We start from the raw sequence: 68,263 nt of genomic DNA on the forward strand, positions 1-68,263 counted from the left end.
TATTATGAGGTTGTTGGAATTCCACATACACATTCTAGAAGCTTCCAGGTAACATGTAGACTATCTGAAGGTCACAGATGCTCTGTATCATTCTGTAGGTCAGTGTGGGCCTGGGAAATGTTAAATGTATTCTCCTACAGTGACTCCAGTAATGGTGTCTGATGACCCATGAGTGGGGAATCTGAGGTTAGACCAGGCACATCTGAATCCTAACCTGGTCACTTCCTAGCTAGAGGACTTTAGGTCAATGCCTCCTTTTCTAGCCAGAATTTCATTGTCTAATTTGACATAGCAAATTGTTAGAAGAAAATATAAGCTAGGCATGGTGGTGCATGCTTCTAATTCCAGCACTCAGGAAGTAGAGACAGGTGGATCTCTGTGAGTTCAAGGCCAGCTTGGTCTACAGAGCTAGTTCTAGGCCAGCCTTGGCTACACAGTGAGACTTTATAGGTGTGGCTTCTGACATTACTAAGAGACACAGTCTTACAGAAAACCCCTTATCCTCTGGCTCCTATAATCTTCCTGCCACCTCTTCCACAAAGTTCCCTACGCCTTAGGTGAGGAAGTGTTTGGTAGATGTATCCACTGGGACTTGGGGGCTCATTTTCTTTCTCTAGAGTACTCTGAGCATTAGCTGAGGTCAGTACATAGCCTAGCCTCAATGAGACTCGTCCTTACATATTGTAGCTATTGTAATGAATTAATTAAAAATTCTGCGGATCCCTGGCGACTGCAATGGGCCATGAGAGACCACGCCGCAGGTCATCGAAGTACAGGCAGACATATGGGCATGTCATGAGGCCTCGTTGCAGGTCTCCAAAGGTGGCTGGTCCCAGACAGAGACATGAATAAGTACGCCATGCAGAGTGAGGTTGGATATTTATTTAGTGGGTTATGGAAGGGAAGGGGGAGAAGTAGAAGAGCAGAGAGAGGGGCACACACACACAGAGAGAGAGAGGGGGGAAGGGGAAGGAGAGAAGTGGGGAGAGGCAGAAGCTGCCTCTTTGGGAGAGAGATGGAAAAGGAAGAGACCCAGGCTGCAAGCAGGAAGGAAGATCTGCCTGCCTCAGCGGATGGGGGCTTGTCTCTTAAAGAGACAGGACAGACCATTACAGCTAAAACCAAAACCAAAAGACTGAGTCTTTTGAGTGTGTTTTAAGTTTTCCACCTTCAAGGGGTATCAGAGCAAAACATATAACCAGGGTTCATTCCTGGGTATGGGGGCCTATGCAGCTCACAGAACCATATACACAGAAGGGCCTCATGTCTAGAAAGCACTTAAATTTGGCTTAATTAATAATTTTTGAACAATGAACTCTTAAATTTTCAGTGGGATTCCCAGTTTAGGTATATGTCCAATATCACTTATTTTGAATTTCAATTCTTAGTAGCAATCTGCAAGTGAAGTCTTCAAATTCCTACAACCCTTTATCTTGTCTTATTAATGTGTGTGTGAGTGCACGTGTGTCTATGTTTTTACAGGTGTTTGAATGTCAAGACATATGCATGGAAGTCAGGACAATTTTTGGAGGCAGGTCTCTCTTCCATCTTGCTGAGGCAAGGTCTCTCTTGTTATTGTTGTATTGCATATTCCAGGCTAGCAAGAGATTCCAAGAGACTCTCCTGCTCCCGCCTCTCATCATACAACAGAAGCACCGGGTTTGCAGGTGTGTGCCACCACATTCAGCCGGTTTATATGGTTCCAGGCATCAATCGCAGGCCTCAAGTTTGTAAAACAGGTGCTTTTATCTGCTGAGCCGTCTCATCGGCCCTATGTTTTGAGTCTTGACAGATCTTGAACACTTTTCCTTCATATGAAATTTCACTGGGCATGGGTATGAAAAGAGTGAACACTTCAGGATTTGAGAAAAAAAAGTCAACACAGGAGTACCCCCTCTGTGTAGACCTAGTACATAGACATTTAGAAGTGGTTTGGCGTCTGCCCCTTGTAGGCGGCACATGGATGCTCAGCCTCAGTTTTCTAAGTGGGAGAAATATAAGGGAATGAGAGGGGCAAGCATTCCAGTTTGGGCAGAAGCAGGCTCTAAAGCTCACGTTGGAAGCCTGATCCCCAGCTTGCCGTGTGACAGAGAGATGACTGGATCATGAAGATGTAACAATGTTGAGGAGTTTGTAGTTAAATAGGCTAATATGAAACACCGGCCTGGCAGAAAGACACTGCTGTGTCTTCTTGCTTCAGGCTCAGCTTGGTGGGGTCAAGGGACTATAGACTAAAACAAACACTTCTTCCTTTCAGAAAGCTAACACAGAAGATGCACTGGTAGATTCTGCCTTATCTCCTGTTCTCTCTCTCTCTCTCTCTCTCTCTCTCTCTCTCTCTCTCTCTCTCGGTTTTTCGAGACAGGGTTTTTCTGTAGCTTTGGAGCCTGTCCTGGAACTAGCTCTGGTAGACCAGGCTGCCTCCTCAGTGCTGGGATTAAAGGCGTGCGCCATCACCGTCTGGCATCCTGTCTTCTCTTTCTTGACACAGGCTCTCACATAATCTTGACCTTACATATGCTAGGCAAGTAAGTGTTCTCCTGATCTGTATTCTCACCATTTTATAACTTCTATTTTGTATCAGGTTCTCCCTAAATTGTCTGCCCAAGCTGGACTTGAATTTATGATCCTCCAGCCTCAGCCTTCCTAGCTCCTGGGATTATAGATCTGTTCCATTGGAATGTGCTTCTGAAAGTGAAGCGAGAGAACCCAGTTATCGTAGAATAGGTGCACACAGGTGAGCTGAGGCTCTGGGGGGCTGTTGGACAGAAGGCTAATTGACTGGGGTTTGCCTTAAAAGATGAAATTGAGAGAGGTCTCTAGTTTCCAGGCAGAGATATAAACACAGCCTGAGTCCTTGTTCCCTTTTCTGGTGCCCCAGGCATGAGGAAAAGGCAATGTATTTGGCAAGCAGCTAAGAACAACTTGGTATCAATTTACTTTTCTGTAGAAGCCAAATCGCCTGCTATTGCAGACTGGAGGTTTTGTGAGGCCTTTTCACATTCACTTTGTATCACTGTAACTTTTCTGTAGTTAGATGTGCTGGAGAATCCCAAAGTGGCTGGGGACTGGGGGTGGGAGTAAACACTCTGAGACAGGAAAAACTGAGAGGCCATGTGACTTGAGCCATTTTCTCTGGAGTGTGTGGCTGGTCTCTTCCTCTCCCTACAGGCTGCCTTCTTCAAAACCCTAAGTTGCTCCTGCAGCTGTCTTAGATTGGTGCTGTGTGACATGTGTACGCACACATGAGCATGTTTATATGGTACACCCTAAATGACCACATTGGAAAATGAATGATACAGAGTCTACACAGAACGTGCTGATGTGTAATTATCCTCGTCACAAAGACATGTGGCTTTAAATGCTAATTCAGTGTTCCTCAGACAAGGTTCTAAAGACCATCATCATCTTTTGAGTGTGTCAGCGAGTACTTGTGCCTGAAGTCAATTTCTGTGGCCTCAGCACGGAGAGAATGAGCCTATGGGTTCCCATGCCCTCAATGTTCAACACTTGATGAGGTCAATGGTGTGCCCTCATCCCGTCTCCTGGATCCATGACTAGATCTAATTACATCTACTGCAGTGGCTCTCAACTTGTGGGTCCTGATCCCTTCAACAAACCTCTAGCTTCATAACAGTAGCAAAATTAGTTATGAAGTTGCAACAAAAATAATTTTATGGTCGGGGGTCACCACAACATGGAACACTGTATTAAAAGGTCACAGCATGAGGAAGGTTGAGAACCACTGATCTGTGTCTAAAATTTGAGGCTTGATGGAGCAGGATGACAACTATCAGCAAAACAGTCTAGTGGGGTCTTCTAATAGTCTAGAGTTCTAGTGGGCTATTCTAATAGTCTAGAGTTCTAGTGGGCTCTTCTAATAGTCTAGAGTTCTAACCGATCACATATATATCCCCTGGATTCTTGTTGCTAGTTCAGGACATTGTTTTAGAGACAAGGTTGTTCTGGAACTTGCTCTGTAGATCAGGCTGGCCTTGAACTCAGATTGCTGACTGCTTCTGCTTCCTGAGTGTTGGGATCAAAAGTGTGTGGCACCATCACGCCCTGCCAGGACATTTGTTTATTTATTTAGACAGCTTCTTAATATATTGTTTAGGCTGCCTTTAAATCACAATCCTCTTTTAACTTTTTAAAACAAGATGTCTGTGTTTGAGTGTTTTGCCTGCATGTGTGTATGTGTACATGTGTGTGTGCCTGGTGCCATGGAGGTCAAAAGAGTACTGGGAACTGAACCTCAGTCCTCTGCAAAAATAATCAGTGCTCTTAATTTCTGAGCCATATCTCCTTCATAATCCTCTTGCCTCAGTTTCCCAAGTAGTTGGGATCATATGTATGTACCAGTGCAGCAGGTTCTATGTGTGGCTTTTTGTTTGTTTGATACAGTCAGAAAAATGGGGAAGCATTGTTTGTGTGGAATGTACCAGGCTGTCCTGACACAGAAGAGCATTGAGTCTCCTTAACCAAAGCCTATACCCCATTTGCTAAAAAGTCAACAGGCACCAACATTTCTGAGGGTAGTAGAGAGTTGATTTTCCTTTTAAAAGATACTAAATGTAAAAGTGTGTGCATGTCATAGATCTTAACAGTTGAGGTTGGGGTTAAAAAAAGAGCACCCAGGTTCAGTTCCAGCACCCATAAGATTCACATCTATAATTCTAGTTCCAGAAAACTTGATGCCCTTTTCTGGCATCTACAAACACTAGGTATGAATGTGGTGCAGGTGAATTGTGCACACATGTGCATGCACACACATCAAGACACACACACACACACACACACACACACACACACACACTCACTCACACAAAATCTAAATAGAGCCAGACGGTGGTGGTACATGCCTTTAATCCCATGAGTTCGAGGCCAGCCTGGTCTACAAGAGCTAGTTCCAGGACAGGCTCCAAAGCCACAGAGAAACCCTGTCTCGAAAAGAAACAACAGCAAAGAAAACACCATCACCACCACTACCACCACCAACAAAACATAAACAGAAGAAATGGCTACTGTCCACCATCCTGAGCCTTCCAGGGGGTCACCATGGTATGTGTGTTCACTATTCTGCTTTCTATCTGACAGTGTTTGAGGGAGGGATGACTACTTTTTAAAAAATGAACAGACTCAGAAAGGCCAAGCTGCTTGCCAGCACCCTCAGCTTTGCTAACGCAGAAAATTCCTTGGCTAAATTTACTATAATGAATTGGTTCCACGTTTCGGTCTCTTATGAATATCTTTTATGTAATTTCTCACACCTATCACTACATAAAAGATGCCAGTAAGTTGAATGGGAGGTGAGTGAGTCAGGACACTGCCCAATTCATGAAAAGAGAAGACAAGTTATACTGAATATGAACAACTGGGATCTGTTGGCTTTCAAAGTGTCCTGAGTTATACTCCCTTCAGGCATGGCTGGATCTTGTTGGGCAATTTTGGGAATATCTCAGCCTGCTGTCAGATAGACAATCTCTGTGTTGTTGCAAGATAGCTGTCAGTAGTGTTAGATCTACAACTTGGTAATTCTAAGTTCAAGGCATTAAAAACAAAGGAAATGGCTTCTCTCACCCCCAGAAACAGCTGTTTGTATAAACTAGTTTGTCTTAGGTCTTATATTCACCCCTTATCCAATTATCCTGACCAAGATTCTCAAGTGCTCGGCTATTCAGAACTCTACCCTTATTTCTGAGGCCAGAGACAGATATATGTTCAGATGATGGGATACTGAAAATAACAACTGATATGTCCTCATTAAAAGAAGGAAGAGGTAGATGGTGAGCAGATGAAAGCAGCAGATATGCACTGCAGGGATCTCTGGGAACAGAAGGAGGTCCTAGATAATAAAATTAACAAAGTATTAATTCGTTAGTTTTTGATGGGAGATAAATGCTTGATTCATGACTCAAGTGGTCATTCACTTAGGGTTCAGCCTGTCTTGCTTGTCAGTCCAGCTAAGGGCAGGTTGATTCTGTAGTACAAAATTAGAACAAGTGTAATGAGATGTTCCTAAGAAATATTTCCATCAAACTATTTGCAGGCAGATTAAGGTTCATTCTAAGTGAGGGAAAAATCTCAAATATGATGTGCAAAGGACCAACATTTACTCTGGAAATGAAGTCCAGAGGTAAACAGTTCTGTCCTGTTGTTTCTACCAGCATTCACACAGGGCTTTCTTCTTCCTGGACAATCAGCAACATGTCTCAGGACTCATGCAAGTCCACCTTCTATCTGGCAAGTGGAAGAAGAGGGGATGGGTACACTTTTAAGGACAAGTAGTGAAAGTTGCTTATCTCTGGCTACAAAAATCTAGTAACCAACCTCGTGATGGTTAATTTTGTGGTATCTGTACTGGACTTGGGAGTTCAAAGAAACCAAGAAAAGCAATATGTTTTAGTGTCAAGATTAGTTGTGAGGATCAAGTAGATGAAGGTCTACTTCCAATATGGATGGAGCCCAGACAGAACAAACTTGGAATTTATCAGACCTCTATATCTGGATTGTTCTCTCAGCACTCCAATGTGTAGGTGGCCTATTGTAAGATTCTTGAGCCTCCATAATACAATTTCCCTAATAAGCCCCCATCATATATCTATACCAGTATCTTATACATACATACATACATACATCCTATTGGGTTTGCTTCTTTGGAGAACCTGAATTTGGTGGGGTTTTACTTGTCAAACAGGGTAAGAAATGTGCTTATTTGAAGAACAGATGCAGTGGCTCTCAACCTTCCCAATTATGTGACCCTTTAATACAGTTCCTCATGTTATGATGACCCCCCAACCATGAAATTATTTTATTGCTACTTCATAACTGTAATTTTGCTTGTTATGAACTATTTGACATGAAATATCTGACATGCAGGATATCTGATATGCTATCTCTCTAGGGGACATGACCGCCAGGTTGAGAACCAGTCTTCTGTGAGAAGGTGGCACTCCAACCGCCAGCCATTTCTTTGCTGTAGCGAAGGGCTTATCCAAACGTTGAGCATCTGTTATCTGGAAGGCAAGTATCTTCAAAAGACAGCTGTAAAAGACTTCATCCTTATCCCGTTCCTTCATTAAGAGCTGGGGATCCAATCCAAGGCTTTAATATATGAGACAGGTGCTCTACCATTATCTCCAGTTTGTTGCTTCTTTTCTTTAAAAGACTTCAGGAACTAGTCATGTTGCTTTTTTTTTTCTTTAAAAGACTTCAGGAACTAGTCATGTACCAGGCTGGCTTCAAACACACAGCAATCTTTCTGTCTCTGCCTCCACTGCTGTGCTACCCATTTGTTCATTATATTCTCATTTGAATCAGACCATGTTCAATATAACAATTTTAAAAGTTATATTAAAATTAATTTAGAACCAGCATTTTCTTGGATATAAAGGGCATCTGCTTTGAATAACTGCAAAGTCATTGTAACAAGTGTATTAAATAGTTTCACCAAACTCAATTTTCAGTAATTGTTTCATTCAAGTGTTTTCTAATTTTAATTGATATTAAATCACCTTCTAGAAAGACTGGAACAACGTACATTCTCATCAATAATGTAAAAAGAGTTCTCATTGATTCTAATTTTTGCTACCACTGTAGATAATTGATATTTTAAATTCAGTCTTTAGAACAGGCTGACCTCAAACTCAGAGAAGTCCTCCTGCCTCTGTCTCCAAAGTACTGGGATTAAAGGTGTGCACCACCACTGCCCAGCGTAAGTAAACTTCTTATACCAATATCTTTATGTCATGTTATTTATAGGTTTTTGAGTAAGTTTTCAAAGGGCTTCTGGCTAAAAAACATGCATTTCAAATTTTTATTTTTGTCAAATTACCTTTTAAAAAGATTGGTACAATCTACATTCCCACCACAAATATTAAAAAAAAAATCATATGTCCTTTTGTTAGCACCATAAGAGATTGCTGTTTGAAAATTTTGCCATCTGACCGATGTGAATTGTACCTTTTGTGGATGACTTGTTTCACTGACTGCTTTGGATACTTTCATGCTTACAGAGATGCAGAAGAACATACTGGCTCAAGCAGACTGAATTAGGCCCGTTGTGGAAGTCACAGCTCTATTACCCACTATGTGACATGGGTAAGAGTCTTTTAAAGGTGGTTTCTTTTACAGGAGCATTTCCTCTCTCCTAAGGCAGACTGAGAAGGCCCCAAACAATACCCAACATAAAACAGCACTAAATGACTAACAATTGTGTGCATTCGCCCACATTTCGATCAACAATGAACCACCTATACCACAGTGGTCCTTGACAGATTCAGCCTAGTGGCATTGGGTGTTTTAGTTAGTGTTAAGTATACTCTGACATTTACATAACAAAACTGCCTAACAATGCATTTGTCAGGATATATGCCTGTAGTTATGACACACATCTGTTAGTGTATCGGGGATAGTAATCCTGAGTCTGTTATGTTCCTTAGTCTAACATATCTTTTATAGGTTTGTTTTATATAGAGAAATACATTTATCATCCTCTTTATTGCTTCTAGGGCCTTGGTTTTATGAAAATCATCTACTGGTTTCCCTTTTGGTTAATCATGCTGCTTTTAGGAGATTTTAGTAACACTCTAATTTTTTCTCATTCTTAGCAATTCAGAAACTCATCATCAAGTGCTAGTTTGGACTCAAGCACTGAGGATCAGGGTTTTATTTTTTGCTTAAAGGTAAGTCTCTGGACTGAAGCTGTTCTTTTAAACTTGTCACCCAATGAACAAGCATCTCTGCCTAATGGTTTTGGTCTTGGATCCCCGATATTTGCTCTTATTATACATGATTCCAAACATCAAGGGAGGATATTGTTTTTAAGTCTCCCTCCCAGGAAAGGAAAAAACAAACAAACAAACAAAACAAACAAACAGCTTTCCCTTTAGGACTTCTAGGTGGGTTACCATTACCTTTAATTCAGTTTCAGGGGAACAATCATTTTCATGAGGGTCAGAAGTTTAATATTTTAGTCTCTGGTTCCTTCAGGTCATTTGGTTATCAGCAATAGAAAGTCATATAAAATTACATTTATTTGTACGTACGTATCAGCACAAATGTGGATAGGGGTCAGAGGACAATTTGCTGGAGTTGGGTCTCTCCTAATATGTATATACTGGGACCCAAAATAGGTTGTCAGGCTTGGCAGCAAGGACATTTATCTGCTGAATCATCTTGTCAATCTGAGAATTTCATTTTTTTCCTTACAAAAAGTAAACTTGTAAAGATGTATGATTGTCTACAATTGAAAGAAATTTTGAGTAACAGGCCTTGAAAACAGGTATGAGGGGTCTTTAGGGGATTTTGTATCATTACCTATATTGTTTCTTTGGGACATTTTCATTAGAATGATTCAATTCCTGCCACTTTACCTCTGATGTTTCTCTTTAAAATAGGAAGTCCTGGTGGGAGACCAACTGTGATAGGATACACTTGGACTGCTCAAACTTTGGCCAGGAGTATGAGGTCAGTATATTGTCATGTACTGTCCCACTAAAATAACAGAAAGGGAAGGTGTTCTTTTTCAAGGAAGAGTGGAGTCGTCAGTGAAGGAAGAGATATGGAGCAGGCCACAGCAATGGATGTGCAGTATACTAATAGTGGAGAAGAGAATCATCAGTGAACTGGTAGCCAGGATGCAAACGTCACACTGTCAGAACTCAGGGGTGCTTCAAGACACTCGTGGGAGCTTGTCTAAGCTCCAAATCCAGGGTACATGTTAGGCCTTACTGACCTTTACTGCAGTGACATGGGAGTTTAAAGTGATTCGTTGCCTTCTCTTTGCCTTATGTGAGCAATGCAATCAGGATTTAGTAGTTTAGCCATCACTTTTAAATCTGGAATAATCTTTCATGTAAAATGAAGCTATCAAGCTATTGTAATTTTGATGACTCAAGCTGTTTTAAAGGATACTTTCAAAACTAAGGAACACTTACCAAACTCTAAGCTTCCTAACGTTTAACAGCCTGCGAGCTTATGTAATGAAGACTATATTGCTAGATTTGATATACAAGGACTATTTTTAATCATTTGACAAAGAGGCTCAGGGTTAAGTAACTTGCCAAAAAGGAGGCATTTACTTTTAAAGTTCATATTTTTAAATAAAGTTTAATGTGGTAGCGTAAAATGGTCAAAGTTGTATCTTGTGTAATCTACACTACTCAAAAGAAAGCCAGTGATAGACTTTTCTATGCATTTACAAAGATAAGCATATACTTCTATACCTTGTTTCATTTAAGGCCTCGTGGCCATTTTTCAATGTCTACTCACAATACATAAACCTTATTTATGTAAACAACTATGTAGACTTTCTTTTATGGCTGAACCATATATTCAACCAATCTTTGAAGTTTCCCCCAGTAATTTTTATGATTCTATAGTGTATTACTCTGTTTTTCTTTTAGAAAATAATTTCGTTATGGCCTTGACCTCGAGCTTAACAAATAGCCTGGACAAGTCAAGCTTCATTGCTGATTAATGCTGTTATTAGTCAGGACTCAATTTCAAATAATAGAAACCCAACTCAGAGTAACTTCAACAAAAAGGGTTATTTATTGGTTCACATAACTGCAAAGTCCAGGGGATATACCACTAGCTTCAGGCACAGTTGGATCCAGGGGGCATAAATGTTGTCATCAGAACTCAAGTCTTTTGCTCTTTTGGCTGTTTCCCTCTGAACTGGCTTCATTTTCTGCCTGGCTCATTCAACATAGTAGGCCCTGTTGGTTTGAGTTTTTCTCCCACAAAGCTAAAGCATCTAAGTTAAGGGAACTTCTCCACAACTGAGTAAACCACCTAGGGCTGATTATCATTGGACAAACTTGAATCATGATCCATTCCTGAACCAATCACTAGAGTCAAGAAGGACTTTGCTGATTGATGAGGTTGTAATAACATGTCCAGCACAAGATTCAACAAGTGTCTAAACCACATGGACTGAAAACTGGAAGAGATGGTTCCAAAAAATATCAGGAAGTTGTTATAGTGAGATGGAATGGGCAATAAAAAACAACATCCAGGGATAAGGCCAAATACAGAGCTTAATCTTTGCCCATAAAGTTGGCTTATAGTAGTTGCTATTTCTTCCTTGGTAATCAAATTCTAAAAATCACCAGGAGCAATGTCTGTCCTGTCCTTAGGAAACCTACAAATCACTTGAATGAATGATAATTTCCATTAGCGGAAGCTCGAGGATTCACCACAGAGTTTCCATTCAAGTCAGATTTATCATTGGTGATGTGAAGCAGGAAAACCATTCTCCTACTTGGCAAACAGTTTGAAGCTGTTTGAGTTAGCTGCAAATTAAGTTCAGTGGTCAAGTTCTGGTGTTGCTTTATGTCTCAAGGTGAACTTATAATTTCTTAGTCCTGGTCAATCATATTCATTTCTTAGTTATTACAGAAAAAAAGCAATGTTCTCTTTCTTTTCAACGTGATATACTTCTGTTAGATCAAACAGATGATTCAGGTGTTGAAAATAAGCAGGGTTATTCTCTACTTAAAAATGTTGGTCAAGGGGTATGCAGCATGCTCCTCCCTGTTGTGAATATTAAGTTCTAGTAGGGTATGGTACAGGTTCCTTCTATTCAAAATTCGTTGATGGAACTGGGCACGAGTCTGAAACTGATGGTATTATTCTCAAGGCCAGTTAGTCTGATTGCAGTAGCATGTCAAAACAGGCAGGTTAAGAGCTGAAGATAGGTAAACAGACAGAATAACTTCAGCAGGCCAGTCACACCAATAGTTAAACTATAATCTGGAAGAACAGGCAGATTAATAATGAAGCTCTATAAATTAGTTTTTGTCCTGGGTACTCCAGAGGTAATCCACAGGGTTTACTCCAGACAAAATTTTTTTTTGTATCTTAAAGGGCCAGCTGGGTATAGCAGCTTTCATTTTCCTGCTCATCTGTGCAAGAACTGTCAGCTTAGAAGGCTATATCCTCAATGCAGACTTGAGGTTCTATTTAGGAGTCTATGCTACATTTGAGAGCAACAGGATTGTAGAGCCAGGTTTGTTGTAGTTGGCTCTACTTTCTTTGGTAATCAAGTCTTCCCCTTCTGTAATACAGCCCATCGCCAAGAATCATCTTAAAGGCAAGTCAAGGCCTCAGATTGGTTGGTTGGGTGGCACTGTTTAAGATTTAGATGAGCTCCAAGGCATGAAGACAGTAGACAAGGCCCTAGAATAAGGCTTTTGCCTTAAGTTTTAGTTTTTTCTATTTATCCAATCACTGATTAGATTCTTGATTGCTCATTTAAACGGAGTATGGCAGAATCAGAAGGAATGACTGGCAGTGTAGTTTTTTTTTTCCTGCAAATACTGTAAAAAGAAAGAGCTAATAATGTAGAGATAATAGAAAAGTGAATCTGTGATTTCTTCTTTACAAATAATAGTTGCAGATAAAAGCAGAAATCATCCTGATTTTGATTTGCTGACTGTGAGCAGTTTAGAATAACTGGATTTGAGTTTGATTTGCTGATTTGTGTCAACAATCATACAACCATGGTTAGAGGGTAAGAAACAAGAATATAAAAAGCGGCAGTTCCAACGTTTACCCAATGTGCTCAAGAGTAGCTGATGGTAAGTTGGCCCTTTGACTATGAAGTTGAAGAATGAGATTTTCTCAGGTCACAAAGTCTTGTTCACTATGATTTCGGTATTCAGGGATTTTATCCTTTCTACAAAAAAAATAATCTTAATGTCTTAAGAATACTTCATAGTAAAGAATACAGTCACTCTGAACCTGTGTAAAGTGATAGTATGAGACAGATGGAACTCCATTAAAATATCCAACAGGAAAAACACTCAAGAATATTGAAAAAATCCTTAGCTGCCATTTATAGATTATTTTTCCCAAGTTAGTCTAATTTTCCAGCAAGAAGGTTGACAATATGCTACTTGAAATGTCTAGCAAGCTATCATGGCCTAGAGTCAAAGAATCTGCATCCAACTATGCCCATCACATACAGCTGATGGTACCAGGCCTGAAGAATAATCATTAAAGAATATCCCAATGGTAGAGGAAAATTGTCCAGATATGTTTTAAGTCACATATGATAAAGGATGTTCAGAGTATGTCTTCACGATCATCTGTTCCATGTAGAGGTGAGTAGTTAAATTAATTTTGAAAAGGCAGAAATAACAAGTGTTGGAAGAATTTAATTTTTCTTTAAGCTCTGGAAACAGTAGTTAATAACAGAAAACCATGGAGCAGTTTAATTACTAGTCACATGAGTTGAAATTGAGACAGTGAATGATAATCAGGTTACAAGTCCCTTTAGGAAAAACTGTATTTGGATTTTGCTTCATAGTTAATGATTATCCTTTGTACGTGGAGTACCATAGTTTATGTGGAGAGGTCAAATAAACAACTTGGTCTAAGATGGCCTCAATGAGGCATCAGCTTCAATACCAGCTTTCAGGCAATTCCTATATCCAAGTTCCAAGACTTCCAAGCCACATACTTCCAGTACCACTAGGTACAGGTTTGTGAAAGTTAATGGGGTTCTTCGGTGTAGGATACACATGTATTGCTCTCTGGCTATATCCAACTCCAGGAAGTCCACCTTGGATGGAATGCTATTAATAAAATTTCACTTGACAACGCTGTATGATGATGGTTCTCTGGACAAAGGCATACCCATCTCCAAACATGTTCGGCATCAACTGAATATGAACTATATAGAATTGGAAATACACATAAGGTCAGAATGTCATTCAGGTTAAACATGTTGTCTAGGGCAGTGGTTTCCAGCAGTATCTTCTGAAGAATTTTCCATAAAGAAGTCCCTTTAGTTGTCACCACGATGATAAAGGAATAGTTGTGGCAGGCTGCAGATCCCTACTCCAGAGCAGCTTCACTTTACTCTAGACTTCCACATAGCTTTCCTTCAAAGGACTTCATTAAGCACAAAGCCCTTGGTAAATCAGTGATAAGGATAAGTTGTTCACAAAATGCTGAAACACAAAAAATAGGTCATGGGAACCAGAATATGGGCAAGCAAGCTCAATGCTAAGACAAAGTAGACAATGTATTTGTTTATTCTCCCCCTGATGTGAACCATGTTATTGACTGATAGAATTAAAGCGTCTACTGTAAATTTTGATTGGTGACTAAGATGACTAAAAAGGTTGACCATGCTCTAGTGGGTACCCAAGAGTATCTGGGCAACACAAACTGAGGGGAAGGGGGCACAAAACTGAAAGAGAGCAGGGAGTAGTTTTTGGTAAGTTGGGGGGTGACTATGATCAAAATATACTGCATGAAATTCCCAAAGAATTGATAAAAAATAGTTGTATTAAAAAATGACTACCAGGGAACAAGACTATTGGTTTTAAGCTGTAATAGTGCTGGGAATTTGCAAAGAGTACTTTTGAGAAATTCAAAGTTGGATGACTTCACTTAAGCAGTAAGATCTCACTGTGCCACAACTCTAATTCTCTTTCTTTTCCCTCCCTGAGAAGTGATTCCTTTAAAAGTTACAACATGCTGGGCGGCGGTGGCGCACGCCTTTAATCCCAGCACTCGGGAGGCAGAGACAGGCGGATCTCTGTGAGTTCGAGACCAGCCTGGTCTACAAGAGCTAGTTCCAGGACAGGCTCCAAAGCCACAGAGAAACCCTGTCTCGAAAAACCAAAAAAAAAAAAAAAGTTACAACATGACTCTATTAAGAAGTTATTGCTAACTCAATTGACACAAAAGTCAATTTCCCCCCATTCTCCCTTGAATTTCAGAGGCTCCCTTGATAAAAAGGTAGTATCAAAATGTGTAACTCTCTTATGTAACAATAATTCAAGCACTTAAGGACAAAATATGAGAAAGGGCAGTTTCAAAGACAGTGAATTTATTATGGGATCTCCAGGCCAATCTGCTGATAAATTAAGCACTGGTAAGACAGTTCTAACAGTTTCCCATTCTGTTAAAAAAGAATACTGGAAAAAACAAAAGCAAACAAACAAAACCCCACAGCAATCTGTTTGAATGATGTATATTTGAGACCCTAATATACTACACTGAACTGTTTGTGTGGGGACACGAATCACATTTTTTTTTTACCACTTCACTGGACAACAAAAATTATAAATTATATGCATGTGTATAAAAGCAAATGGCTCATTCTACCTTTTAATTTGGGGACAGACCACTGGTAAGCTTTCTCTATCTAGGAACATTAATAAAATTTAAAAGCAATAAGAACAAGTGCAGATCTGTAGTTAATGAGGCTATTCTTGGAAAGACTATAAAAATGAATAAGAAAATGTAAAAATACTTGTTTCATACTGCATAGCCTTGTTTCCTAACAATTTTTTTTTAAACCAATCACCAGCCACCATGGAGACTGCTTGCTCCTACACCTTAGTGACATCATCAAGGGATTCTGGCCTAAATATAGTTATCATGATTAAACTTCAAACATTGTGCTCTAATAAGGGCAACATATAGACTAGAAGCTTGAACATTTTCAGTCTCCAGCCATTTTAATACTGTGAATAATATGAAAGCTAAGATAATGCCAAGGAATACTGGACTGGGAGTCAGAAGGACTGCCTTATACTACTGTCACCTTGGATAATTGCTTAAATTCTTAAATTTCAGTTCCCTCATTTCAAAAAGGTGTGTGATTGTGTTGATAATTGACACAAATGTTATATGAAAGTGCTCTGAACCTGTAAAGTGCTATATAAACAGGGGAGATTACCATATAGGTTCTATCTTGATGTATCAGAAGTCTTTTCCGGAATCTGGTTGAAGCCTGGTGAGATGGTTAGGTAAAGGGATTCCTTAGTAGAATTTCTTATATTGGTCTGAAAAGTTTTGGTTCCTGAGTAACCCAAAGATGACACTATGAGGAATTCGATGTGCCTTAGTTTTGATCCCAATGGGTCAAAATGTCTGCTTTCTCATTCAGTAGACAGCTACAGATTTGAAGGAGGAAAAAAAAAAAAAGAAAAACAAGAGTCCAGTGACCTTGACAGGATCCTAATCAGTTCATTAAACTTCAGTCATTTGAGATTGTGGAGTATGTTCCAATGCTGTTTTCAGAGATGATGCCGTTTTCAGACAGTGTTGACAATTCACAAACAAAACAAAACACAAAGTCCCCTGGTCCAAGTTTACTATGTGTCTCTGAAGACTTTTAACTGCAGAAATGAACTGTACATTTATGGAATAAACTTGGCCTTTATTGTGATAAAATAGCTTCAGTTATTTGGCTTGAAGACTCTCGACTGCACTATAAAGGGCTGTGCTGAATCTGGGCAGAGAAGAACAGGAGTGGAGGTAAAGGTCACATCATGATGGCTGAATGCTTCTTGGGTCACAGTGGTCCACTGGAATGGTGTCTTCTTCAGTAGTAAGGTGGTAGGAATCACCATGGACAGAAATCCAGGTATCAGTTCTGCAGGCTGATGGACTAGCAGAAGGAAGGTCATCACAGGGTCCAGGTGAAGACTCAGCAATCAGGAGGCACAGGACTAGAAAGGGCAGGGAAAAACAGATAAGGTAACAGGCACACAGAATAATAAACACAGGAGTGTAACAATGAGGTGGGGGTTGCTGTCAGTACATCAACTGTCTGATGGGCAGTCACAAGCCTGGCTTAAATGGTGATAGAGAAATTGCGAGAGGCAGGGTCAGTTAAAAAAAAAGTTAAGTTGGGTAAAAAATGCTGAGAGTTCTCTAATAGAGGTAATATTCTGACTGTCTCAGGGATCAACAAATAGGAAATGCCTTAAAACTACTCTGGGGCAGTAATTTGTTTTCAGGTTGCTGGCCATTAGGTGAAAGGGAAGAAAAGTGGTTTCACAATTGGCACAAAAAGTGAGATTTTAGGTAACACACCAATTTTACCCTTACTTTCTCAGTATTGTCCAAATGCTGTCTTATGCTCCTGTCCTATAAAACTCTCCTAACCTTCACTTTAACAAGTTCTATCTCGACCAAGACAGTATTAAGGCCTTGGTCAGTCAACCTGCTCTCAATTCCTTTTTGGGATTAATGGTTCCCTAGTTTTCTTTTAAATCTAGAATTAAGAAATAAGAGTGTGGTTTATATCTAATGAATTCATTTTATCAAGAGCAATGTTAGATATAATGTAGCAATTATGGTCCCTGCTTTAAAAAAGGCTTCATTAGAAGTGGCGGCTAAATGACTAAAACCAAGGCTATATGGAAAAATAACAAATGCACCCAAGTAACTTTTATCAGATTTTGCACATAAAAGATTAAAGTCATTATAAAGATCTTCTTTCTGATGTTAAGAGTCACAGGGACGAGAGCATTTTAGTTGTATGGGAGGAGATAGCAGAGCGGTGCCAGGTGATAAACCACAGAAGTTCCCAAGGTAAACAACAAAAATGGAGCAGAAATGGAAAGCAGGGGAATTTTGGAAAATGGCAAGTACCGTAGGTTCACTTTGGATGGAGTGTTGTCAGTTTGCACTGAGGATCTGGACAGAAACCCAGGTCTTCAAGTTCCCAGTAACAGCGCTGGTGGCAGTGCTTGTTGACTTGTTGCCTCTTTACACACAGCAAAATCAACATTTCCAAAATTGGAAAGTACAAGACATCTACCTCCAGAGTTCCTGCCACATCTTGACAAGCTCTTCTGGGTCACAGGTCCAGTGATTGAAAATCTGGAAACCTGGAGTCCACAGTGGCAGTTACACAGAAAAGTGTATCTGCTCCAACTACTGCAAACACTTCATGAACCTCCAATCCTGGACATCTGTGCTTTGTCACGGAATTTCAAGCTTTTAAATTCCAGTTGATTTTTCTTTTTCTCCTTTCTCCTCCTTTCTCCAGAGGAAAGCCTTTTAACACCACAGTCTTAAAGAGTCTTTTGAGGTACATCCAGATTTAATTACAAAAGAACTAAGACCAACACATTTTTCTCCAAAACAGTCATTTCTCTTGAAGGGAAATCATTTGTCTCTGGCCCTTTGGTAAAGGGAATAGTCAACTTAATTTTTATATACATTTGAATAAAATATCGGAATTGGTAACCTCTAATCATACAAAATACACTTAAATATGTTGTGTTCACTTGCTTCGAGAGCTGTACCACTTGATAAGCACCACTCCACAAAACGAAAATGTTTGAAATGCAACTGTTCAAACATTTTTATAGTGTTTGCTGGATAATGGCCTGCAATTTGAGGAAAGCAGCTGACAATGAACAGAAATAAACAAAAAAAAAACAAAAACGGCATTTTGGCCATTTCAGTCTCACACTTGCAAGCAATTAGAATACAAGGCTGGCCAGGAAAAAGGTAAGCTTCAAATTACTTCCAAATATACTGAGTTTGTGGTTCAACCAGAGTCCAACAAAACTTTTCAGAGATTGTTAACCTTCAATTAATAAGAACCAAACCAAACAAGCCAAACCAAAAATAATCCCAAACAGTCTCAGGAATCCAATGCCTGGTTCAGTCTGCTTCAGGGAGCCCGCTTGCTAAATATCCACCTGCACCATTAGCTGGGTTTGGCAGCACCATTTAAAAATAAGCCTGTTCACTATCAACCACGCAAACCAGGGATACAAAATAGGAGCAAACGACGGATGTCAACCATGGTCGTAGAAAATGGTCAATGAAAGAAAAGTAGTCAGGCACCAGTACAAGCAGCAGAAAAACAATTGCTGGGCCAAGGATTACATTTCTTGATACTACTGAACACATTCACTCCTAATTGTAGCTGCTTTACATTGGGTGCCACTGTACCATGTGTATCTGCCACCCTTCAGGCACCCTACGGTGAGAGGAAAGGGCTTAGAATAGAAGCCAAGCAGTGAAATGATGTTACCCGAAATAGCCATTATGCATTAAGAAGCAGCTCACATATACCAGGGACTCAAATGGGGGCTTCAAATTGGTTGTGATGGGTCCCAAATGACATGTAGGCCTCAGTTTCCTCCCGGTGGCATAAAATTGTTTCAAACTCTTCTGGGTCACAGCCCCCTTTGAAAACTTGCTATCGATGGATCCGCCCATTCCCCAAGAACGCACTTTCCCACACGTTTCTGCACACAAATTCAAGGAGCCTGCCGATCTCCAACTCCAATAAAAGGTTCCCGGATTTAACTCCTGGGAATGAGCAATTGCTAAGTCTTCTCGCAACTCAAAAAATAAAAACGATAATCATCCTTTATGTAAACGGACGCTTTTGTAAAAGCGCTTTCAATCCCATACACACACTGATAGGCAGAGGAGGAAACTGAGGCGCAGACAAATTACAGAGTGACTTGCCTAAGGTCACTCGGCCAGCGGGTGGCTAGGCCCGGAAGCAAACCCACATCTTCCGACTCCGGAGCTCGAATCCCCACTCCGGAGCTGCCGCCAGAGCTCCCGCCCCCCCGCTAAGGTGGCATAAGTAGGAAAAGGCAGAGGAGAAAGCCCACCACCAACCATCCTCCCGCTCCCTCCTGTCCCTCCAGCTGCGTCCTAGCAGGCCCGGAAGGGTGGCGCCAGGCCTCCAGGCCGGCCCCGGCCACCCCAGCCTCCCCCGCCGCCTCCCCGGGAGCGGGGCGGAGCAGCTGCCCGCCGCCGCCGACCACCCGGACGACTCCTCGTCGAATCGCAAACGCATAGGCCGCCGCCCGAGTTCTGCGGACGAGAAGAAAGACGCGGCGCGAGCGCCAACGGCCACCGGGCGCGCGCCGCGGCGGCCGGGCCTGCGCCCCAAGAGCTGGATGCCAGAGCAGGAGGAAGAGCCGCCAACCGATCGCTCGATCGACCGCACGCCCGCTCCTTCGCCCTACCAGACCGGGGAGGGGGGGAGGGCGCGCCAGGGCTTCTTCGAGTTAGGGGCCTGACTCCCCGGCGACAAGACAAGATGGCTCCTCCGCTCTGCGCTGCAGCTCCCGTCCCGGCTGCGTCGCTCGGCCCGCCCCCGGTACTGTTTCTTTAAATGGCGGAGAGGGTCAGGCAAGCAGGAAGAGAGGCGCGCGCCCTCACGTGACGGGGGCGGGCCAGCGCGGGCCGGATCCGGTCACGTGGGGCCGCGTCGCTCGCCAATCCGCAGGTGGGGGTTCTCGGGGCGGGGGCGGGAAGACTCGCGGCGTTGTGATTGGCCGAAGGCGTGGCGGAGAGGCCTGGGAGGCCCGGGCCGTCGGGAGTGAGCGAGGCGGCTCGCGCTGCGTGCGCTGACGGAGACAAAGCAGTGCCCGAGGTCGCCGTGGCGGCGGCGGCGGCGGCGGCGGCCGAGTCCTGAGCGCTGAGTCTCGTGACGCCAGCCCTGTCGTCATCTGTTCGGGCGCGGCGTGGCGCGCGCGGGCGGCGGCGGAGGCAGCGGCAGCACATGGTTCCAAGAGCGCGCCGCGGTAGTTGAGTTCCAATTCCGCGGGGAGGGACAAAGCCATCTGCGAGCTGCAGGCAACGCCCGACCGGAGCCGGGGGGGCGTGCTCGCTGCTGTGCCCCCCGTTCTCTGCCCTGGATCCGGAACGAGTGACTTCCTCGGAGGTGGCCGCAGGACCCGGGCCTGGGAGGGCCGGAGGGCCCGAGGCTGGCTTCTGAAGGGGGTGGGGGAAGGGCGCGTCTGAGGCGATCCGGGCGGGTGTGCTGGGAGGCGTCTCTGGGGGCCACGCTGAGTGATTCCACCCCGCCACCTGTGGTGACTGTGGCCTCCCAGCCAGCTGTGTGGGGACGGGGCTGGGGGTGGGGGGGACAGGAATCCGTCGGTCAGCACCAGGACCTGCCAGTCGGGAAGCGGTGAGGCGGGAAAGGGCATCCATTCGCTCCACCGCTGGAACACCTGTGTGAGGAGTCTGGCGTCTTCGGCGGTGACGAAGCCTCCCGTGGTAATGACGTAGGTGAACCTTCAGCTTTATGACAGAAGTAGGTCAATCTCTTGGTTCTCTTCAGGAAACTTAGGAGAACAGAAAAGGACTCGAAGAACGTGAAGATGAAGTCGCAATAAACCGCCAGCTTGGAAGACCATTCCGAACCATTCACTCCGGAGGCTTCGGGGAATTGCATGAAGGACGCTCGACGCTTGCTGCTCTTAAGGACTGTAGGTTTAGGATGTAGTTCTTTCCAAAAATATTACATCATAGTCACTGAAATACTTACATCACTTGCAATTTCAAATATCTGACAATATTTTAGATAGTCGGGAAATTTTGTTCTATGAGTCACTAAGAAGCAGATTTACCCTTGACTGGACCGACCCCTGGGAAAGCCTGTTCCGTCCTATGTTCTCCCCCTGTTAACGGGCAAAGACTGGAGACTCACTGCAGTCATGGCCTTCACCAATTACAGCAGTCTCAACCGAGCTCAACTAACCTTTGAATATCTGCACACAAATTCGTAAGTATCCTGTAGGTGGCACTGAGGTAACCAGTAACTCCTGGTGTTAATATGGAAATCCTTTCTCCAGAAAATTTTGCTTTATCCTTTGGCATGTGTCATTGGATGTCTTGAGCCCTATTGAAGAACCGAGATCAGTGAAATATTTGTTGCTAATCTAGAAGAAAATGATTTTCACTTACTGGATCACAGTTTTCTAAATGCAAACTTTATATGGAGTCAGTATGTTCAGTTGTCTCATCTGTTTGATAGGAACCCAACAAGGGATCGCCAACATTTGGACCATCTGGTGTCAACTGTTGTACAACTTTAGTGACAGCCTAGACAATTGGGTTTATAACAAGTGTTTCTGACAACAACAAGATGATGATGGTGACATGTAAATGACCAACTTGGAAGAAGAAAGCTGTTATTTTTTTCAACAAACAATTGCCTTTATTTATTTATTTATTGGCAAATTGACAGTATATCCAATGTCATTTGTGTATGCTAAGCAGAATGGAGAATTCTTTAAAGCCCTTGGTTTAGATAGTCTTGCCCCAAAATGCATGAAAGCACAGAAGCATGCTGTTTTCATGGTTCTTGAGTAAGTGAAGAGATAACGTCATTATAATTCAGTGTGGAGTATTTTAGGGTTGGTATATTTATTTTGAAGTCAGAGTCTCTCTACATATCTATGACTGTTCTGAAACTCACTATATAGACCAGGTTGGCCTGGAACTCATATAGATCTGCTTGCTTCTGCCCCCACGAGTGCTAGATGAAGGGAGTGCTCTACCACATCAAGCTAGAGTCAGTTCTTAAAACCATTAAGTTACCTTGTAGGGTCAAAAACTAGTCAAAAAACATTCACCTGTGACTTGAGCACAATGTAAGTATTCTATTAAAGCACTGGGATGAGGAGTTAAGACCTAAAGAAATAAGTGGTCCAGCTAGTGAAGAGCCATCTGCAGATTATCAAGCATAGACTTCAGTTATCCCGTAATAGTGCAGTGATTGTTAGCCTATTGTGATTTCATAATACTTTAAAAAATCTTTTCTGAGCCAGTCAGTGATGGTGCATGCCTTTAATCCCAGTACAGTACTTAGGAGGCAGAGGCAGGTGGATCTCTGAATTCCAGGACAGTGAGGACTACACAGAGAAAATTGTCTCAAAAAACCAAAACAGAAAACAAAACAATACCAACTGCCCTCCCCCCAAAACCCCAACCAACCAACCAAAAACTTCTGAAAAGGAAGAAAGGGTTTTTTTTTGTTTTTTGTTTTTTTGTTTTTTTTTTGTTTTTTTGTTTTTTTTTTTAGTTTTTTTTAGCAGTGGCTTGTCTAATGCTGAGAGGTTTTATTTTGCATCATTTAGGAAGTTTGTTGGTTTTTTTTTTTTAATTGAAGTGGATCGGTTTAGAGCTGGTACTATATAGAGATTACCTTGGACACAGATTGTCAATCTGGAACCTAGGTCACTAATCAAAGATGCTAGCACAGCCTTTGGCTACACTTTCAGTTTTTTGTTTTGTTTTGTTTTTTGGTTTCTCAAGACAGGGTTTCTCTGTGTAACAGTCCTGACTGTCTCCTATCTCTTGTAGATCAAGCTGGCCTTGAACTTAGAGAGATCCACCTGCCTCCCAGTGCTAGGATTAAAGGCATACACCACCACTGCCTGGCATCAGTGTTCTTTATATTTAAGCTACATATTAAGAACGAGCAGATGAAGGGCACTATTCAAAACTTAATGGCTGATTGTGTGCTATAAATGTCAGCACACATCAGATTTGAATTTTGGACTGTCAGGGCAAATTTGGAATTACAGATTTTAAGAAACTTGGAAGACCTTTGAAAATTGACCTTGAAAATCTGTCTTGTTCCAGCATCACTATCGACTTATGCAATAACAGTAGTATAAGCAAATCATTGTTTAAACTTACAGGTTGACCCTTATTGTTGTTTTGTGTTTGAGAAATCTGAGGCTCTAAGAGATTAAGTTGTTTTATGACTTACAGAGAGGCTGCAGAGGCAAATTAACGGTACCCAGATTTGGCTACAGTGCTTAGTATTTTTAACCATTATGCAGTGCTGGCTGATGTTACCTTGAAGGTTTTGTTTTCTTGTCTGTAAGGCAGAGGACTTAGCTTCCTGATTTATAAGTCTTTAATTTTGGTTTATTAAGCTTCTGAGGATTATGGATTATTAACAGTATGTGGACACTGCCAGAGCAAAGAAGTAAACTGAGTTACTTGAATGAGTTGAATTGGAACTTGTGCTTGCTTGAACATAACATTAGCATATCATTTGGAAACTCTGGAATTTCTTATCTGGATCACAGATTTGGTTTTTGAAATGAATCTGCTTTGAATATGTCCATAGTCTTACCTTAAGAAAATATTAACTGTACACCATACACAATGAGAATTTTTTTTTGCTTTCACTTAGGCTTGTACTGTGTAGCCCAGGCTAGGCTTGATCCTCATGCTTCAGCCTCTTGAGTGCTAAGGGCCACCACTCTGGGCCCTAAACTTAAGTTTTCTGTTAGTAACTAATTTTAAGAGTTTTTTTTTTGTTGTTGTTGTTGTTTCTTTTGGTCATTAGGATTTGATTGGAAGTTCATTATTAGAGAAAACTAAAATTTAAAAAAAATTTACGTGTGTTAGTAGAATGTTGAGTGGTTCAATAAATCAACTTCAGAGAAGGAAAGATCTTAATGGTACCTGCTTTATTCTGTTAAAATCTTAAAAATGCCAGACAATTTCAGATACTACACCAACAATATTAACTATATTTTGAATTGTGAAATAAAAACATTTTATTTATTTGTTTGTTTATTTATTTATTTATTTTGTATTAGTCTTGCAAGTAGAGCCTGGACTAGAGTAGAAGTTTTTGTGGTTTGGTGAAAAGCCTGTACTTAGAAACTCTCAAACTCTATATTTGAATGCTTCTTTTCTTGCAGCTTTTTTGAGCCTCAGCTTTGTGGTTTTTTTTCATTGGTAAGAGGGAGATAATACAGTATTTGAGGATTATGCCAAATAACAATCAAGTGATGTTTATTCTTTATACTGTTTTATCTAGACTAAAACCTAATGTAGCCTGCTCATTGATGTTAGACATTAGACAATTTTTAAAGATTATTTTTTATGTGTATGAGTGTTTTACCTGTGTGTATGTATATGTACTGTGTGCATGCCTGATATGCTCCAAGTTCAGTAGAAGGCATCAGATTCCCTGGAAATGGAGTTAGGGGTGGTTGTGAGCCACCATGTGGGAGCTGGGAATTGAACCTGAGTCCTCTGCAAGAGCAACATGTGCTCTAAGCCACTGAGCCAGCCATCTTCAGTCCCTAGGCAGATACATTCAGAAGTATATGTTGGAAAGAGTGAACAGGTCTTAATTTTTGTGAAAATTAGATCCTATGATACTTACTATTGATGGTTATTCTTGATTATAGCTGATAGTCTGAAAAAGAAATCTAGTTTCTGCTAATAATATATGCTGCTTTTTATGGGATTATGCAGGCTAGGGTTTCCACAGCAAAGGAGTTTTAAGCTCTTTGGTAGTTGTTTTCATGGCTGCTATTCTTGTTATAGTAGTGGTTCCTTTGGCATAAGAGGAATATGTTTTTAATTTAATATTCGTGTCTTAAGTCATTTGATATACTTTTATGTAGTCAGGTAATCAGAATGCTTAAGTATAAGGTGACTATTTTTTTCTATTACTCTTGAAACATTCTGTGACTTACCTTTGGCATATGGTATTTCTGAGTGGTTTTCCCATATGAGAAGTGAATGTACAGGGGCCTATGAAGTCAGAGACTTGTGTTTCATATGACTTACAATACTACTGAAATGTAAGGCAATCATATTTGTATACATGCATGTATGTGCACACACTATTTGAATGTAAAATAACTCTATGATTTCTCAGCTTGAATTCACAGAGATCCCTGCTTGCCTCTATCTCCCCAGTACTAGGATGAAAGGCATGTGCTGCTAGCTTTTTTCTGTACTAATTATGGCAATTAACTATTGTCAGCATATTCAGAAATTCAGCAAAAGCTCTCATTGTTATGAGCTTGTGTACATTTTTTTCTTTTAAATTCAGGTTGTCTACATAGAGAAACCATTTTCTTTACATAACAAGCAAATTTACGTTTGATTTTATTCTGGAAATGCTGAACTGCAAAACTATTTTGGATCACATATGGTTAAATCAATTGGAAGCATCAGAGTTTTAAAAACCTTTGTGTTTTCTGGATTAGTTGACTTCAGATAAGGTACAAATGATATTTATATTTAGGTCTGTGAAGTTTTGTGGTTTTAAGATTTATTTATTATGTGTACAGTGTTCTGCCTGCATGCCAGAAGAGGGCACCAGATATCGTTATGGATGGTTGTGAGCCACCATGTGGTTGCTGGGAATTGAACTCAGGTCCTCTGGAAGAGAAGCCAGTGCACTTAACTACTGAGCTATCTCTCCACCGCCCCCCCCCCTTTGTTTTCTTTTTTTAAATTTCAAACAGGGTCTCTATGTAGCCCTGGCTGCCAGTGCCCTGGAACTCACTATATAGACCAGATAGACCAGGCTGGATTCAACTCACAGAGAACTGATCCACCTGCCTCTACCTGAGTGCTGGGATTAAAAGTGTACATCACCTTGCCTGACTTGAAAAATGTCTTTTAAAATATTTAATTATATCTCAAATGCTAACCAGCAGCAAGTGTACCTTTTGAAATATTTGGCAAAAAAGGAACCTCATGCATTTTTGTGTGTGTGTGTGTGTGTGTGTTTTATGATTTTTAAGGATTATTTAGAACAATGATGTTGACATCTTTAAGCTCCATCATGAGATTCTGAGTATTTTTTCTGACCTTACCAGAAACACAGAAGGCCCTTTATTGTTCCCATAATTCTTTTTTTCTTAAAGATTTATTTATTATGTATACAACATTCTGCCTCCATGTATGCCCGCATGCCAGAAGAGGGCGCCAGATCTCATTACAGATGGTTGTGAGCCACCATGTGGTTGCTGGGAATTGAACTCAGGATCTCAGGAAGAACAGACAGTGCTCTTAACCACTGAGCCATCTCTCCAGCCCCTGTTCCCATAATTCTTATTTACAGTTTCATAACCAGAAGCCAGAAAACTTTTCCTTTTTTTTTTTTTTTTTTTTTGAAATAAGGTTTCTCGTAGCCAGGGCTAACCTTTTAAACTTGATAAGTAGCCAAGGATAACCTTGAACTGATAATCTTGTCTTCACCTCTGAGTTCTAGGACTTTTTAGGCTTATACTACAAACCTAGTTTTATGTCATACATGTTAGTCAAGCACCTTACCAACTGAGTTACATGTCCAGTCTAGAAACGTCATTTTATTTTAAGCCAGAAGAATTTGAGTTCTGTTTTATCAGTTTTATATGCAACATTCCAATACAAGTTATACTCGTATTCTTAGTCTAGTATGCTTTTATTACCATACATCAGGGTTTTTTGTTTTGTTTTTTTTTTTGAGATTCACTGACTTACGTTAAAAATATGTTCATAAGCGAGGTGATGGTGGTGCATGTCTTTAATACTATCACTTGGGGTGTAGAAGCAGGCGGATCTAGTCCAAGGCCAACCAGATATACACAGAGAAACCCTGTCTTGAAAAACCAAAAGAAAACAAAAACAATAAAAACATGTTCTTGTTTAAATAAATGAAAATGATTAAAAATAAAGTTTCTAGTTTATATTTCTACACACCAGTCTGGATTGTATATAAAACTAATTTGATGTAATTTTATGGCTTACATTAGACCGGCAGATGACTGAAAGCTTGAGAATAAATATTAGATTCCCTTCTTTAAAAAAAATTCAGTCTCTTGTAGAGACTGTCAAAACTTTCCAGTGCTGACTGTGTTTCAAGTCATCATGGTATTGGGTAGTTTTCAACTGCAGTGATTGTGCCTCAGAGAAACCTTAGTGGCTGTAACATAGCCACTGCTGAAAGCAGAGTCCTCGTAAGAATTTTGGTCTAAAGATAATCTACCTATATAGCCTAGGCTTACCTAAAACTTGTTATTGTTGTCCCTCAGCTTTATGGAATTACAGTTGTACGCCATCATGCCTAGCTGTAGATTGACTTTTTTGTCTTATGTAGTAGGGATCTAACCTAGGTCTTACACATGGTATGCAAGTGCTCAGATGCTGAGTTATGTCCTCTGTCTCTAGATTGACTTTTTTGTTTGTTTTTCAAGACAAGGTTTCTCTGTATAACAGCTCTGACTGACCTAGAACTCACTCTGTAGACCAAGCTGGCCTTGAACTCACAGATCTGCCTACCTCTGCATCCCAAGTGCTAGAATTAAAGGCATGCACCACCACCACCCAGATTGGCTTTTAATTTACATTATCTGTAACAATTCATCTTAATTTTCCAACCTGCCTCTCTGTATCTGCCTGCTTGTTTCTCCCTCTCCCTCTCCCTCTCCCTCTCCCATGAGGATTAAATCTAACACCTATGCATGCTAGACAAATACTGTGCCACAGACCTGAATCCCCAGCCCTCTCCCTATACCATTGATTTTCAACCTTCCTAATGCTGTGACTCGTTAATACAGTTCCTCATGTTGTGGTGATAAATTTATTTTTGTTGCTACTTAATAATTGTAATTTTGCTACTGATATGAATTGTAATATAAATATTTTTGGAGATAAAGGATTACCAAAGGAGCTGTGAGCTACAGGTTGAAAACCACTGCCCTATACAAAAATGGAGTGGAGTACATGGGGCATTCTTTAGCCAACTGATAGTTTGGCAAATTTAAAGCAATAATTTCGAGGGACTGGAGAGATGGCTCAGAGGTTAAGAGCACTGACAGTTCTTCCAGAGGACCTGAGTTCAATTCCCAGCACCCACATGGTGGCTCATGACCATCTGGCTTCTGGCCTGGAGGTATACAATGTCTTGCTACATAGTCCAGGCAGGCCTTGAGTTCTTCATCTTACTACCTTTTGAATGATGTCATTATAGGCTCTTGGGATTACAGGCATTGCTATCATAACTGTGAACACTCACTTAAATATTTATAATAGAGATGACTTTTTAAGACAAAGTTTCTTTTAGAAGTTTGAGTCTTCCATGTCAAGTACTTAACATTTGGATTTTATCTGGAAGAATTTGAGCTTCATTCCATAAGTGAATTGGTGATAAAGAAAATGTCTACATTTTGCCGCAACATCTTTCTTGGTCCTACTGCCTTTGGATTAGCAATAGATATATTCACTGATCTCATGGGAGAAAATGTCTTTCTAAAATTCTAGGAAGAGGTAGTTTTATTTATTAAAAGTTTACAGTTTAAAAAACAAGCTGAAGAATAACTTTGAAGAAAATCAGTTTTCCTGGACAGTTAATTTAGGAGCTTTTATAAAAAAATGGTTCACAGTTTAAAACAATATCATAAGTGGTCAGAGATCCTAAATGCTGGGTACTAGTGTTATATTTCAATCTAAATGTTTAGAAAATGCCATTTTGATTATTGACTAAACATGAAAAAGCAAGAAAAAAATTATGAGAGTTGATTATAGTTTGTGTTTATAACTTTGTATTTCCTTTAAAAATCAAGCCGATTTTCTGGATGGTTCTATATCGACTTATTCCTCTTTATAGTTAATGAAGACTGTTGTAGGAAATTGTACAACTTAAGAAAGTGTAAATTGAGCATACCTTTTAGATTTTTGTTATTTTGTGCGTGAGCTGTCCCAGGGAAAAGAGGAGACGCATGGGCTTTGTACAGCTTATAAATGAAGTCCCCTCTTCTCAGAGTGGGAGGTAGCGCAGATCACTTCAACTTCCTCAGATGTTGGCTAAAACCAGGTCTTTGACTAAGATCCTTTAAAAAAAAAAAGTAAGAAATTCTCCTGCAAGGGTAAGAAGACCATTTGGTATGGTCTTCTGGGTGTCCAAGGGAAAAAATGACTTTTTAAGTAGAGGCTTCAATGTTTATCTCCTGGAAGCTTCTGAAAGTTCAGGTTTAGTGAACATACCTGTCATATTATTCAGAACTCAAGATACTTACTTGTAAAGATGTATGTTTATAATTGTTTACAATTCCTTCTGTGCAGAAACCGACAGCTGGTTAAATCAATGAAAGATAAAATAGAGGCATTTTTTTCTAGGCTATTACTCTTTTTTTTTTTTTTCAGACTATCACTACTTTTAATAGTACATGTAAAAATTTCAAGGTTCTTTAAGGTGGGTTTTCAATTAAAAATAGGAAAATTAAACATTTCTGAGCAAATGGCAGGGCTTGATTTGTGGGGAATCAGCTCTAGAAAGGCTTGTGTTACGGAGAAGTTTACATTTAGTAGTTACATCAATAATGCACATGTGAATTTTAGATGTTTTCTAAACCTTTTAAATGTTTATAACCTTAATACTCATAGCTCAGTTCATAATTCTTTTGTTAACTCTTAAAATGTATTTCAGAACCACTCATGAATTCTTGTTTGGTGCTCTTGCTGAACTGGTTGATAATGCAAGGTATGTAGTCTTCCAGCCTCTTAATTGCTTAGAGTGAGAGCTTTCTGGATCATCATGACCTTTGCTCTCTGATGACCTGAGAGAAAGATGTTTTTGTTGTATATGTTGCAACTCCTAAGAGACTCGTTAGCAAAAAGTATTTTTATTATCACAGTATTTGACACTTTCTTGATTACCTTAAATTCATTCATTGCTCTTTGTGTTCCGACCTAAAAATAGGAAACTTACCACTTCCAAACCACCTTCCCTTGTGTATCAGCATCTGATAATTGTGAGAAGTAGGGAATTAAGATAGGAACTGGAAAGTCAAACTAATTGGACACATAGATTAGAGTATTAGTTTGTGTTGCCAAGACACTGTACTGCTGAATGTCTTTAAAACTAGACCAGATTTGTGCATCTTCTCCCAAATAGTTATTTTATTACAAGTGACTACTCTTTAATCAGTACCTTCCATTGTGGGTTTTTTGTTATTTTGAGACAGGACCTCACTCTGGCTGGCCTGGTACTCACTGTGTAGCCTAGGCTAATTAATGTTTACTTTACAGAGATCCACTGACCTCTTCCTCTCGTGTGCTGTGTGCCATGTGCCACTATGCTTGGTCTAGTATCTGCCATTGTTTTTTTGTTTTTGTTATTTTGATTTTTTGAGACTGGATTTTTCTGTATTACAGTCCTAGCTGTCCTGAAACTAGTATACTAGGTCAGCCTCAAACTCACAGAGACCCGCCTGCCTCTACCTCCCGAGTGCCGGTGTTAAAGACATGCGTAGTTAGCAGCAGTGTTTGGAAGCCATCATGTTTCTGCACTCTGATGGGCTCTTAGCGTTGGAAGACTATTCCTGTGCAAGACCAAGTGAAAGTTTGGGTTTGTTCACAAAGATCCTATTTATAGTTATATTAACAAAGTATTGTCTTGGTTTTAGGGAATGTAAACTCTAAAATTTAGATACTTATTGACTAGTGCGGACATAATGAAGGAAGAAGAGGGTAAGAGTTGATAGTAGAATTTGAAACTTCCTCAGTTAGTCAATTTACTTGTAATTTCTAATGTCTGTATAACTGATTTATACTGTTAGTACTTTTTGTGTTTATGAGACAGGCATTACTATACAGCCCAAGATCCTCCTGCCTCAGTCTCTTGAGTGTTGCCATTATAGATGTGTGTTACCAAACTTGACTTTTATTATTGATTTTGTTACTATATTCTTGTTACTTGTTCATGGAAATGTACTAGATGACACATTGTTTAATTACAATCCTACATCTGGCCACTTCTCCTTTAGAAGAAGTCACTGCTAGTTTAGCAGACAATGAAAGATTAGTTTCCTCAGTCAAAGTGAGCCTGGAGATACCAGGATGTATGAGACTCTTAAAACTATACCCAGGTCCTGTATGTCATGCATCTTAATAAATTTGGAATGCTTGAAATATTTCATAGATATGTCAGGTGATGGAGGACTCTCATTGGTTAATAAAGAAACTGCATTGGCTTTTTGATAGGGCAGGATTTAGATAGGTGGAGTAGACAGAACAGAATGCTGGGAAGTTAGTCAGATGCCTCGCCTCTTCTCAGTGAGAGAGACGCGATGGAGCCAGCCGCCAGGTCAGACATGCTGAATCTTTCCCGGTAAGCCACCACTTGTGATGTTACACAGATTATTAGATATGGGTTAGTCAAGATGTGAGTAAGAGGCTGAAACTAATGGGCTAGGCAGTGTTTAAATGAATACAGTTTGTGTGTTGTTATTTCAGGGCATAAGCTAGCCAAGCGGCCGGGAGCTGGGCGGGATGAAAAGCACGCAGCCCGCTCCTTCTACAGTCAGGGAAATTGTGTGGTCAAGTATAAAAACAAAATTTTAATTTATTTATGATATATATATGCGGATATATTTACTATATATGAATTGTTCATAGCTTGAACAATTCAAAATAATATGCATTACTCTTAAAATACTGTGTATTTTGCTGGTTGATACTTTATATTCTCATCTGTATCTCAGATTTTTTTTTTCCTTTTGCAGAGATGCTGATGCCACCAGAATAGACATTTATGCTGGTAAGCCAGACTTTAAATCTTTTATTGCCTAAGAAGTGAGTGGGAAATAACTGGCTTCTAGAGCCTGGAGATGACAGAATTTCTTCATGCTCTAGGTAGAAATGGGGCATATCTGACCACATATGTCTTAGAACCCAGGAGCTTTAAGAGGGTGCTGGAGTAGAGTAGTGGGAGTACAATGATCCAGTGTTAGTCATCTTTCTGGAAGATAGGGTCTTGTTGAAATTAATCCTTCACTACTTCTGGTAACAGGTTTTTCCCTGGAAAGTTGCTGGTGTCAGTTGAAGAAAATTGCTGGTAATTGGTTTATAGAGATGCTGAGATCATGTGTTAGACTTTTCTAGAGTAACAGAACTTACAGAATGAATAACACACACTCTCTATATATAGTGAGAGAGAATATATATAAAAAGGGGATTTATTAGAATGACTTACAGGCTTTAGTCCAGCTAATCCAACAATAAATAGTTGTGAATAGAGTATCCAAGAACCCAGTAGTTTCTCGGTCCACAAGGCTGGATGTCTCTGCTAGTCTTCAGTACATGCTGTAATCCCAAAGAGGCAGGCTCCAATGCCAGTGAAGGAATGGATGGGCTAGCAAGGTGAGGCAAGCAAAGAGCAAAAGCTTCCATCTTTCATGTCCTTATATAGGCTTCCAGCAGAAAGTGTGGCCCAAATTAAAGGTGTATTTTCCTGCCTCGCTATCCAGATCTAGGCATGTGTCCTCCTTCCTCAAAGGTTTGGATAAAAAGTGAATCCACCCACTTCAAATCAAGCAGAAAATCTCTTACAAGTGTACCCTTCATTTCTAGATTCCAGTTAATTCCAGATGTAGTCAAGTTGACAACCAAAAATGGTCATCACAAGTCTACTCCTTGTCAACTTGACATACACTCATATCTCTTTATGTTGTAATTATTTCTAAATGAAGACAATAAACAGGTCATAATAATGCCTAAATATAATGTAATTATCCCACATATAATTAGAAACACATTATATATTTAACCAGGTCATAATTATGCCTAACTATCCATTGTATAACCACAGATACATTATAAATCTAGAATAGATGAGTGTCCCTTGGGGGGGCATTCTTTTAGTATCTCAAAATTATATCACAAGAAGGAAATTGAAAGAAAACACAAATACCTGCATAAACACATTTTTAACAATACTCATGTCAACTATGATCCTTGTTTCTGTTACTGCTCATGTGGCCTTAGCTGTATTTCCTCTACCCTTACAAGCACCTCAGCAGGTCTTGGTTCTTTTCCTGGAGGAGGAAAGGCAGAAAAGGCAAATCCATAACTGTAGTGAGGAGCTGTGGGCTGCTTTCCTGCAGCCCTGCTCCTGATCGCCTGGGCTAGCTTGTGCCCCGAAATAATTACACGGAAACTGTATTCTTTTAAATACTGCCTGGCCCATTATTTTCAGCCTCTTACTCACATCTTGACTAACCCATATCTAACAATCTGTGTAGCACCACAAAGTGGTGTCTTACTGGGGAAGGATTCTAGTGTATGTCCATCTTGGGCTGGAGCTTCGTTGCATCTCGCATCTCTCTGAGGAGAGGCATGGCGGTCTGACTAACTTAGGAGAGGCGTGGCATCTGACTGAGCCATCTACCTCACTTCCTTCTTCCTGTTCTGTCTACTCCACCCACCTAAGGGCTGGCCAAGGCAGTTTGCTTATTAGCTAATGAGAATCCTCCATCACATAACCAGAATAAGCATCTACTCTAATAAGGACAAAGTGTTCTTTCTATGGAGGAAATGGTCCAGTGTAGTCAACGTGTCACCAGGTGGTCTGGTCACCCTGGGGAATGGTTCTGTATCTGGGGCTCAGTGTTTGTCTCTGCTGTTGTCATATCTGGCTCTCAGCAAGCAGTAGCTATATAGCCAAGTCACTTGGTGAGTTGCCATCCATGTTGTTGAACCCATGTATAACCTCCTTCACTGCCACCATGGCCGCTTTGTTCATGGACCCCATGGCCGCTTTGTTCATGGACCCCATTGGTCAGTGACAGGAATGGCTGAGGAAAGAGGCTACTGTCCACAGAATGGGTCATCCTATCTACTTGATTATTGAGCTTCTCAGCAGAAGTCACTTTTTGATGAGCATTTACATGGGACACAAGTATCTTCACATCCTTTGCCCATTTGGAGAGATCTATGCACATACATTCTCCCCAGATGTCTTTCTCACCTATTTCCATGATTCTTTCCAAGCCCCTGACCATCTAGCCAATCCATTGGCTCTAAGCCCATGAATCAGTAAACAATCGCACATCTGGCCATTTCTCCTTCAGAGGAAGTCACTGTTGGTTTAGCAGACGATGAAGGATTAATTTCCTTGGTCAAAGGTGAAATAGGCAGTATTTCAAGGGGTGGTACTGAGGGTACTACTTCCTGAGGTGCGGGAAAGAAAAACTTGAGAATCTGAGAATTCGAAGTTCTCAGCTTCAGTAGGTTCCTCCCATACATCTCTACTCCAGGTTACAGGATCCCAGTTTCCACCAACTAATGCCCTTCCTATAACTGTGGATACCATCTGAAGCTGGGACTTGAGTTTTCTCTGTAATTCAGCCAGCCTTATAATAAAGGCTTCAGCTTGATTTTCTACAACTTGAGCTCTGTGGCTGCTGGACAGAAGATTCTCTTCTAGGCCACACAGAAACTTTTAGACTGTTTTTGTGCATCTAGAACTGGTCAGTTTTATCACTAAAATTCTGAGATACTAGAAGTTGATTGATTTTGTCACAGAGCTCATCCCTATCCTTTGTCAATTCATCCAGAGATAAGTTAAGCAGCCAACCAGTATGATCATTTTCCTTATTTTTCTCCAAACTGTCTAAAGTTTCACATACAGGGTCCCCAAATTCTTACCTACCCACAATTGGTGAACCAGGATAATCTAAAGCATTTATCTCACTATATGGTTCACACCATGGGCTTTCAGTATTCTTTGAACTCCCAGGAGAAGGGATAATTGGAGAGGCTTCAGTAACTGTAGGTGTTGGCAAATTGAAAAGCCTGTTACAAATACTTAAAAGATTCATCCTTATACTTTTGTTGTTCTAGAGCCAGATTTGGTACTAAAATTTGTATTAGGGTTCTCTAGAGTAACAGAACTTATGAAATGAATCTCTACATATAGAAAGGGGGTTTATTGGAGTGACTTACAGGCTTCAATCAAGCTAATCTAACAGTTGCTGACTGTCCAAGAATCCAGTAGTTTCTCAGTGCACAAGGCTGGATGTCTCAGGTAGTCTTCAGTACATGCTGGAATCCCAAAGAGGTAGGCTGCAGTGTCAGTGAAGGAATGGATGGGCTAGCAAGGTGAGGACAAGCAGGCTATGATGTAGAGAGCTTCCTTCTTCCATGCCCCATAGAGGTTTCCAGCAGAAGGTGTGGCTCAGATTAAAGGTGTATCTTCCTGCCAGATGAAGGCGTGTGTATTCCTTCCTCAAAGGTCCAGATAAAAAGTGAATCTACCCACTTCAAACCAAGTAGAAAATCTCTCACAGATCTGCCCTCCCGTTCTGGATTCCAGTTAATTCCTGATGTAGTCAAGTTGACAATAGCCATTACAAAACATCTTTTTGAAATGTTAGGCTTAAAACTGGATGCTGTGACATCCTTTGCTGTTTTGCTCAGTTGGTTTTACGTTTATATTGTAAGGTCATCTTTGTCCTAGAGTTATGGTGACGGTGAAAGAGTGTTTAGTTATTGTCAATTGGGTTTTTATTTGTTTTCTGCCCATTCAATATTTATAGCAACATCTTTTTGATCATTTTGATCCTAAAAACTTGAACAAGGGAATAGAAGACAATTCTTAAACCCAGTTTGGCTAATGTGATATATTTTATTGACATTCTTTTCTAAATCTGAAAGATTTTCGGTCATATTTTGAGCACATGCTCAAAAAAAGTTTGTCGACATGGAATATACAGTTTTGAAAGTCTTTGTTTATGTGGAATATACAGTTACTAGATAACCCTCTTCGTGGAATCATTTAATAAGTGAGAATAAACACAGAACCTCTAGTGTTGTATTGTTAGGAAGATTCTCTAGATAAGACAAAGAACTTAGAGTAAATTATCTTGGAGAAAAAAGAAAATATTTATAATGCCTGCATATCAGCTATTCACCAAAATTCTGAAAGCTTCCTGTAGAAAAGGCTGCCAAAGTGGTAGAAATACTTTGGATTTTTTGTTGTTTTTTGTTATTTTGGGGGTTTTAGACAGAGACACACTAATGTAACTTTCTAGTCTTAGAGGAAAGTAACAGGAAAAAGTAGTATTGTAAGATTGAAGATGATGATTGCTAAGTCTCCTAGATGGTGCCGCCTTTCCAAGCCATAGCTGAGTGTGCATGCAGGAATGCTGGCAGTTACCTCTCAAAGAAATTGACTATTCACATCATTACCCAGAAGATAAAGAAACATGAGCCTCTACTTCAAGTGATGTTGAAGGAACATATCCTCGTAGTGGTCTTTCTAAGAAGTTATAAAGAAAAGATCATCTTTATTCCCTTCACTACCATCTTCATTGGGTAAATTTTAGCAAGGAAATTTAAGAAAGTTAGATTATAAATGGAGCGCTCAGTGTGCTTTCTATTTGTTTTGGGGAAAGTTCAGAGGATGAGATGAGGCCTTTGCTCTCAGAACCTAATATCTAATTAAAGAAATGGCATACTACAAATGGTTACAGACATATAAACAGTCAAGACAGTAAGAAACTGGGTATTGTAGCATTGCTGTTAATCCTTACCATCAGGAAGTAGAGGCAGGAGAATCAGTTTAATCATCTTGACTATTTGGGGAGTTCAAGGCCAACCTGGACTCTCATGGTTTTATAGTACTGTAAACTGAATGAAGAAACTTAACTTTAAAAATCTCTCTCTCTCTCTCTCTCCCCCCCCCCACCGCGTGTGCGCGCGCACATATGCCACGTGTGGGGGTATACATGAAGGCAAGAAGAGAGCATTATATCCTCTAGAATTGAAGTTACAGGTGGTTTTGGGTAACTCAGTATGGTTCCTGGTGACTGAACTTGGGTCTTCTGCAAAAAGAGTATATGCTCTTAACCACTGAGTCATCTCTGTAGTCCCATAAAACAAACAAAAAGCCGAACAAAAAAGAAGCTTTGAAATAAATCCTTGAACTAGGAGAACTTGAACCCACAGTTGAAGCAATAACTGCTGAAATAGCCTGACTCCTTTACCCTAACACAGGCCTAGAAAGTCAGTTCTGGGGTATTATTCAAGGGGTTTCAGTGGTCTTGGGAACTTTTCAAGTGGCATTTGGCTCAAAACAGTTTTTAGATCCCAAGACAATCTTCATAATTTTATGACAGTATACAGCAAATGTCTCTGGGCAGGTGCTAGGACGCTGCTGCCACATGCTCTGTACCTTATCTATTGTGAGTCTCTGTTTGACTGTTTCTTATAGACGGCAACTTGGGAAGCTTTTAATATTTTAAAAACAAGAACAACAAAAAACCCTTGTTCCTGCTTGCCACATTTCACTTGGATGAGCTAGATTTTGATAACAAGTGCTGCCTTAGGAGAAATGTTCTCATCTACTAGGGTCTTCTAGAAGAGCCTCACTCTGGACCTTTGAAGAGGCATTTGTAAAGAGGGTTCAGCCTCCTGAACATTGAGAGATACTTATAAGTCCCTGTGGTTTATGACCCATCTAAAATAGTATTTTAATTTGAATTAGTTTGTTTATTGAGCAGAGTGCAGTCATGACTCACTTAGTTTTACCCTGTGGGGGTGGGGGGAAGCATTTAAAAGAGATTTGTCGAGATAGATAATTGTACAAAGTGAACTGAAGCTTGGACTCTAGGAACTAGGCTCCCAAGTAGCCTTGGGCCTTGACCTTAAATTATTTTACACAGCTTCTTTTTTAGTAGATGTGTTACTTTTATTCTTGTGCTGAGCAGTGGACCATGAACAACATCTATACTGGGGAGGTTGATGTTAGTGGTTCTTTACATGGTTTGTTTGGGTCTCCTGCTTCAGTTTCTGCCTCACTCCCTTTTCTGTTTGATATCTCCATATCTGATTCCAAGACTAGTTTTCCCATTGTTTACGTAGTCTTCACTGAATTAAAAGGCACCTTGAAAATTAGTATAGCCTTTTTCCTTATTTGAGAATTTTTACTCTATTGTTACTACTTGCTATGAGTTACCATATGGTGCTCATGTAAGACAGCTACTAAGATAATTCTTTATCTACTTACTGGAACGGAGGCCATGGTCTTGTGTCGTGTTTCCTTCTTGTTGGCTAGGAATCCCTGCCAAAACTGCTGAATATTATTGCTAAAGGTCTGCAATTCTGACTAGGCAGGTCTATCCCAGAACTAAGAACCTCTTGCTGCATCTTGTGTCATTTCACTTTTCAAGGGCTCATATCTAGGAGGGGATATGACAGATAGATAGCTCACAATCTGCAGTTAGTCTAGAGGTGATAATAATAAACATAGTAATTAATCTTTATGTGGCAGCTGCCGCCATTGTGCTTATTACTACATGTGGCATTGTTGATGTTACCTCAGACTTAAATCACAAAGGAAGGTACCCTGTTGAGTTTGAACAGTTGATAAGGTATAATACATAATAGACTACTTAAATGACTCAGGCTCCATGATGTTGGGCAGATATAATAGTATATCATGTTGATATATAAAAAGGTATATAGAAAAATAGATATGATATATAAGAAAGAAAGATATAAAAGATATGCAGATTCAGTGATCTTGAATGTTAAGTACTGGTCTCTTCTAATAGATTCTCTGAAGCCTTGTTGTGAATTAGAAAGCACTAGAGAAGCTTCATGTCCTCAAGAGCCCTGAAGTTTAACTCACACTAGCTTAGTAGTACTGTTAGGAGAAACTAGATTTGAACTGACCCTTCCTTTTATACCCGGCTTCACTTTGGTTCACTTTCAGTACCCCAGTTGTCACCCTGTAAGTGGTAACAGTCCAGTAATGGCAGCTGCTTCTTTTACAGAGAGGCGGGATGACCTTCGAGGAGGATTTATGCTTTGCTTTTTGGATGATGGAGCAGGAATGGATCCGAGTAAGTGGTTATGGTGACTGTTTCTTTTTCAGAACATAACAATTTACTGTCAAAGTTGCTTTTCTGTGACCTCACTGTTGTGGCTAGAAGATCCACCTAGGGAATGAGAAGCCTGTTGCAACATCTCAGGCTTTATTACACTGTGTGTTTGTCGGGTCTTGTCTAAAATAGGAGGTGTTTGGACAACATGGAATGTCAATCTGAAATCAGTTAGATTACCTGTCTCTTGACAATGTGTTTATCAGCTTGCACAACATCCTGGAGCCGTCACTACTGAGACTTCTTCCCCTGAAACTGTTTACCATGTTCTAGTAACAACACAGGGCACTGTGGTGGTATTGATGGACTAGGCAAGGATTACTTTCTTATGCCTCATGACTAACTTTCCTTATAGAGAGGTTTTGTTGGCACAGAGTCTTGCTTATATTTAACATGACTCACATCTCTAGCTTTGAGAAGTCTGGGAACTTCTAACTTTTTATTTTCTAACTTTTTGTTTCTCTTATCTACCACTTGAGGTGATGCTGCCAGTGTGATCCAGTTTGGGAAGTCGGCCAAACGAACTCCTGAGTCCACCCAAATTGGGCAGTATGGCAATGGATTAAAATCGTATGTATATTGGAAGCCTGCTGTAGGGCTGAACACAAAATCACATGATTTGCTCTTGCTGTTCATCCCTTTGTCCCTCTAGGACTATAACTCTGGAGCAGTAGGAAAGTCAGAAAGGAGTGATGGTTGGGGGTAGTTTACCAACTATAGCTGAATTTTCTCAGTAGTTTGAGTAGTATGAATATCTAAAACACTGTTGTCTAGAACTGTCTCTCTTCCCTTATTGAATAATAGTTTTATCCGTGTTTGAAAATGTAGGTGGTTCTCTTCTGGGCTGGGGTGTTTTTGAGATGGCAAGGGAGTCACTTCACAATGTATCAGTATGCTTGTGCTGGACATTGGGGACCCAGAGTGAATAAGAAGGGCAGTTCTCCTGGAGCACCCTGCGTGGGCATCCTCTAAGGCCATATTGTAGGAGACCTATCTTATTCCTTCAGTCTATTGGGATATCCCTTGGGCCTTGGTTCCTACTTGTTTAGTGCTTAGAATATGTTGTTTATAGGGTTAGGTCCTGCTTGTCCCACCCAGTTTCTCACAGCCGGCAAGTCCCAAAGAAAATTACACAGAGGTCTCCATAAGTTATAAACTCATTGGCCCATTAGCTTAGGTTTCTTGTTCTTATAACTTACATTAGTCCATTATTCTAGTATATGTTAGCCATATGGCTCAGTACCGTTTTTAGCGGGGCAGGTCACATCCTGCGTCTTCGGTATCTGGACAGGACTGCGGAGGAATGGGCTTCCTCCTTCCCAGAATTCTCCTGTTCTCATTGTCCCATCTCTACTTCCTGTCTGGTTGTCCCACCTATACTTCCTGCTTGGCTACTGGCCAATCAGGGTTTATTTAAGACATAATTGACAGAATATAGAATTGTCCCACGCTAGTTGTTATGGTTTTTGAGTAAAGCTCTGAGGAAAAGGTTTCTGTTTCTGAAATGCTCACTTCCAGCTGTATATACCTTTGGGTGGAATACCGTTTAGTGGAATGTGAGTTTGTGCAAATGAAATATGACTCATGTTCCATCTTGCTGTGGAAGTGTGTTGTTTTATGTGAGAAAGGGTAGTGGTTTGATCTGTCAACAGCCTCAGTTGGGCTTTGTGTGCATTGTGCTTTGGCTGTGGAGAAGAGAGTGCTTCCAAAGAAACCAGGGCCCTGGTTCCTGGGCTTTCTTTCTTCTCAGGGAAGGACCTGAATGTTAATAAGCATTCCCCTTGTGCCAGAAGGTACTGTGGATAAAAACTTTGTGTGGATGATATCATTTAAGCCACACTTCAGCCTGTGATAGGTGGGTTTTGTTAGCATTCTCAATGAAATTTAGATGTATAGGAGTGAAATGACTTGCCTGGTGGTTATAAAGGTGTTTATTTGAAGAGTGAATATATGAACCAGGTCTTTCTGATTAGAAAATGGCAGGGACTGTCCATTTGACTTTCGTCAAAGGTTCAGATCTCAATCCAGCCATTTAGTCACTAAAGTTGTGGCTTCTTGCAAATTGATCATACTTACCAAATAGTTAGGATCACCTGTTATTATTGATTTGAGAGTCCCCAGACTGTGATCACAATGGGAACCTTTCCCAGAGGGTTCTGAAAATCTAAGACCTGTAAAAACCAAGGTCTCCGATAGAGTCAGCTCCTATCTAGTCCTACCAGTTCTGCAGACTCAGCTTTACCTCTCTGACAGTTTCCTAACCTAGAAAATGAGGTTCTAACTGCTGATACTCTCCTCAGGAGCCAGTTAAATGTGACTCAGAAAGTAGCTAGAAGACTGAGAAAGAACATGTACAGAGTTAGAGTGCAGTTATCAATATGTTTTGGAGGCTTTTATGAAGGTCCCTTTGAATTGGGGCCATCTAGTGTTCAAAGTTAAGAAGTTACATGAGGTGATTTACAGTGAGAATAGGGTTTAGCAAAGGTGGTGTTTTCGGGTTTCTGCTAATCAGACCCTATTGGCAGGATCAAAAACAGAAACAAAAAAGGGATAAAAAGAAAGTCTTCTCAAGTTTGAGTAAGGACAGTGCTGTCCACAGCCTGCAGGAAAAGTAGTCCTATCTTCAGGAAAAGGAGAATTGATAGCCCCCAGAGCATCTGTTTAGTGTCTTGGGAATTTTCCTGAGTGCTTGGGAAATGCGACATGAGATTCATTTGTGTGCCTGGCATGCCAGTCTGGATTGTATATAGAGATTAATGAGGCTTCCTACCATTGTCTTCTCCCGGGGGTATTGTAAGGACTAATGAGATAATAGCCAGAAGCTGCTCAGAAAAAAAAACAGAGCTAAACAACTTCATTGTTGAGTAGATAGTTCTTCTACTGCTGCTTCATACTTCTGCTGTGTCCTGTGCTGCCTGAAAAAGCCTGTCTCTGCCTGCTCCAATAGAGGATTAACATGGCCAAACAGGAAGAAAGCCATTGACATTGATTGCATTTAGACTTTTGCCAGATGAGTTTTGTTTTCCATTGATTGTAGGGATTGAACCGAGGCCCTTGCACATGTGAGGCAAGTGTTCTACCATTCTGCTGTATGCCAAGCTCCAAACTGCCTTGTAGAAGACAAACTCAAGGCTATATCCGAATTAGCTCAAAGTAGCAAATTAATTCTGAGACCGAAAATGGCTAGAGTTACGGGACATGGATGTCTTCATCTTTGAACTATTTTCAAAGATCAAATTTTGAACTGGGCCTGATAGCATGATCGAAAAAAATTAGCATTTGTGTTTTGATAAATGTTGCATTCATGCTGATTTTTGAAAGACTTATGAGAGTCATCTTTTGACTCTTCTCTTGACGGTGTAGTAAAAAGACAGATAGGAACAGGGTGTTGCCCAAAAAGAAGATGATGTGTTCAAGGTGTCCACTGTTGGAGTTAAACTAGATGGTGTCACAGAAGACCCCATGAACCTAGCGCTCAAGCAGCTTCTCTTGTTAGGGCTGTGGCAGTAAGCTGGGAGGAAAGCTAACCTCGGAGTTGTCGTCTGAGCGAATATATTCTAGAAGGATAATGAGAAGGGAAGTTTGCTCAAGGAGGTTATAGACTAAGGAATTAGAGACTGTTAGGAAGGCACAACAAGGAGTTCTGGCTGAGTCCAAGTGGACAAGGGCTGTGGGATCCCTTGGGAGTAGAGCCATTGGTGGTCTTGAAGAGGGTCCTCTGGTCATACTCAGTTATGCCAAGAAGGTGCTCTCCCTTTTCAGATGAGCTTTGAGTCCTTGGGAGAGTGATCTGTTTTCTGTTTCCTTTTCAGGGGCTCAATGCGCATTGGGAAGGATTTTATTCTCTTCACTAAGAAGGAGGACACCATGACCTGCCTCTTCCTGTCTCGTACCTTTCATGAGGAAGAAGGCATTGATGAAGTAGGTTTTATCCTTGTGGCCTGAGTTTGCCACTTGACATTTACTGGGTTTATCTGTTGTTCTGAGCTCTTTGAAGTTGTAGAATTAAAGCACTTGCCTGCTCTTATGGGATGGTAAGGCAGATAATACCTTTATGTGAGAGGAAGTGAAATGTCCAGGTAAAGACAACAGCTTTTCTGTTTTTGAGAGACTGTAAAGTGACCAGAAGTGAGAGTTGGATTCTAAGCTTCTCCTTATCTGCAAGATACCCCAGTCTGTGGAGAACTGTTACTCAGGCGGGTATTTTGGGCTTCCCTAACTGATTGGAAATTATAGTTGATGCAACAATAGAACATCAGTGTTTTTCTCCTCTGAGGATTATTTTGTGGAGTGTGTTATGAACACATTTTCTTTTTGAGGAAATGTGTCGTGTCGATCTAACTTATGTCAGAAGCCATGAGTCAGATCCCTAACCAGGCAGGTTGTGAAGCAGGTAAGTATTTAGAAAACATTATTTCGAGCTCATTGTTAGTAGTGCCTTCCACCTGCTCTCACTAGAGCTGCTTCCTTGCCCCAGTGATTATTACTGTCCTGAAAGACAGACTTAGAAATAAATCTTACTTTTAGAATATATTGGGATTGGAAAGGTGGTTCGGCAGTAAAGAGGCTGGCTGCTCTTTCAGAGGACCAGGTTCAATTCCCAGCACCCACTCCAGTTCCACAGGATCAGATACCCTCCTCTGACCTCTGTGGGTACCAGGCATGCATGTGGCGCACAGACATACAAGCAAGCCAAACATCCATATACATAAAAAAAAAACTTTTTTGGTAATTAATTAGGAAATTACCTAATTACAGATGTCTAGATTATTCTCTTTGTGGTTTGGTGACTCAAATACTGAAGCACAAATTTTCTTTTTGAGACAGAGTCTAACTGTGTAGTTCTGGTTGTCCTAAACTTGTTCTGTAGACCAAGCTGACCTCAAACTCAGAGATCCACCTGCCTTGCCTCCTGAATGCTGGGATTAAAGGCATATACCACTGTGCTTGTCAAAGAGCTATTTCTTGCTGGGGGAATAGGGAAGGTCTGGCCAGCTTTTCAGGTGTGAGTAATAGAGGCTAGAGCTTGAGAGGGATCTAGAATGTGTGGAAAGAAATTCATAGCTGTCACATAAGTAGATGGTCCAATTGAGAAGTTCAGTCTAGTCCCCTCTGTTGGTTAGCAGTGATTGAATTTGTACTGGTGCTGTTGAAATCTGAGTTTAAATTTGTGGCAGATTAATTGATGTTAAAACAGGCACCTTTTTCTACCATGTTTATTTATCTAGTTAGTCGACTTGTTCACCAGTTAAGTATGGTTTGTTACCCTATTCAGCATATTTGGAGAGAGATACACTGAGGCTATAAAGGGCAAACTTCTAGAAGAAGATAGGACAGGAAGACAGCCTGGACTAAGGTATTCAGAAATGTTGCCTGGTGAAGGAGTCTTGGAGTCAGTGAAAACGTTTTTTTAATAGTTTTTTTTTAATAATTGATTTTATTGAGCTATACATTTTTCTCTGCTCCTTTCCCTTTCTCTCCCCTCCCCTTCAACCCTCTCCCATGGTCTCCATGCTCCCAATTCACTCAGGAGATCTTATCTTTTTCTACTTCCCATGTAGATTAGATCTATATGTAAGTCTCTCTTAGGGTCCTCATTGTTGTCTAAGTTCTCTGGGATTGTGATTTGTAGGCTGGTTTTCTTTGCTTTATGTTTAAAAACCACTTATGAGTGTGTACATATGATAGATAATTGCCTTTCTGGGTCTGGGTTACCTCACTCGATATGATGGAAAGCATCCTTCTTAAGTTCCTGAGGTTGGTGCTGGGGAGAGAGGTGGTCTTTGGAGAACAGGAAATAGCGAGATTGGGCTGATTCTCTGGACCTTGTTTGAATGAATAGGATTTTAATCAAGCAGTTCTTAGTATCAGAATCTCTTTGGAAAACTCTATGTGGTTGCTTCACAGTGTTTAGATTAGAAAGATTTAGAATGGACCAGCAGAGAGGTCCTGACTGGCTGTGTGGTGATACAGTATTTGATGATTGCTGGAGGGAGTAAGGAAAGGATTAAAGAGACTTGCAGGTTCTGTTGTGGCAGTTGGAGGTAATGGGCCACTGCCTGGGGAATGAATGGAAGGGGACAATATGGAGAGAAGACAATGTAAGTTAGTTTGGGGCATGCAAAGTAAATTCTGGAATTTGGGGGCCATAGGCTTTCTTTTCCGGGTTTTTTGTTGTTGTTGTTTGTTTTTGTTTTTCTACATCCTCAGTCCTAGGCTCTGGGATTATTGGTAGCAAATAAGATCACTTAAGAAAGAAAGTAGAGCAAGAAAAGGACTTGAGAGCTAAGCAGGCCAATATTGGAAGGTGTGTGCGAGGAGAAAGTCTAGGAAGAAAACTGGGAAATGGTGACATAAAAGCTGAAGGAGAAATGACGAGTAGGAGCAGTGGGGAAAGTTAGTAATTTAAATTGGTTCACCTGGAACTGCTTAAAATTGGAAGGTATAGATACATGTTCACATAACGCAAATAGAACTTGATTCCCTTGGTAGAAAAGCTAGATGAAATTTTTTCCTTACTTGGTCCTAGAAGGTCACTGTTTTGGATTGTACTCCAGTCTAGACTCTGCCAAGATTTCAAAATAAGATCATTTTCAGCCCAGGAGGAATGTGTCCAGACCAGCCCCTGTGCTGAATGACTTCAGCATGAAACTTCTTTAGAAAACCAGCAGTTAGAGCTCCTAATGAGTTATCACCCGGGCATGCGTTAAGATACTGAATTTCTTTGTCTTATGGGGGCAGATTGGCTTGAACCCATGAGGTGCTTCATTTGGTTTGTTGCACAGAGAATCCCTTCAGCCAACCCATGCTGAGCTCTGCAAGGACTGCTGGCTTTGAGCAGGGGATGAGGACATGATGAAGCCACTAGGAAAGATATTTGAAGGGGATGTTTTTTTTTAAAAATTAGACATAAAATCAATTTTCATATATGTTGAGGAATTATTACAGTAAAGTACACACCTATATAGTCATAAGCCAAAGTTAGAAGTTCCCTGTCAATACCTGATCTGTGTAGTCCTCAGTGTGCCCCTGGGGAAATCACCTTCTGATAACTTTAAGGATCATCACTTCCTTTTTGGAAGGTGTGAGGCATTGTTTGTCACCAGTGTGTGTGTATTAGTTTTTGTACATGTACACATGGACCAACAATATAGAAATTGTATTCCTTTCAGATATTGTGTTTGTGAGATTCATCCATGTTGATGTTTGTAGCTATGCCTTTGTTCATTTTTATTACCATAGACTATTTCAGTTTAGACACTCTGTAGTGAATATTTGAGTTATTCCTGTATATGTACGCTGGTAAATATGTGCAAAAGTTCCTTTGGGGGTATTTGCCCAGAAGTAGAATTGCTGAGTTAGAGGTTATATTTTGTGTCTCTAGATTAGCTAGAAAATTGTAAATGTATTTCCCTTAGTGGTAAAAGTAGAATTTTTACCAAATTAGTGAAATGGCCAAAGACATCCCAGATAGGCACAGAAACCTTCAAGGCACAGACTAGCATAGTGGTAAGAATTTGGGGAAGGACCAGAAGCTGCAGCTGATGCCACACTACACAACTGAAGAGACAGGAAAGCTGCATGTTTGGGGGAAGATGGTTCTGGATCCCCAATCACAGTGTTCATCTGTGTTCACCCAAAACAAAGGTAATAGTCCCATTGCCTACCTGGAATGCTCAAACACGGGAACCTGTCACAGACAATGTGGAGAAGTTTGCCATTGAGACAGAGCTCGTCTACAAGTACTCTCCCTTCCACACCGAGGAGCAGGTGATGGCCCAGTTCATGAAGATTCCCGGGAATAGTGGTAAGTAGGCTCTGGACATGTAGCCCAGAGAATCTGGGAGCCCTAGAGCCTCTGGTGGGATAGGAAGGAGCCATGGTTGGCTGGCAGAGAGAAAGGATTTCTGTTTCCCCAGGAACACTGGTGATCATCTTTAATCTCAAGCTCATGGACAATGGAGAACCAGAACTAGACATAATCTCAAATCCAAAAGACATCCAGATGGCAGAGACCTCCCCAGAGGGCACGTGAGTATGGCTGGAATGGTGGCAGGCCCTGGAACTGGTCTTTACTCCCTTAGGAGATGACTTCAGGGGAAAATGGAAAATCACTTTCATGGCTTTCTCTTGGCAGTATTGATAGAGCTGAGAGCTCCTAACTGCTTAATAGCAGGACAGTGGCTCCTCCATGAAACTAAAACAAAGACTAATGATTCCCTGTTCCAACTCTCCCATTTGATAGAAGAAACTGAGGTCTGGGTCCTAGTGGTGAAATTGCACCAGGTTCCCTATAAGGGCCAGCTGAGGTTTCTGTGGTGCACCTGTGCTGGGGACATGACTGGGCAGGATGTAGTTAGTACCTGTGATGAGGGGTCATTCTGGTCAAAGTGTCAAGAGAAGCCAAGATGTGAAATGAAAGGTAAGGAACTGCAGAGCAGAGAGGAAGTCGTTAGCTTTGGACTTACCTTGTTGTGAAGACAGTACCTCTCAGTTCCTGCTATCTCCAGGAAGCCAGAGCGACGCTCCTTCCGAGCCTATGCTGCTGTGCTCTATATTGATCCACGGATGAGGATCTTCATTCATGGACACAAGGTGCAGACCAAGAGACTCTCCTGTTGCTTGTATAAGCCCAGGTAAGAGCCTAGCTACCATGATCTGGGCTGAGAAATGGAGCCTGGCCACAGTTCTCCGGGGGTGATGTTAGGATGGTGCAGTATGAAGACTCTACACTGCTTGCTGATTGTACCTGTTTAGCAGGGAGTCGTTTCCATGGTAAGGACAGAAGTGAAAGATAGGCTGCTGGGTAGTTGGCCAGGCTGGTTCAGGGATGTGCCTTCTAAGATTTGGAGAGTGGCATAGGGAGCTGTCTTATCTCATGTTCAGGGGCCTAGCCTATAGACCCTTTACAGGAAAGGAGAAGCCGCCATGACTTATTACTGAGATTTGTTCCTGCTATATGATTAGCGATCCCTGCTGAACACCAAAGACACATCAGGAGACGGGACAAATTGAATAATGATTTGAATCATTTTGCTAAAATGAGCTTGGATCTGTTTCATCACAAAGAGCCAAGACAGCCCCACATAGTAGGAGGCAGAGTACTTCCTGAGCTGTTCAAGTTGGCTACCTGCCCCACTACTGCTTGGCCCTCAGGTTGCTTTTTCTACTCTTCAGAATGTACAAGTATACATCAAGCCGTTTCAAGACTCGGGCAGAACAGGAAGTGAAGAAAGCAGAGCATGTAGCACGGATTGGTAATGCTACTCCCTGTGTTAGGAGGAGGGATGAAGTTGGGGCTACCGCTTGTATTAAAAGCCTGGGTCAAGGCTGCTCTCCTACTTAGACCCACTCCCTCTTCAATTTCCCCATCTCTAATGCCATCAGCACTGTTGTCTCTCTAGACTTGACTCTCCCCTCTCACTAGTTATAAGACTTAATGCAGGACTAGAGTGGCATAAAACACATCTATAGATTCTTATTTAAGTCAGATATCAAGCCAGATATAGATTCAAGACCAGATGAAATATCTCATACTGCTTCAGGTTGTCCTGACTCTAGGACAGAAATCTCAAGGTTTTTCCTCAGGAATAATTATAATTTTCTTAGCTCTTTGGTGGGGGCAATTGTCTAAAGCTTTCTTCAGGCTTCAGTTCATGCTGAAGGTTGAATTCCCATTGTATTTTAACTATTGTAAGTCATTTGTGAAACTTAAAGGGGAAGTATAAATAATGCTTTGCTTAGGGTTATGATTTTGAGATAGACTTACTTACTTTATAACCCATGTTGTCCTCAAACTCAATGATCCTCCTGCCTTAGCTTACAGATTACTGTAAATATAAGATGTACCATCTTGTCCATGACAGTTTTGAATGTCAGTCGTTGTTTTGTTTTGTCTTTTTGTTTGTTTGTTTTGTTTTATCTGGTGCAGTTCTGTAGTTTAGGCCCAGAGGCTGCCCTATGTGGCCCTTGTTGTTAGTATGCTCTTCTTGTGTAGCAGGGATCAAAAAAAGGATAACAGAGTTCTGAACTTTTGATTTCTTCTGGATTTAGCTGAAGAAAAGGCCCGTGAGGCAGAAAGCAAAGCTCGGACTTTAGAAGTACGAATGGGTGGGGACCTGACACGGGACTCTAGGGTAAGTCCTCAGGCTCAAACTCTCTTTCCTTGCATGTGTGGCATTGGAATCCAGTGTCCTGACCTTAGTAAAATGAAATACAGCTTTGAAGTTTGTCCCCAGTAAGGTCACTTTTTTATAGAAAGGCGTAATCTTCAGGTGTGTTTTAGTATCCAGGTGATATCATATTATTTGATGTAGCATAGAGCACCTCCTCCCCTCTCTTACTGGTTATGTATTGGCAGGTGATGTTGCGGCAGGTCCAGAATACAGCCATCACCCTGCGTAGAGAAGCTGATGTCAAGAAAAGGATCAAGGATGCCAAGCAGCGGTTAGTACTTGGACAGACCTTTGGGCTTTTAAAATTATGTAGCATTTGCACTGGCAGGTTGCCATTTGCTACCAAGTTTACTTGGAGAAAAGCATCACTGCTGTGATTGCAAATGCTGGTCAGACGCTTCTGATCCTGCAGAAGGCAGGCAGAACTGACACTTTCACTGCTGTCCCTTTCTTACTCTTTTCTGTTAATGTTGTACAAAATACCCATTGTGTAAAACTTGAAAAATATATGTTCATAATTTATTTTCTCTACTCATTATAAATGTAGAAATGATACTATAAATTGAATTTTGTGCCTTTTGATTCTAACTCATCAGATCGCTGAGCTTAACTCTGTTTAGAGCTTCTCAGGCCTTGGGGCATGAATTCCTAGCTAAAGTCCAGGTTGTCTCCTTGTCACAGCAGAAGTTTCAGGTCACTGCACTCTAACTTGTCCCAAGATTTTCTTGACATGTCATATGAGTGTCTTTTCTTAAGTATTCTTGTTAATTTTTTGCCTTTAAAACTCTTATTTTTGTATAAATCAGGCGTAATAGTGAACACATTTAATCCCAGTACTTTGGAGGCAGAAACAGGTGACTTTCTCTGAGTTTGAGGCCAGCCTGGTCTACAGAGCGAGTTCCAAGATTCTGTCTTGAAAAAACTAAACAAACCGAACTATTGCTGTTACATAATTGGGATTTTGAGGATGGTATGGTTATAATGTTATATTTATTCTACTATCTAACTCTCCTTGCAGAGATTTGCAGCAATTTCATAGTACCACATTCATATTTAAATCATCTTTGTTTTTACTACATTAAAAGAAAAACAGAATTCTATGTTTATACGGAGGGTCACTGAACAGTTTAGATCCTTATCAAGTCTAACATCACACATGGAATGGAGATGAAAATTTTTAACATGTCTCAAAAATCTTAACACACCATTATTACCATATTGTTTTTGTGCTAATAAGTTAATAGGCTTGATGGTTTTGTTTTTATTTTTTCCTTTTTATTAGAGCACTCAAAGAACCCAAGGAACTGAATTTTGTTTTTGGGGTCAATATTGAACACCGGGACCTAGATGGTATGTTTATCTACAATTGTAGTCGCCTGATCAAGATGTATGAGAAAGTGGGCCCACAGCTGGAAGGGGGCATGTGAGTACTGCTCTAGGAGACGTTTTCCAGCCCAGGATGAATGGCAGAAGAGTTTTGGTGACAGTTGTGACTTCTTTGTCCTTGCAGGGCATGTGGTGGGGTTGTTGGGGTTGTTGATGTGCCCTACTTGGTTCTGGAACCTACACATAACAAGCAGGACTTCGCTGATGCTAAGGAGTACCGGCATCTACTGCGAGCAATGGGGGATCACTTGGCACAGTACTGGAAGGACATCGCCATTGGTAATGGGACTGGGAGCCAGACCTCAGCCTCTCTTTTATCTTGAGCCTTAAGATGCTTTTATGGCTTGAGAGGGTGAATTTATCAGTTAGAAAGATCGTGAGGCTGATGAGGCTTGCTTCTAATGTAATGTGTGGGCATTCGCCTTCCAGCCCAGCGTGGAATCATCAAGTTTTGGGATGAGTTTGGCTACCTTTCCGCCAACTGGAACCAACCTCCATCCAGTGAGCTGCGTTTCAAACGCCGGAGGGCTATGGAAATCCCAACCACTATCCAGTGTGGTGAGTTGAGTAGTGGGAGCTCTTCTCCAAGCTCCTATCGTGAGGATCTGTGCCCTCCTGCTGGCCTTCTGACTTGACTAATATTCATAAACATAGCTTCCAACAGGAACAGAATCTGTTTGGCAGTGGCTTTGTGAGCACAGTCTTGAGGCTGTGTTAGTCCTCCAGTTTCTCTTAATGATGTGGACAGTCACACCACCTTGGAGACATTTTATACCACAGCTGGGCCAGGCTCAATAGGTTTGGTACCATGTTGTATTTAGAATGAATAAATGACTGAGCCTAGAGAAAGGAAGGGCTGGTGGCATTTAAATTCCATAATATTTTTAATCATTGCTCCAATCTCTGTCCATAAGGTAAATGTATCAGTTTTGTAATAATAAATAGTGTTGAAAGTCCAGGACATCTTTGCTAAGATGAGGAGCCTGGATTCCAGTAATTGTTGATAGATGTGGCTGACATGTAGGGAGGGGTGTTTTCTTTCTTGCAGATCTGTGTCTGAAATGGAGGACACTCCCCTTCCAGCTGAGTTCAGTAGAAAAAGATTATCCTGATACTTGGGTTTGCTCCATGAACCCCGATCCTGAGCAGGACCGGTGAGTCTTTAACAAGGATTGTGATTGCTCTTCTATCCCTATTACAGTTTTCTTTCTGTTGCTGTGTAGACATCACAGAACATCAGACATCTCAGAAGCAATTTGGCTTATACTTCCAAATACAGTCCATCATTTAGAGAAGTCAGGAATTTGAAGAAGAACCATGGGGAAACATTGTTACAGTGGCTCAGTAACTCAGGTTCCTGCTTAGCTTGCTTTCTTGTACAGCTCAAGACTACCTGCCTTGGGTTACCATCTGTAGTGGGTTGGGGCCCCCATACATCAATTAACAAAGCAATCCCTGACAAACATGGCATGCCCACAGACCAGTCTGATCTAGGCACTTCCTCAATCCAGGCTTTCTTTTCAGATGACTCTACGCTGTATCAAGTTGACAGTAAGGCTAACTCGACATTTACCAGCCCCACCACTGTTCGCTCCACTCTTGGGGTATTTCTTGAGGGCAATGCTGCTGCACATGGTTTGTGCACAAGAAGGACAAATAAATGTGTCCTGTAAAATACCATTTTTATATATTGGAAGCTCTGTGGTGGTTGTAAGACAGCAAATCTCTGTCCTATCGGAATGCTGCTTTGCCACCGGAATGCTGCTTTGCCACCAGTTTCTTCTCTTTGCAGCTGTGAAGCTTCTGAACAGAAGCAGAAGGTTCCCTTGGGGACATTAAAAAAGGACCTAAAGACACAGGAAGAAAAGCAGAAGCAGCTGACAGAGAAAATTCGCCAGCAGCAGGAAAAACTAGAAGCTCTTCAGGTATGCGGTCGTGAGCAAGTGGGCAGAGCCAGCCTGTGTCAGCAGTATGTCCAGGATAGAAGCTTTCAGTGGCTTTCGTGTTCCTTCCATGTGTTCACACCAAGGTTTTCTGACCCCGAATTCCAAACACTTTTCCAGTGCACCTTGTTGATTATTTAGGTAACAAACTTTTGTTTATATATCCAAATTGGTCCGATGTATTTAGAATGTATAAGCATTCTAAAAAATAAATATCCTATCATAGAAGAAATCACTAACTCAATTGTTTTATAACTTTTTTTGCTTCCTCCTCCCATTAAGAATTAAACTACTTTGTCTATGTATGTATTAGACAAGCTGTACCACTGAGCTACATCCCTAAACCCTTTTCTTGCTTTTTATTTTATTTATTTTTATTTCTTTAAGTCTCATTTAGTTTGCCTTTCAGGCTGGTCTTAGACTTAAGATTCTCTGGAGTAGCTCTTTCCAATTGCATAATAATTTTTTGGTAATTTGTGAAATTGAAAAGAGTTTACAAGCCAGGTGGTGGTGGCACACACCTTTAATCCCAGCACTCGGGAGGCAGAGGCAGGCGGATCTCTGTGAGTTTGAGGCCAGCCTGGTCTACAAGAGCTGGTTCCAGGACAGGCTCCAAAGCTACAGAGAAACCCTATCTCAGAAAGAAAAAAACAAAAAAAGAAAAGAGTTTACAAAATGTTATGGTTTTAAAAGAATTCTTTTCGGGGACTGGAGAGATGGCTCAGAGATAAAAAGCACTGGCTGCTCTTCCAGAGGTCCTGAGTTCAATTCCCAGCCACGTGGTGGCTCATGACCATCTATAATGAGGTCTGGTGCCCTCTTCTGGTGGGCATGCAGGTGTACATGCAGAGCACTCATACATAAAATATAAATAAATAAAATTTGAAAATAAAATAAAAAATAGCCTTGCAGGCAATGTACTATTTTACATTTTTTCAATTTATTTCTTCTCTCATATATTACATCCCAACCAGTTCCTCCTCTCTCCTCTTCTCCCAGTCATGTGCCCTCCACGATTTTACACATTTTACCAGTATGTAGAAGAGTTATTTTTATATTGCAAGTTTGACCAGCAAAGATTTTTTATTTTTAAGGTTAATCAAATTTTCATATGTTCTTAATGTTTCATGATTTCATATTTTTTAAATGATTTATTTTTATTATTTTAAAAATGTGTCTGCCTGTACATGCGCAAGTATGTGCATGGAATGTGTGCAGGTGCCTGTGGCATCCAGAAGAGGGCATCAGATTGTGGGTAATGGGACCTGAACTCTGGTGCCCTATAAGACCAATTTGCACTTTTAACCAATGAGCCCAATTTTGTATTTGTTACAAAATTATTTTCCTTTCTTCTGTGTCTGTACCTACTAACTGAAAATGCCTCTTTTCGGGGGGGGGGGGGGGTTCTCTGTAGCTTTGGAGCCTGTCCTGGAACCAGCTCTTGTAGACCAGGCTGGACTCGAACTCACAGAGATCCGCCTGCCTCTGCCTCCCAAGTGCTGGGATTAAAGGCGTGTGCCACCACCACCCGGCTTGTAAACTCTTTGCAATTTCACAAATTGCAAAAAAATCCCGAGTGCCGGGATTAAAAGTTTGTGCCACCACTGCCTGGTTTGGAAATGTCTTAAGCATGCTGGATTCCACTCCTTTCTCTGGCCTCATGCCAACTTCTCTCACCAGTTCTTTCCCACCTTTTTGGTTTCCTTTTTAGAAACTCTAAAGACTTCCCCAGTCTCTCAGTTGCTGAATCAGTCACTTAGGTACCCTTTATATATTTATATCTGTGTGCATATAGATGTATATCTGTTTGTATGTATGTATGTATATAATGTATACGAATATATACATGCGTGCACACACATATTGCCTTTGTAGTGATAATAGCAAACTTTCAGAAATAGACCTACATCACTGTCTCAGGCACATGGTGAGGGTCCAAAAAGATTGTAAAGAATTTATCATTACCTTTGTTTTGCAGAAAACCACACCCATCCGCTCACAAGCTGACCTGAAGAAATTACCCTTAGAAGTGACTACCAGACCTTCCACTGAAGTAAAGCCCAGGGACATAAGGGAGGTGGGGCTCTTCTGGTGTCTTAAGCTAGGACCAATGTTCCCACTGTCTTTGGGCTTTTTTTAGGAACCTGTACGGAGACCTCAGCGTCCTCGGTCACCCCCTTTACCTGCCGTGATCAAGAATGCTCCTAGCAGACCCCCTTCTGTTCAAACTCCTAGACCAACTAGCCAACTCCGAAAGGCTTCGGTTATCAGCAACCCCCCAAAGCTGCCTGCTACAGCAGCCCGAGGTGAAACTAGTGTATCCAGGCTGCTCCAGCCAGCTGAGGCACCCCGAAAGCCTGCAAACTCTCCCATCAAGACTGCACCCCGACCCACTCCTCCTGTGCAGCCCCCGTCACCATCTCTACTCCCAAACTCCAAGAACCTTCGGGAGATTCCTGCTCAAAAAGCCATCAAGACTCCAGTGGTCAAGAAGCCAGAGATACCTGTTAAACATTCCGTGGTGAGACACTTTGCTTCCTCCATGTTCCAGCTCATTAGCAATGCTGTAGGGAAAAAGTTATACTAGGGGAATCCAGGATCACTGAATCTTCATGCATTTCTGATGCCTTTGAAGAAGAGGAGCCTACATAGCAAGAGACTTGCTCAGAACTTACACAGTGAGTTTTTTACCCAGCAGACCCAACCTTGGTCTGCTGCAAACTTGAGTCAGCTCCATTGGCTTCTTGTTAACTTGGTGGCAGACAGCTTTGGTAGATTATGGCAGTGGTCATTGTTTGTCAAGGAGAGGCTGACTAAGGTTAAACGAGTATCTTCTCTGGTGACAACTGTTGTCAAAAGTCCACATAGTATAAGTACCAGGAGGTTGCTTATGTGTGTACTGAGTAATTCCAAGCAGGAACTGACATAAACTCTTGAATAGTTCTTTAGGCTGAACAGGACCCCTTCATGCTCCTACTCTTCTGATCTAGGCCACCTCAGGTCGGAAGCGGAGTCTTGCAGTCTCTGATGAAGAAGAGGCTGAAGAAGAAGCTGAAAAGAGGAAAGAGAGATGCAAGCGGAGCAAGTTTTCTGTGAAGGAGGAAAAGAAGGAGGCAAATGAGGTGGGTGATCACATGAGGCTTACAGGGATTGTCTCCCTGGGCCTTTGCCAGCGCCCATTGTGTTCATGACCTGAGGCTTTGAGTCTAGTTGACCTCTCAAGGACTCCTGTTAGCCTGATGAGTACAAACATGGGGCCAGGTAGGATCTTGAGGTTTGTTCTAATAACGAGCCAGTGTGTGTGTGTGTGTGTGTGTGTGTGTGTGTGTGTGTGTGTGTGTGTGTGTGTGTGTGTGTGTGTCTGTGTACACCTAGGGGCCTAGAATCACTTGAAATTTGTCTCTTGCCTGCTGTTTTATTCATAAAGGTGGTGGAAGGGTAGATATCTGGGACAGCATAAAAAGACATGTTACAGCTGGTGACCATGAGTAGCCAGTAACAAAAAAGAACCCTCCTTGACAAACAGTGACCACTTGAAGAAGCTTCTCATAGACTGTTCTCCTTGCAGCTCTCAGACAGTGCTGGGGAAGATGACTCAACTGAACTCAAGAAGGCTCAGAAAGGTAAGTTTAGGGAGGTCCCTGTCAGCCTGTTTTGGAAATGGAAATAGAGCCTTTACTGTCAGCAGCTTCCTCTTTAAGTTAACAGCTCTCTGAGCTTGGTTTCTATAGTTGGTTCAGCTCTCACTTCATGATGTTTAGTTTTACATGTGATGCTTGAGATTTTTGAGCAGACATGCATTAGATAGTCCAGTTTGGCCTTGAATTTGTAATCCTCTGTCTCAAGTCTCCCAGTGCTGGGATTAAAGGCATGAGCCATCATACTTGACTTGTGGTTTTCTGCTTTTGGGTTTTTTGTTTGTTTGTTTGTTTTGTTTTGTTTTGACACAAGTTCTTTGGTGTTTGCACTTGGCAAGTCACTCATCCTGTGTCTTGGCTCTATGACAGATAGAAGAATCCGAATTGCCAAACTTCAGAGTGCATACTAGGGGACTCACCTGGGGACTACCTTTTACAAGTACAGCATTTTCTAAGTTGGGAGCACTGATGTAGTTCTCTGATTTTCACTTGTGTTTGAACTCTCAGATAAAGGGCTGCATGTAGAGGTGCGTGTGAACCGGGAGTGGTACACAGGTCGTGTCACAGCTGTGGAGATGGGCAAGAATGTGGTCCGGTGGAAAGTGAAGTTTGACTACGTGCCCACAGACACAACACCAAGAGACCGCTGGTAATGCCCTCTTCTGGGATGTCAGAATAGCAGAAGTTAACTAGGGTAAAGGGAAGTGGTACCCTCATGTCCTTCCTAGCAGCCTATTAGGAGCTTAGGACAGACATGATACACTCTGTGTCCTCCATAGGGTGGAGAAAGGCAGTGAAGATGTACGACTGATGAAGCCACCTTCTCCAGAGCATCAGAGTCCTGACACGCAGCAAGAAGGTGGAGAAGAGGAGGAGGCTGTGGTCCAACAGGCTGCAGCCTTACCAGAGCCCTCTACCTCTGATGGTCTAGCCATTGAGCCTGACACTACTGCCCCAAGTACCAACCATGAGACTATTGACCTCCTGGTCCAGATTCTTCGGTTTGTGTTTCTTTGCCTTTTCCTTGGGGCTGACAATAGTTCACTTTTTCCATGCTATTCTGAGTTCCTGTCCCTCCCTTTTTTTCCTACTTAGCAATTGCTTGCGATATTTCTTGCCTCCGAGTTTCCCCATCTCCAAGAAGGAGCTGAGTGCTATGAATTCAGAAGAACTAATATCTTTTCCTCTGGTGAGTCTGGCCTGACCTTTGGTTGCTTATTACGATCTCATCATCTTCCCTTCTTACTGAGGGAATATTTGAGAAGATAGGACTGGTGTGCAGGAAAGAAAGCCAGCTTCACCCCTTTAGGCTCCTTTTCAGATTTAGGATAAGTGCATCTCTTTTCTTTTTCTCAAATCTGTCCTAGGTAACACTAATGAGATTAGACTCACTATACCTAGAACTTGGGATTTGGAGAGAGGAAGAGAGAAAGTGGTGGTATCTGGAGATGAACATGAGAACTCATGTGGCCCAGAGGACTCTGCTGGCTTTTTGCTTCTGCCATTTTAAGATTTGCTAGAGGTGGAGTTGCTGCTACTAGGTAGCTGGCTATAGCCTGAGAGAAATGAATGTTGTAGCAGTGGCCAGAGAGCCTTAGCAACTTGGTAGAGAGGGAAAACACCAAAAAACCCTAACCAAATAAAACAACTAGGGCTTCAATAGGTGCCTGCTTTTCTAAGTGCAGGGGACTGTTTGGAGGCCAGGACAGGAAGCTTTTGTAAGCAGCAGTAGGCTGAAAGATTTGATAATATAATACATCTTTGGATATCGATCTAAGCCTCATTTTTATGTTGGAAATGATTGAAGCCTAAAGAATTGTTGATCTGAACCATGCCCAGGGCCAGTTAGCAAATAACAATGGGTTTGTAAACTATATGGTGTGTAAAACAACTCAGCTCTGCAATTACAGCATGAACGTATCCAGAGGCGTCCATCAAAGATAAAGCTTTATTTACAGAAACACCCAAGTTGATTTTTGTCTGCTGTCCTGGCCTTTATGGGGGCACTTTAGTAGCATGTTGTGCCACATTCTTGTCTCACAGCAAGCCCAGCCCAGACTGTGGCTTTTGCCCTTGTTTAGACTGGGCTCTCCAGAGGCCCTAGGAGAACAAACATCTTCTACTTGTTACTTTTGGCATCAACTTGTGAAATTCAAAGCAAAAGCCAGAGTATGGCAGGACCTCAGCAGTAAGCACTACTGTCGCTCAGCCCAAAGAGAATCAGTGTGATTGTCCAAGTCTAAAAATAATATCTAGCTTGTTTTTGTTAAAGTAGTAGTACACAACTTTGATCTTCTGGTTGCAATTTCTAAAATCAAACTTTCAATTTTGTTCATTTTATTCCTTATCAGTATGTAAATGGTGCTCTCCAGTAATTTCACAATTAAAAGTTTAATATAATTGTCTTCAAGATATTTGCATTTGACTTAAAATTTATTTTGTGCAGGCAAGATTTTTTTATGTAAAATGTGAAGTTTCTGTTTTCATCATGGTGTGAGATCGTAATATAGATTGTAAGCCCCTCACTCAGCCTTCAGAGAAGCAAATCAGTGCACTGGACAGCCAGGACCTGTGGTAGTTTCCCTATAAAGATGACTTCCTTTCTCAGTGACTGTTTCTGAGCAGATTATACTGGGATATGACTTAAAATTGTGTTTAACTACTTCATAATAAAAGGCTTTGTTGTACAACTAAACAAATCTGGGGATAATTGCTGTTGGTAGGTGCTTGGTAAACTCTTTGATCCTAACACGATGTTGGATATAGAAGTCCTATTCTGGAGTTAGAAAGGTGTGATTAAACTAGGAGAATGATTCCACAGTCATTTTTAGCTGTGTGGAAAGGTAAGTCATCCTTTCAGTTTACTAAGCACTTTGCTGAGTGCAATGTATCCTCATCCTTGTGGTATCCTCAAAGGACTGCCACTAAAATCTCTTTACCTTGGTTCTAGAAGACTGCTTTCCCCTAGTACTGAAATAAACCCAAGTTACTTGTGAACTTATGGCCCTATCATGTTTCCTTCCACAGAAAGAGTACTTCAAGCAGTATGAGGTAGGACTCCAGAATCTGTGCCATTCCTACCAAAGTCGTGCTGACTCACGGGCAAAAGCCTCAGAGGAGAGCTTGCGCACCTCTGAGAGAAAGCTTCGTGAGACAGAGGAAAAGTTACAGAAGTTGAGGACCAACATTGTAGCACTCCTGCAAAAAGTACAGGAGGTGAGCCAGCAAATCCTTTGGAGAAGCTAGACTAACTGGTCTCTGAGTGAGGCTGGACTTTTCACAGGACTATCTACTCACAAAAGTGTGTTTCCAGCCCTGGCTGCTCTAAGTTCTCACAAGAAGGCTTGAAGTGATAGAGCTGCCTGGACCAGCCAGACCCCACAGACTGTATACAGTTTGCTTTGAGAACCCTTTAAGCCATAAGCAAAATTCTTACTTATCTAAATAGATCCCAGGTGGGGTTGAGTAGTGGAGAAATGGGATGTTGCCCCTTAGGGATCTGGTACATCTTTCTTCTACACAGTAAACTGGGGGCAGGCTGGTGGAGAAGCTAGAGCTACGAATGGGATGGTCTGTAAAGTAACGAAGGAGGGACTGAATCCAAGGGGAGGCTACTAGACTAGGATGCACTCTGCAGAGATACTTGAGACTAGGATCTGACTAAGCTGTAGTAGGGAATTATGGATGGTAGGAGAGGCAGGACCTCTAAGTATGTGGTTTGAACCTAAGAGCAGAACATCACTGGGGGATGTGGCATAGTCCAATGTTCAATATAAGACACTAGGTGGAGGGATGCAGAGAACCTGGTAAGACACTACGTGGAGGGATACAGAGAACCTGGCATTCCTGGGCATGCACAATGAGTTCTGACAAAGGATAACAGATTTAGAAACAGGGCAGGAACAAGAAACAGAGAGCTGGGCAAGAGAACAGAATGGGATTCTGGCCCAGTCCTAACCCCCAACCTGTTTTCCTGCCACAACTGACCCCCACCCCACTCTGTTCCAGGACATAGACATCAATACAGATGACGAGCTGGATGCCTACATTGAGGACCTCATCACCAAAGGGGACTGAGGAGCTGGGAGGCAGATAATTCCTCTGCACACCTGCTTCTCAGCACAGCAGCTTCTGGGGAAGGGGATTTCATTAGTGAGTTGGTGGACTTAATCTTGGTTTGACTCATGTGGGCCATTTGTGCTTTGGGAAGGAGATTTCTTGAATCTTCCTCCCTAAATTTACATAAATATTTATTTTTTAAAAGAGAAGATGTTAATGCCTGCTGTGAGACTATTCTTTTGTGTGACTCTTGAGGAAAGGGCACAGAGTCTGAGCCATTGAGCTCCTGTAACCTCAACATAGGATGAAGCAAGCACCAACCTGAAGATGGAGAGGCTCTGAGGACAGGAAGATCAACAATGGGATATGAAAAGTATGTGGCCCCAGGGACTCAGATCTACAAGGCCCACAAGGGGGTGATCAAAGCAGGTCCAATATCAGAAAGACTTCCTATAGCAGATCTCCTGGTGTCCAGTCAGGGCTATGAAGGTCTGTAGGCTACCTGAGCAGCTGTCAGAGTCATCCTGGCTGTGTTACCCAGACAGCTTGGAGATGATTCTTGATGCTCAAATTTCCCAATGCACCACCTACTTTGTTGCTGAAGGAGCCATTTCTCAACGTCAACCACACTGTCCAAGCTCAAATGTAGACAGCTCTGACTGGTCAAATTGCTGGGCTGGATAGCACTCTGAATGTTGAACTCCAAAGATTCTCAGGGTGTGCAGGTGTGAAAGAGCTCTCTGGAGGAGGAGGCTTCCTCAGTGGTGCTAGTTTCTGGAGAGCCTTTGCTGCTGCTTTTCTACTATGTCCTCTGTGGGCTTCATAGAGCCCAGCACCTCCCATACTCTGAAACAGTGAGGAGGAGGAGGAGGACCATGTGCTTCAGACAACTACTCAGAACCGGAAAGGCAAGAGTTTCATCTGATGGCCATTGGGAGAATTCTGGTTCTGGTCCCACCGAGTCTTCACTTGTGTTGAAGACCACTGAAGACAGAACTGTGACTTTGTACTCCTGATCCAAAACGCTTTGGGATTTGTTTTCTACATCTATCCACCTCCCATGGTGTTTGCAGAAGATGGGGAATTGGTGAGGACTATGCACATGTGGCTAGAAGTGCCTGCTTGGGTTCTAGGCTACCCCAGACTATCCCATCTGACAATTCCTGATACAGGATTGTTTTGGGGGGAGTATCATTCAGAAGTAGTCCTCTTCTCTGGAACATTCTCCAATAGAAGGGTTTCCTGTGTTGGTGCACATAACCCCCAAACCAACTTTCTGTTGACTCTATCCAGGCAGTGTGTGGTCCATTTTTGTCTCTAAACCCTGCTGTTTAAAGAAAATTGGTCCTGCATTTTTACTGGCAGGCAATACTTTTTTTTTTAAAACCTTCACATGTAATCAAAACGTGTTACCATAAATTTCTACTGGTGAGACTCCTTAAGTTCAGTACATTCTTATGCGAAATACAAGACCTTCCTCTTCATCCTGTTACATATCCACTGTCTTTGTTCTTAGCTTCACTTAACACCCACAGACACAGAACAACTTTTATTTCCTAGATGTTATATCTTTAACTTTCTGGATATACTAAATCCAACCTCAGCTTTTCTGAATGCTGCTTGATCCTATGCAGAGGTCCTACTGTTCTGATGGCAAGATTAAATGTAGGGTCTTTCCTGGGAGCAGCATGAAATAGCTGACCTTGGAACTGATTGATAAGGTATCCACCGGCTCTAAAAGAGAGGGATAGGGTTGAAGATGCTAAGTGACAGGTGGACATGGTAAGAATGCACCTATTACAAAGGGCTGAACATGAAAGCAAGGCTTGCTTCTACCTGATCCCCATGTTCTCCCTAGAGATCAGATTATTCATCTTGGATACAGCAACACATCTGCCCTCTTGGGTTTCCTTAGGTTTTTCACCAAGTACCAGAGTGAGTCTAGTATACATTAGCTTTGCTCTGAACCATCAGAGGACATTTCATTATCTTGAATGTGTTGTCATGTAACAGTCTGTGAACACTTGTGTTTCTAACATCTGTGAAAAAAGCTGTGGTGTGTGTATGCTTTTATCCATTACACTTACATAGAGGGTAAGTTCCAGAAAGGACATCAGATACATTCCCATTCTGCTCCCAACAGCTTCAGTTGTAACTCATTAATAGTGGGTATCTCCAGAAGTGATACTGGGCATCACAAATATGACTCAGCATTTTCATTGGCTTGCCCAGGTGTTTTGTTGGTGCAGAAGTATATATGTAGTTCTGAATCTAGGACTAGGGATCTTTTTGTAAATCATGAGTTTGCAAAATCCTCAGGAAAATAACTTAATAGGATTTAGGATTTCCAACCCCATTTGGGAGTAAAATACTGTCTACTACCAGGTAAAGACAAGGACATGACACTTGTTTTCCAAGAATTAGTACAGGCTGAGGAAACTTCTGGTTTCTTCATTTCATCTGTCTGATAGACACTGCTTTTTATCTTATAAGCTCGTATTTCCCATGTTATCAGCAGCTGGCTTATCAGCTTGGCACCTTTAGGGATCAGTAGTAAGTTAAGCTTGGTAAGACTCCAAATTTGCCATTTACACAGAACTCGTTTGGCCTGAAGGTTTTGTGCCTCTTCTGGTTACTTGGCCCCTATTTGGAAGGTCATCCAACAGGGTTGGGTGAGCCTGAAACATCCTGAGAATTCTACTGCAAGGCTCTGGATTGTAACTGAAAGTTACCGCTTCCTGCATAAACATTAAGAGGTGTATATTAATTACAAACTTTGGCCTATTAGCTCAGTCTTATTAATTAGTTCTTACAACTTAAATTATCTCATTTCTATCATATATTTTACCACAAGCTTGTGACTTGTTACCTCATATCTTGTTTCTCCGGTAGCTGCTGGCATCTCACTGATTCTGCCTTCTTTCTCCCTGTCTCTGTTTGGATTTCCTGCCTAGCTATATTCTGTCCTGCCATAGGCCAAAGCAGCTTCTTTATTAGCCAGTAGTAATAAAATATTCACAACATACAGAGGGGCATCTCACTTCACTGGACTTCACTGGAGATGGAACCTAGGAGGCTCCATGTGCAACAGCCACACTGTACTGGCTTCTCAAAGCAGCTGCAGGGCCAGCTTGACCCAGAAGGCAGGACTCCAAACAGGTTCTGCTTTCAGATTGCCAGTTCCCTTGCACTGCCTAGGAACCCTCTCTACGATGGCAGGGATGGTGAGGCAAGATGTTCAGGTGCCAGGGCCACTGCTGGCTTCAGCAGAAACTTCCTTCTTGTAAGGTAAAAAAGTCGTTCTGCTCCTTGTTCCTTCTCTTGGGGGTTACATTGCAGACAGATCTTCCAGTTTAATAAAGCCACAAGGACAGACAGGTTCCTGCTTGAGAGTTAGTCCAGTGTTTCTAAAAAGTCTGGAGCTGTGGACTGAAACTGGAACGGGGGCCAGAAACCACTTGCTTTCTTGATCCCCAGTTTTCGCTTGTAGGGTTCTCTGCACTCTACAGCTACCTGTAGGCCTTCAGGTGTTCATAGAGTGGCCCACATTAAGGACTGCCGTCATCGGGTCAACTTCAGTGTCCAAAAGGGAGGCTGGGCTTCCATGCAGCTTCTGCCAGACCTGTGCCGTTTCCTAGGGTGCTTGTCCTCAGCAGTTGCCAGCTAATACCTGGAGGGAAGGTGAGGGGCTTTTACCGTGAGAGGGCAAAGAATCATAAAGATTCATGTCCTCCACCTTCCTGGGATATTTCCAGGATTCTCAGGGTCCCCTGCAGTCCCCCTTTAAAGCTGTGGCCAGCTCTACTCTGTGACTTACTGTCCTCAGCACCCCTCCCAGAAGCCTCCCCAGTAGTTTGGTCACTAGACTGGCCTTGGTTTTATTCAGTGGGTACTGGAGAGGAGTCTGACAGCCTTTTTCTTTAGTTCTTCTGTGCTTAACCATCAGCTACCATGGCACCACACTTGCCCAAGGATTGATTAGAAAAGCTCACATAACCCAGAGGACACAGTACTCTAGTAACCACTCATCTCTCTGGAGGTGGCTAACATCCAACACTGGCCTTCTTACTGTTGTAAGAAGGCGTTCTGTGGAGTATACCGCCCCCAACCCAGACAGCATCTACACAAAGTTGCACAGATAACAGCAAGCTGGCCAAAAAAGCAAGCGGAACAATACAGCTCTTCCCATGTCCACCATCTTGCAGGAAAAAAAGCTCCTGGACAAAAGAGTGTGTAGAGGGTTACCTGTAATGATCCTCCACAGAAAGCTGAAAAAACAGACTGGAGCCATGGCTCTGCAGTTAAGAGCTATTATGTCTCTTGGACAGGACTCAGGCTTTGGTTTCCAGCACCTACAGAAGGCTCACAAATGCCTCCAGTTCATTTTAATGCCCTCTTCTGCCATCTGAGGGCATCACACATATATGTAGTGCACAGACACACTCGAGGCAAAACATTCATACACATGAAATTTTGGACCTTGTTCACCTGTAAGATAACCCTAGGGTTTGATGAGTCCCTCGGGACTTAAAATGCAGATATAAATTCTCTTGTGGAGTGAGCCTCAAATCTGATCAGAGAGCAACTGGTTACCCCCATAACAGACTGGCCACTATTGCATCTGTGGGTGCATTTTGCCTGGCTGGTCAGGACCTAGGTTTGATTCCCAGCACCCACATGGTGGCTCTCAATTGTCAGTAACTACAGTTCCAATGGATCTGATGATCTCTTTTGTCCATTATGGGCACCAGGCCTGTATGTGGTGCATACACACACATTCAAGAAAACATTCATACACATAAAATTTTAAGAAACTATTTTAAAACTTTGTCCAGTATATCTAGCTTTCCTTTTTTTTAACCTATTATGCATTTTTAAATCCAACTGGGCATGAATTTACCACTTAGCAGTATGTCTTTTATAAATGGCTACCTTCTATTTGATATTGTCTTATTTGTATTTGTGAGAAAACATTCTGGTGATGAGAATGGAACACAGGACCTTGCACATGCTCTAAAGTGCTCTACTGAGCCACCTCTCATGCCTGAGAATTCTTTTTAATGTCATCGACTGTTTTGCAGAGGACCCAGGTTTGATTCCCAGCACTCATGGCAGCTCACACCACCTGTCTGTAACTCCAGTTCCAGAGAATGAGGATCCAACACCCTCTTCTGGCCTCCGTGAGCACTCGTGTATGCACAGACACATGCAGCAAAAGGATCATACACACACAAAAAAATCTTAAGGTAGTTACTCTGTTACTGTCATTGTGTAGGTTAAGTGTTAAGAGTTGTCTCTCAGGTATCATCTCCTCCCCTCTTCCTGGACCCTCCAGGTCTCTTTCCTGTACAGATGATTCTTTTAGACAACTGCTCTGTCAGGAGCAACAACTCGGGCTCTATAGTTTGGGGAAAATTAGGAGTTTCCTGGGGTCATTCCATGCAGCTCTTCCCAGGTTCATCTCTAGGGTCCCATCCCAAGTTAACACTATAGCAATGCTGCCTGCTTTTCAGCTCTAGTCTTTCTGGCCTGATATTCACTAATTCTACAACCATTATGAGGCACCATTCTGTGGAGGTCAAGGGCATGCTACAGTGTATGACAGGCACCTTCATGAAGCTTACAGGCCACACTGCAGGTCGGAGACAAGTACAACCCACAGTTGGAGTGGGTGACCTAGCCGGGTGGTGGTGGCGCACACCTTTAATCCCAGCACTCGGGAGGCAGAGACAGACGGATCTCTGAGTTCCAGGCCAGCCTGGTCTACAGAGCAAGTTCCAGGACAGGCTACTGAGAAACCCTGTCTTGAAAAACAAAACAAAATAAAAAAAAAAAAAGTGGTGACCTGACTGAATTGTAGGAAACAAGGCTTCTTGAAGCTTTCTAGCTTATCAGTTCTTTTGTTTTCCAAGACAGAGTTTCTCTGTGTTGCCCTGGCTGTCCTGGAACTCGCTCTGTAGACCAGGCTGGCCTTGACCTCATAGAGGTCCACCTGCCAGTTCTGGAGTTAAAGGCATAAACAACCACCTGGCATAATTTGAATTTTTTATGACAGGATTTCTCCGCATAGCCTTGACTGTCCTAGAGCTCTGTAGACCAGACTGACCTCGAATGCCCCATCAATTCATATATGTGTGTGTGTGTGTGTGTGTGTGTGTATACACTTTTTTGTTTTGGCAAGCAGTCCTCTCACAATCACTTGGTCAAATTTTTAAAATATATTAAAATATCATGTTCTATTTGTAGATTTGGAATTAAGATAACTGAATAGTCTCTGGTATTTTCAATCATACCCAAATAATTGACTTTACATGTTTATGCCTCTTATGGCCTATGTTGAACTTTTTTTCTATGTTGAACTTTTTAAATATTAAATTAAAAATTTAAATTACCAAGAACAGACCTAATAAAGTTATGAAACCCAAGAGTTGTCCAGTTTAGCCCCATAAAAGTGCTGATAGCCTGCACACAGGCTAGCCCTTTAAGGCAAATGGAACAATGTGGCCCTTCCCACATCCACCCTCTTGCAGAAACAAGGGCTCCCGGAAGAAGGGTTTCTGTGCAGAGTTACCTGTAGTGATCCTCCACCAAAAGTTGAAAGAACAGGAGGCTGGAGCCACGGCCCCACAGTTAAGAGCTATTACTGCTCTTGGACCAGTCTTGGGATAGACTTGGGCTTTGGTTTCTTTATGGAATTTTCAAACCTATTTAGTTTTTTGACCCTCTTCTACCCTCCCTCTTCTTCCCTTTCCCCTCTCCATATCTCTCAACCCTATGTAAATCTTCCCACCTCTAATATTCCCTTCTATTTTCATACACGTGTCCTGTTGTTGGCCTCACTCCTAAAAGGCCCCCCTTTGTGGGCTGCTCTCTAGTGTCCCGGATTCTACACATACTCACCCACATAAACACACATGTATAAACTAGAGATGGGGTCCACAGATGGGAAGGACAGTTCTGAACCTGGGTTACCTGTTATAACCATCTTCAGTTCCCTCATTTGTCTGCAGATTTCATACTTCTGTTGTCAGGGCCAGAGCAGTGTCTCAGGTAAGAGTGCACACTGCGCTCATGAAGGATCTGAGTTTGTCCACATCAGGTGGTTCACCTGTAATTCCAGCTCCAGCGGATCTGACACCCTCGTCCGTACTCCACAGGTGCCTGCATCACATGTGCACATGCCCCCATGCAGACACACGTGTTGTGGAATATTACGATGCTTATGCTGTGGAACATTTGTTTAATGATTCAAAGATGTGTGCATTCTTTTTTGTTGCATTTAACTCTGTGAAGTTGTGTTACTTTGCCTCTCTAAAACACCTGATTGATTTACTTACTCGGCCAATAAGGCAGGAGAAAGGACAGGTAGGACTGGCAGGCAGAGAAAATAAATAGGAGAAAGAAAAGAAGAAAAAGATAAAGGAGAGAGAAAAGAAGGGGTCAGATACCCAGCCACACAGCCAAACAGAATAAGAAGGAAAGAAAAATAAAGAGAAAGGTAAAAACCCAGAGACAAAAGGTATATGGAATAACTTAAAAGCTGGCAAGAAAAAAGCCAAGCAAAAGCCGGGCATTTATAAGTAATAATAAGTGTCTGTGTGTATTTATTTGGGAGTTGATTGGCAGGTCCCCAAAGAGCCAAAAGGGTCAAAGAGTAAAACAACAACCACACACATACACATGTAATTATGTTTAAACCACTTTATATGTACATTTTCATTATCCATTCACCTGCTGACAAAGGTCCAGGCTGATCCCATTTCCTTGCTATTGTGAACACAGAAGCAATAGACATGGATACATAAGTATCTGCCTCCTAAGACCCTTTGGTATCTGCACAGGTGATGTATAGTTGGGGAAATTTCCAAACTGGTTTCCATTGTAGCTGCATTGCACTCCTACCGACAGTGAGAAGTGTTCCTCTTCACATTCTTGCCAGCATTCGCTGCCATGTGCCATGGTGAGAAGTGTTCCTCTTCACAGTCTTGCCAGCATTCGCTGCCATGTGCCATGGTGCACATGTGGAGACCAGAGGACAACCTCGTGGAGCCAGTGCTCGT

At 41.6% G+C, this 68,263-nt stretch overlaps 1 protein-coding gene, 1 long non-coding RNA gene and 1 other non-coding gene across 3 annotated transcripts; 1 reads left to right on the forward strand and 2 right to left on the reverse strand.

Annotated features, from left to right (window-relative positions):
• Positions 1–10,531: 10,531 nt before the first annotated feature.
• Positions 10,532–19,905, reverse strand: LOC119822686. Its single transcript, XR_005286826.1, has 3 exons — positions 17,407–19,905; positions 15,704–16,478; positions 10,532–13,961 (listed from the first exon to the last, which is right to left on the reverse strand). It is a non-coding gene; the product is annotated as an uncharacterized LOC119822686 (long non-coding RNA).
• A 228-nt stretch (positions 19,906–20,133) lies between these two features.
• Positions 20,134–60,412, forward strand: Morc2 (MORC family CW-type zinc finger 2). The gene is made up of 28 exons (XM_038326448.2): positions 20,134–20,461; positions 20,864–21,011; positions 21,107–21,307; positions 29,765–29,818; positions 31,842–31,876; positions 38,895–38,963; positions 39,482–39,572; positions 42,815–42,923; positions 46,650–46,809; positions 46,922–47,033; positions 47,513–47,638; positions 48,180–48,259; positions 49,056–49,138; positions 49,363–49,448; positions 50,460–50,600; positions 50,688–50,842; positions 50,993–51,121; positions 51,612–51,717; positions 52,356–52,488; positions 54,485–54,559; positions 54,647–55,027; positions 55,497–55,628; positions 56,075–56,129; positions 56,652–56,793; positions 56,924–57,145; positions 57,240–57,333; positions 59,172–59,360; positions 60,153–60,412. The coding sequence occupies exons 3-28, from the start codon at positions 21,240–21,242 to the stop codon at positions 60,219–60,221; spliced, it is 3,096 nt and encodes a 1,031-aa protein (XP_038182376.1). The 5' UTR covers positions 20,134–20,461; positions 20,864–21,011; positions 21,107–21,239; the 3' UTR covers positions 60,222–60,412.
• Positions 27,155–27,288, reverse strand: LOC119805995. The gene has a single exon (XR_005284053.1). It is a non-coding gene; the product is annotated as a U4 spliceosomal RNA (small nuclear RNA).
• Positions 60,413–68,263: the final 7,851 nt, after the last annotated feature.

The sequence above is a fragment of the Arvicola amphibius genome, chromosome 1 (genome assembly GCF_903992535.2).
Source record: "Arvicola amphibius chromosome 1, mArvAmp1.2, whole genome shotgun sequence".
NCBI classification, from domain to species: domain Eukaryota; kingdom Metazoa; phylum Chordata; class Mammalia; order Rodentia; family Cricetidae; genus Arvicola; species Arvicola amphibius.

Excerpts from the sequence above, each read along its gene's own strand:
- Morc2 (XM_038326448.2), top strand. The coding sequence starts at position 21,240 with ATGGCCTTCACCAATTACAGCAGTCTCAACCGAGCTCAACTAACCTTT. Across the intron at positions 49,449-50,459 it reads ATCAAGGATGCCAAGCAGCG|AGCACTCAAAGAACCCAAGG; the intron begins GTTAGTACTTGG and ends CCTTTTTATTAG. Across the intron at positions 50,843-50,992 it reads CTGGAAGGACATCGCCATTG|CCCAGCGTGGAATCATCAAG; the intron begins GTAATGGGACTG and ends TTCGCCTTCCAG.